Genomic DNA, 72,089 nt, shown 5'->3' with positions numbered 1-72,089 from the left:
CGGACTCGGGCCAACTTTGCCTCCATGGTTGAAAAAGTGCGCTAAAGTGCCTCTAGAGTGGTGAAAACTATAGGAAGTGCCTTATTGGCTGCCCTTTACACCTGCAAAAAATGATTGGGTGCCCTCTAGGGTGCCCCTTCATACAATAAATAAATATGATGATGTGCCATCTAGTGCAAGAAAATTCGATAACGTGCCTTAATGAGTGCCCTTCTACCTGTCTGGTGCCTCTGTGGTTGAAAAAGTGTTGCCAAAGTGCCTCTAGATGGTGAAAACCAGAGAAAGTGCCTTATTGGCTGCCCTTTACACTTGAAAAAAAGTATTGATTGCCCTCTAGGGCAGCTGTTCACAAACTTGGGGTCCCGAGATGATTTCTGGGGGTCGCCAAATAATTTTGGACATCGTTGGTCTTTTTGTGTCTTTTTTTAGTCATTTTGTTTATTTTTTGGGTCATTTTGTTTATTTTTTGGGTCATTTTGTGTCTTTTTTTGGTAATTTTGTTTATTTCTTAGTCATTTTGTGTCTTTTTTTTGTCATTTCGTGTCTTTTTTTAGTAATTTGTGTCTTTATTTGTAATTTTGTTTATTTTTTGGGTCATTTTGTGTATTTTGTTGGTCATTTTGTGTCTTTTCTGGTCATTTTGTGTCTTTTTTGGTCATTTTGTGTCTTTTTTGATCATTTTGTGGTCAATTTGTGTCTTATTTGGTCATTTTGTTTCCTTTTTTTTGGGTCATTTTGTTTCTTTTTTGGGTGATCTGAACTGTGCGTGTGAGATTCTGTTCAGTGAGTGTGGGTCGCGGACAAGATGCATATTAAATTGGGGGTCACGACTCAAAAAGGTTGAGAACTACTGCTCTTGGGTGACCCTTCATACAATAAATAAATATGATGATGTGCCATCTAGTGCAAGAAAATTCGATAACATGCCTTAATGAGTGCCCTTCTACCTGTCTGGTGCCTCCATGGTTGAAAAAGTGTTGCAAAAGTGCCTCTAGATGGTGAAAACCAGAGAAAGTGCCTTATTGGCTGCCCTTTACACATGAAAAAAAGTATTGATTGCCCTCTACGGTTCCCCTTTATACAATAAATTATCATGATGTGCCCTCTAGAGATTCTATAATACGGTATCACCCAACTGTGAATAATGTTATGTGAGATGTTTGCTCTCATTTAGCTCTCAAAGTGCACAAAATAGATGCATTTTACTTAAAAATTAAAAAAAATTATCCCGGGGGAGCATGTCCCTGGACCCCCCTAGATAGTTTGGTTCGATGCTTTTAATTGTCAGTACCATATCAATAATTACTTTGATCTCCTTTTAGCTTAATGCTAATATTTCATCATACATGATGCATCATAGCTTTTTGCATGCTGGTGGGGGCCCATGTTGTGCAGAATTTATTTTTTCGCCCCTCTAGCAGTCTGAGTCCGCCACTGATCACAACTGTCTTTAATGCACATGCCTTGTGAGCATTATTTTGTGATTTGGAGACAGAAATACACAACATACATTGTTCAGCATTCAGTTTATTAAAACACATTCTCATGAGTCAGCAGCAAGCGCTAGCGTTAGCTTATAACTTAGCATCCTCCTCAGGAGCTTCATAATTTGTTCAAAAATGGTCTCTTCCATGATAGCGACAGCCAAAATGCCAAACTTGGGGCTTCAAAACTGTCTTCGACAAACCAATGGGTGATGTCACTATGGCTCCGTGAGCTTCTTTCATATAGTCTACACCAGTGATTCTCAACAGGGGGGGCCCGACTAAAGATCCAAGGGGGGTCGCGAAGCCCTCTTGATTTTAAGGGATATAATAAATCTAATGTGTTAAATAGAGCATTTAATTCATTAGTGGGACAAAAACAACTAAATAAGGGTTACATTAAACGTTTATTCATTTATTTTAATAGAAAAATCACTATAGAAAAGTATAAGAATAAAGGCTATATCGCGAGAATAAGGACATGTGTAACATCCCTCCTGCAGTATACACAGGTAACCTCACCTAGTGGTAACCTCACCTAGCGGTAACCTCACCTAGAGGTAACCTCACCTAGAGGTAACCTCACCTAGTGGTAACCTCACCTAGAGGTAACCTCACCTAGCGGTAACCTCACCTAGAGGTAGCCTCACCTAGAGGTAACCTCACCTAGAGGTAACCTCACCTAGAGGTAACCTCACCTAGAGGTAACCTCACCTAGAGGTACCCTCACCTAGAGGTAACCTCACCTAGAGGTAACCTCACCTAGTGATAACCTCACCTAGAGGTAGCCTCACCTAGCGGTAACCTCATCTAGCGGTAACCTCACCTAGTGGTAACCTCACCTAGCGGTAACCTCACCTAGCATTAACCTCATCTAGCGCTAACCTCACCTAGCGGTAACCTCACCTAGTGGTAACCTCACCTAACAACAGAAACACAGAGCTAATGGAAAAATGGCGAAGCTTCAGGGAGACGAGATGCTGAATATCTCAAAAAGAAAAAGAGAGGGTACCATGAAAGTCACATTGAGTTCGGCTTCATAGAAGCAATGGACAATGGGGGGGTTGCCAAAGTTTACAATGGTAAAAATGTTGGTCCCTCAAGAAAAAGGTTGAGAACCACTGGTCGACACAGCCCTACAAAGTCTAACTGCAGTAATTATATTTTTGGTCAAAATTGAATTAAAACTAAAAATTAACTCCTTTATCTTGTGACAAAGTTTTAGATTTCACGGATTCCTGTGAGACCATGTTGCAACCCAAAAGGATGACACCAGTGTGAGGATCTTTTCAGAGAGTTTTGTTCAGACAAGATTTTCTGATTTCATGCCATACAAGCTTGTATGACTATAAAATGTCTCAGACTGTTTCTATAATCACTTTCACTGCACTCAAATATTGCTAAATCACCTTGTAAGCGTTTGATTGGTGATTTGCAAAGATATTCTAAAAGAACGCTACCTTTCATCCTAATGTAACCCTTTTTGGTCTGTTGGTGCCTATTCTGCCCTACAAAGTCTCAGTAACTACGCAAAGAGTAACAGTGACAAAAACTGCTTTAACGTTTTTTAAAATATTTTTTTAACGTTTTCTAACTGGCCAGCAAAATGGGTTATTGGTAGGTAAGTGATATGACACTTATTTCTACATGTATTGGTGATGTGATTTTTATGCCCAAAAAATCATGATGATTTAATTGACCTTTGACCCCAAAAAATTTAGTTATTGCACTCTGATTTTGCTGTAAAAGTTTCTAGTATTAATGCACAGACAGAGTGGAGTAACTACAATGTTGTCGTCTTCTTTCAGCTTTTATATTTTGTTTTCAATGAATAAACATTTTCAAATTGATTTTATTGTAAGTGTATTTAAGTGTTTAACAACTCTATTCAGAGATTTGTTTATTTCAGACTTAATATTATAAAGTAATGTTACATTTTAATCTTAATTTAATTTGATCTTTTTTTACCTTAACTTTAATCTTAACTTTAATCTTAACTTTTTTACTTAATCACTATCTAGATAATAACTTCCCTATCAAATAAACTTGTAATTTCTACTATTCTTGTCTTCACTATTCAACACAATGGAGAAATACAAGGCTACACTGTATCACAGTCTGCTTTGGTTTTGAGTCAGATTTTGTCAGTACTGCAATTTTTATATCATTATTTCTCTTAAATAAAGCAATCTGACTATTCCATGTATATTTTTTCCTATTGGTTTGTTCCAAGTCACGTGACTTTCAAGGTCCCGGCGGTCAGAACAAAAAACATGGCGGACAGTTCTCTCATTTTTAGTGAAAAAAATCAATATTTTGACTTAGTTTCTGCATAAAAATGGATTTTGAGTGGCTCAATGACACCATGTCTTTTCTAAAGCTGGAGAAGATCAGATATTCAGTGAAAGGTAACTCTGATCAATTCTATAACAAGTGGCTTCTCTTTTTAAATTTCTTTCACTCTCTTCACTCTATACCTACTGATTGATGGACCCTCACCTCCTCTCTTTGTTTCTCTTCTTATCCTTATCATTATTTATTTATTTTAATTTTTTTTCTTCTTTTGGCTTCCCTTGTATTTTGTCTACACCCTGTAGCTAAAACACTTATTTACTTATTACATACAAGAATCCTCAGTTACTTATTTATTTATTATTATTATTATTTATTAATTTTCACCTTATTTTTTAATTTTTAAAAAATTATTATTATTTTTTTATTTACACATTGTTTGTTAGTCACCCAATCATGTTCCTATTGGGCCATAAATATAAAATAAGAAAACATCCTAGGAGGCAGACCGTATGTCTTGCTCTTCATTCTTCATGATGCACAGTATTTTTATTGTATCAATATGTTTATATTTTCAATTGTGATGCGGATGTGATGTGACACTCCATGTAATTATAACATTGGTTCCTGTTCTAATGTGCCTTACCTCCTAATAAAAATATTAAGGAAAAAAAATGGATTTTGATCACATTTCTAGCGAGAAATATATGTTTTATTTTCTAAATCTTCACTCAGTGAATGTACATAATCATTTTGTATGTTGGAATAGCCACGGGATATGACTGTCATTAACTTGCATTGTAGCAAAATCCGTGTCAGTTTCACGGAAATTTGAGTGATTCCGTGGCTATTCCACGGATTTTGAGTTAAGCGAATCCGTGGCTATTTCACGGTTTTTAGAGTGAGTTTGCTAGTTTTAATTTGTTTTTTTTTTTCGGAAAATGCTTCGTTTTAGTTTAGTTTTTTATTAGTTTTCGTTTTTTTTGTAATGGGGTATTTGTTGGGTGCCAGATTCAATAAGGTCACAATAAATGTTTCCTTTATTTCCTTTGTCTGATCCATCTCAGCCCCAATAAGGTTATTAAGTCATAAAACCAGATAGATGAAATAGATTTCATATCAACTAAAAAGATTTATATATGAAAAAAGTTGACAAAGACGAAAACGAAGGACATTTTCACTATAATTTTAGTTAGTTTTGAAACCACACAATACAGTTTCAGTTAGTTATCGTTTTTTTTTTTTTTTAAACTCTTCGTTTTATTTTTATTTCAGTTAACGAAAATGTTTTTTCAATTCTAGTTTTCATTAGTTTTCGTAACTATAATAACCTTGGACGGATTCCTGTGAGACCAGGTTGTGGGTTTCTACATTCGGGCTGTTTGCTGTATATTTATTCTGTTTTAGCTTAAGTTCTCTTTTTATAAATCCATGTGTGGTCTCCCCCTTTGTCCAGCCTTGAGCTATGAAGGTCAGCATTTAACTGTTGTGTGTTTGGGAGTTCACAACTCTTTGAGAAATGCTTGAATTCACTGAATCCCACATTGGGTATAATCTGTATACAACATAGCGTATTCTGTATGTTGTGTTCAGGGATCAAGGAAAAACATGGACTTCCTCCAAGGATTGTGTTCCTAAGGGAATACACAGTGGAAAGGCCCTTCAAGCTGCTATTCCAAGAACCTTCCAAGATATACAGCAGTGTTCATACATTCAGCCAAGAGAGTCCACAATAACACAACCCACTGACTCACAAACACACACACATTGACCATGGGAGCAGAAACTGGCCTGCATTTTAATCTCAGAGACGAGGACATTAGCTTGTCCATTACAATCAATGATCACATTATATTCTATGCAACAATAAAGAGTCACAAATAAACATCTGCTTCTGACATTATATCACACAAACATAAGCTATGTAAGCTGGGAAATAGTACAAAAAAAATGATATACAGCGATATACATGTGTAATGTTTTGGTTTTATCAACATGTCTGTACAGTACAAAGGCCTTTGGTTGTTTGGCTTTTGGGAGAAACAGGTTACAGTGTTGTTTTGCTGTACATTGATGTCATCACATGATTTTATTATACGTTCCAAGGCACATAGATTAAAGTAACTGCACAGAAAAGTACATATCCATGGCTCTACACGGCCAGAAACAAGCAAGTTACAACCAGCTTGGCGAAGAATTGGCTTAGTTCAGGCCATGTCCACACATACACATTTTTTATTTTTTTATTTTTTACATGTTATGGCCTTTCGTCCACACAAAAATTGAGTTTTATGTCACTGAAAACTGAGCGTCTTTAAAACTCCTTCCAGGGTGATGATTTTCAGATTTTTTTTGGCACTGGCGTGTAGACGGGGAAAAATTAGGCAACATTTCATGCAATAGTGCTGGTCCTAACCGGCGAACATGACTTTTACATGTTTACACATAAACGTACAGTTACTTGTCTACTATATGGAGGAACCAACCTGGTCTCACAGGAATCCGTGAAATAGCCACGGATTTGATTAACTCAAAATCCGTGGAATAGCCACGGAATCACTCAAATTTCTGTGAAACTGACACGGATTTCGCTACAATGCAAGTTAATGACAGTCATATCCCGTGGCTATTCCAACATACAAAGTGATTATGTACATTCACTGAGTGAATATTTAGAAAATAAAACATATATTTCTCGCTAGAAATGTGATCAAAATCCATTTTTATGCAGAAACTACGTCAAATATTGATTTTTTCACTAAAAACGAGAGAACTGTCCGCCATGTTTTTTGTTCTGACTGCTGGGACCTTGAAAGTCACGTGACTTGGAACAAACCAATAGGAAGTTCCAAAAAAGTGCTGGATCCTTCATTTCCCATAATTCAACGCAGCAGCATATTTCCTTAAGTTTCCCCCCAAAAAGACACAAAATGACCCAAAAAAAAGACACAAATCACTAAAAAAAGACACAAAATGACCAAAAAAAGGAAACAAAATGACCAAAAAAGACACAAATTGACCACAAAATGATCAAAAAAAGACACGAAATTACCAAAAAAGACACAGAATGACCAGAAGACACAAAATTGACACGGACACGGATTTCGCTACAATGCAAGTTAATGCCAGTCATATCCCGTGGCTATTCCAACATACAAAGTGATTATGTACATTCACTGAGTGAATATTTAGAAAATAAAACATATATTTCTCGCTAGAAATGTGATCAAAATCCATTTTTATGCAGAAACTAAGTCAAAATATTGATTTTTTTCACTAAAAATGAGAGAACTGTCCGCCATGTTTTTTGTTCTGACCGCCGGGACCTTGAAAGTCACGTGACTTGGAACAAACCAATAGGAAAAAAAATCAATGTCATTAACTTAAATTGTAGCAAAATCCGTGTCAGTTTCACGGAAATTTGAGTGATTCCGTGGCTATTTCACAGATTCCTGTGAGAACATGTTCGGAGGAACAGGCCGTGTCAGGAGGAGGTACGGATCGATTGATGCACCATTGCCAGACTGTCCTCAAAAAACAACCCAATAGGCCGTTTATACAGCAGCTTAAAATGGCCCATATATACATAGTTGGCGGTGCACTCTCGCAGCTGTAATAATTAAGCGAAAATAATGTGACAGAGCATAAAAGCAACAGCGAAATACAGAGTAAAAGCAACGCACTGCAAAAAAAAGTGTGTCTAAAACAAGATAAAACAGGAAATCTGAGGGAAATGATCTTGCTGCAATTTACCTTGACAAGATTTCTTATGTTGAACACTTAAAATAAGAAATTAACTCTTATTATTATTATTTTTTAATATATATATATAATTGTTTGTTTGTTTTTCTCTTGTTTTGTTTATTTTTTTTAACTGCAATTATGTATATCCACTGTGAAGCACATTGAGTCTGCCTTGTGCATGAAATGCGCTCTATAAATAAAGTTGAATTGAATTGAATTGAATTAAAACAAGATAAATTAAAGCTGCAAGCAGTGATGAACTGGCCCGAGCAGAGTGACCTGACAATTATTTGTTTCTTACCAAGATAAAAAAAAACTTTAGATTTAGAAGTGTTACATAATTTATCTTGTTTTGAGAGTTAATTTCTTATTTTAAGCGTTCAACATGCTTATTTCTAGATTTAATAATCATAATTTTAGAAATCTTGTGTTTTTATCTTGTTTTTAGACACCCCTTTTTTGCAGTGTGACAAGGTCCACTGGAGGTGTTTGTGTCCTGTGTGAAAGCAAAAGTCAATGTTGTTAGGTGGAGAAAACAACCTGTTTCCAAGAACAGCCCTGTACATGTGGACTAGGCAAGTATATTATGAAATCTGTCGAAAACCCAGATAGAATTGTATTTCTTTACCCAAACAATAACTCATATTGTTTGCTGATATAACTTAAGAAGCTACAAAGTTCTCCCTTTTTGAACATTCTCACAAGACTGAATCAAGGTTATAATAGTTTTTGATTTTTCATTGGTTTTAGTTTTGATTTGTTGTTTCCAAATTCAGTTCGTTTTAAGGAGTTTTTAGAGTGAGTTTGCTAGTTTTAATTTGTTTCTATTTTTTGGAAAATGCTTCGTTTTAGTTTAGTTTGTATTAGTTTTAGTTGTTTTGTAATGTGCCAGATTTTTAAAAAATCACAATAAATGTTCCTTTATTTCCTTTGTCTGATTCATCTCAGCCCCAATAAGTTTATTAAGTCATAAAACCAGATAGATGAAATAGATTTCATATCAACCAAAAAGGTTTACGTATGAAAAAAGTTGACAAAGATGAAAACGAAGGACGTTTTCACTATAATTTTAGTTAGTTTTAGTTAGTTTTGTAACCACAAAATACAGTTTCAGTTAGTTATCTTTTTTTTTTTTTTTTTTTTAAACTCTCCGTTTTATTGTTATTTCAGTTAACGAAAATGTTTTTGCAATTCTAGTTTTCATTCGTTTTGGTAACTATAATAACCTTGGACTGAATGGTCAGGTAGGGGCCTGCTCCGCCTTCGAGAAGGAACCAGAAATGACATAGTCACACTGGTGATATAAAAGTCATGGAAGTTAAGTGATGTTCCTTAAAATAACTGACTTTTGTTTTCACACAGGACATAAAGCCCAGTCTCCTAGGTAACAGCCCAGGGTTGGTTTGACCCTTTCAACCACTCTAAAAGTGACTTTTTTGCTTTATATCACTTCATTTTCACACTCAATAACGTCACTTCAGCTTCGGCATCGCTCATGATTACTACGGCAACTAGAGGGCGCTGCTAACAAGCCAAGTTAATGTATCAGCCCATTGAGTGGGCTGATAACAACCTACAGGCTCCTACTCGCCCATATTTATTGGATAAAAACCACTGATAAATTACCATTAAATTGTGTAATAACATAAAAATTGGGTGCAAAGTTGCATGTATTGTTGCTGAAGCTGTGGGACTGCTCATTGTCCCATTGAATCATGGAAAAAATTATTAGACAACCCTTGTTTTCTTCAATTTCTTGTTCATTTTAATGCCTGGTACAACTAAAGGTACATTTGATTGGACAAATATAACGATAACAACAAAAATAGCTGATTAGAGTTTAATTTAAGAGCTGATATCTAGACATTTAACATGGTTTTCTTGATAATAACCAAAATCATTATCATGGTTTTCTTAATAATAACCCAGAGGTGGGCAACCTGAGGCTCTGGAGCCACATGTGGCCGTCTGCAGTGGCTCCATGTGTCTGTGACAAAATAATTATACAAAATGAATTACTGATTCCTTTACATTTTTGTTTTTATTTATAATTGGCATCGGCCAATTGGAATTTGTATTCTTCAATTGTAAAAGTGTGCAGCTAATACATGGCAATAAAAAGTCAACTAAAATGTGCATCATAGCTTACAAAACTTACGAAAGTCTACGGTCTGATGCCTTAATCTTGATATTTTGTCAACTTCAAGTCTAGTTTTGAGTTTTTCTAGCTAGGCAAGCTTTCCATTCCAAATCTAAGGTAAGATATTTCTTATAATGTCATATTATTAAATGCTCATTAAGGCCTATTAGTAATGTTGATAGGCTAATTTAGCTGAGCAGATGGTTTTATTTTCATTGTTTTGCTCAACATAAACTGAAAAAAGAAAATAGTTGAACCAACTTAATTGAATTGTTTCATTTGGTAACACCTAAATGAATTAAGTTCTTTCAAATTAATTTAGTAAGTTAGATTAACACAATTGATTTTAAATTAATTTGAAAGACCTTAATTCATTTAGGTGTTACCAAATGAAGCAATTCAATTAAGTTGGTTCTTTTTTCAGTGTAAGGTTGCCGACCCCTGTAATAACCAAAATCATTATCAAGAAAACCATGTTAAATGTCTGGATATCAGCTCTTAAATTAAACTCTTATCAGCTATTTTTGTTGTTATCATTACATGTGTCCAAAACAAACAACCTTTTTATTGTACCAGGCCTTAAAATGAATAAGAAAATTAAGAAAAACAAGGGTTTTCTAATCATTTTTTCCATGACTGTATATGGGTCCGACAGCTAAATAGTCTCAAAATACACACTGCAGACTTGCTTCTTAAATAATGGTGTGATAATGCTGCAGTTAAAGAATGGTGATCTTGAGGCACAAACACAACTTCTTCACTTCTTGGGACTATTGGGACTATGGACCAAAGGGACCAAAGGGATGGTGGACCAATGCTGTCCTACAAAGTCTAACTGCAGTAACTACACAAAAGGTCAAACTGAGAAAAACTGCTTTAAAGTTTTTAAACGTTTTTTAACTGATCAGCCAAATTGGTTATAGGTAGATAAGTGATATGACACTTATTTCTACATGTATTGATGATGTCATTTTTATGCTCAAACATCATGGTGATTTATTTGACCATTGACCCCAAAAACGTAGTTAAACATTGCTGTAAAAGGTTCTAATAGTAATAAAAAAACAGAGTGCAGTAACTACTATAATAAACATAAAAGAATAAACATTTTCAAATTGATTTTCTTATAAGTGAATTTAAGTGTTTAACTTGATTCAAATATTTGCATATTTTAGACTTAATATTATAAAGAAATGTTATATGTTTGTCTTAATATAATTTTTTCGGTAACACTTTACAATAACCATCATTTATAGATGGTAAATAGACCATTTATAAATGGTAAATAGATTTTTAATCATCATTAATAAACCGTATATAGGCCATTTAGAGTGGTGAATAGAAAATGTAATAATGTTGAACTATAATTTATAAATGCCAAATAGATTTCTTTACCATAAACAAACATAATTGTTACTTTATTAATAGCTTTACACTCATTATAACATTTTTAACACCATATTAAGTATGTAAATAATTTCAAAAATTATTCTTATACCTTTAAGAAATTGCTTGAAAACATTTAAAGATTAAATATGTATAGACTTTTATAAATGGTTAATAATAATTGGTTTATAAACCATCTATAAACATCACTTAGATGGTTATTGTAAAGTGTTACCATTTTTTCTCACTTTTTTCCTTGATCACTATCTAGATAATAATTTCCCTATCAAATAAACGTATAATTTCTATTATTTTCATGTTTAAATTAGTATATATATCCAAAGCAGACTGTGGTAAGTGCAATTACTGCTTGTTTTTTAGTTGGATTTTGTGGTTTTTATATAAATATTTCTCTGAAATAAAGCAAAATTGAAATCTAAAACGCTGTCACAAGATAAAACAGACATCAAGGAGTTCATTTTTAGTTATAACTCAATTTGGACCAAAAATATAGTTAATGCAGATAGGTTTTGTAGGACAGAATGGCATGGCACACTAAAGCTGAAGCCAAGTACATCTCTGTACCTTTTTATTCTGAAAGCGTACCCAGCGAAACATTTGGCCAGCCAGTAAGTGTGTAACACTGGTTTTGGTTAGTGAGGTGGACACATAAAGTGGGATACACAACCCTCCCCATGCAAGAACAAGCAGAGGATACCACAAATACACAGAGTTAATATTGAACGGTGCATCCTCAGGAGAGCACGTTCTAGCCCTTCGCAAATGAACTTGTGTTTCCAAAAAAGAAACAGAGCTGTAGAACCTGATAATGCAATAAATTCCTGATAATGTAATAACCCCGATAATGTAATAAAAATCTGCACTTGAGTCCATTGAAAATGTAATAAAACTTGATAATGTAATAACTTCCCGATAATGTAATAAAGCATTTCCCAATAATGTAATACACTTTTTTACCAATAATGTAATAAAGTATAACATTAATGGAAGGTTTTTGATTAAATCAAAGATGGCGGAAAATCCAATATGGCCGAAAAACCCCATTGAGGATGCATTGAGCTGGGATTGGCCCAAGGGTTCCAGTGATACATCCTTTGTGAAAAACAGATGAACGGGTCAAAAGTGAATAAACCTTCAACTTTGACCTGTTGGTGGCGCTAGAGCTCTTGAGCTAGAGTTGATACACAGTATCACCACTTGAACCCAAGTAATGGGTGGTCTGCTGATACATTATTACAATATTGGGGAATTATTACATTATCAGGACTTGTGAAATGAAGGCTAGCCTGATAATGTAATAACCTCCCATTAATGTTATACTTTATTACATTATTGGTTAAAAGTGCATTACATTATTGGGAAATGCACTTTATTACATTATCAGGAAGTTGTGACATTTTCAGGTTTTATTATATTTTCAATGGACTCAAGTGTAGATTTTTATTACATTATTGGGGTTACTACATTATCGGGAAGTTATTACATTATCAGGTTCTACAAGAGCGCAATAATTCGGAGGTTTCCCATTCCTCCACTTCTTCCATTCATCTGTACACTATACATTAACAGGGACATTAAACTGTGCCCTTTTCACATTTGCCGCTAAATTGTGCCCCTTGGACAAAGAGCCATGTCAACCCAGATGACTTCTTCAGAATAGGAGCTAATTTAGAAAGATAATTAAGTCTTGATTTCACAAAATTACAAAGGAAGCGGCGACTACGGGCACAGCCTCATTACCTCAGCTGTCCTTTTAGTGCTACATTTACACTGGTTTTGGCACAAACCATCTTATCAACATCTACTAAACATCAGAATGGTCCATTAAGTACATTAAGTCTAGTGAGTATATGTCCAAACGGCCAATGACAGGAGCTGTGTGTGTCCTTAATTGTAGTTCAGTTCATTTCAGAGGTTGGTTGGCTGTAAAATGTGTGTCAGCTCATATTATTCTTCACAGTTAATAACACAAAAGAAATTGAGAGAGAGGAACAGATAGGACGGAGCAAAAGTAATTAACTGTGGATGATGAGAGAATAGTTCCAGCACTTCAGGCTTGAAGGCGCTAAATACCTTAACAGTAATTGTGAAATGAGTTTCTCACACGTTTGCCAGAGTATTCACAGGAAAACAAAGATATGCCGATATAGCATGTTTCAGGGTCATTTAAAGGGAAGGGAAAAGTTTTAATTGGATTGATTCTTGCTTTGTTTTCCTGAATGAGTGAGGTAATTATCTCATTAATTGAGAAAAATAACATTTTTTCCCATGAAAACTTTTCTCAGAATTGTTTTTTTTCAGAAAAATAGATCATAAAAGATTATATATCTTGTTTTATCAGAGGTTTTTTTTTGTCATTTTTGAGATTTATATCATAAATCCAGAAAACAGGAGCAGATTTTTCAGTTTTTCTTTGTGTAATAACCAAAATGCAAGCCTAACATGTTTCTGGTTGCAGCCTTTTGTCTTTCGATGTGTCACATTACACACATTCACAGTCCACTGGGTCAGTATGACACCTTTATGCAGAATTGGTCATCCTCATCACCTTCTGCATTACTCAGAAAAGGCTGCAGGAGTTTACGTCTGTAAACAGCATGTGTTTCTGTCTTTACATTATATGGAACTGTACCTAAACGTATGGGTAACACTTTACAATAACCATCATTTATAAATGGTAAACAGATTAATGTTTAATCATCATTTATAAGCCGTTTATAGGCCATTTAGAATGGTAAATACATCATTTATTACTGTTTAACTAACTAAATCATTTATAATTGGCTAATAGATGGTATATTAATGTAAGTTTATAGTTACTTTACCATTAACAAACAATTAAATTATAATAAATAGTTTATTAATAGTTTTAGTTTCACTCATTATTACATTTTTAACACCATATGTAGTATGTTAATGATTTTGAAATTATTCATATACCTTTAAGAAATTGGTTGAAACCATTTAAAGCAGGGGTCTCAAACTCAAATTACCTGGGGGCCGCTGGAGGCAGTATCAAAATGACCAAAAAAAGACACAAAATTACTAAAAAAAAAAAGACACAAAATGACAGAAAAAAACTAAATTACTTAAAAAAGACACAAAATGACCAAAAAAAGACACAAAATTACAAAAAAGACACAAAATGACAAAAAAATACACAGAATTACCAAAAAAATACACAAAATTATTAAGAAAGACACAATATGACAAAAAAAACCTACTTAAAAAAGAAACAAAATGACCAAAAAAGACAGATAATTACCAAAAAAGACACAAAATTATTTAACAAAAACCAAAATTACAAAAAAAAAGTATAAAGGGACCTTCCACACACAACACGGTAAAGTGCCATTCATAAAAAACTCACATTAAACTTTCATATCAAGTTCGGGGCCACAAAATATTGTCACGAGGGCCGCAATTGGCCCGCGAGTTTGAGACCCCTGTTTTAAAGGTTAAATATGTATAGCACTTTGTAAATGGTTAATAATTGGCTTATAAACCATCTATAAGCATTACCTAGATGGTTATTGTAAAGTGTTACCAACGCATGCATACAAATGTGAGTCAGTTTGTGTTGCTATGTGTTCCACAACCAGCAGCAGTGACAGCAGAGACAGATTGCCATGAAAAATGATTTTCTGCAGTAACCTCCCGGGACAAGTGCTGTCTGACTTCTCATCTCTTTCGATTGGACTGATTGATGGCTTCTAACTTGACCGATATACTGGGACCAAATGAATCTGACACCACACCATATGGTGGATGACCTTATTCCTATAGAGGCTCCTCAGTTGTTTGACAAATCTCCTGGCAACCAGGTGTAGCTCCATCATGGAGGTCCGTTGAAAACGTCACTGTGCACAAAGAGCCTGATAACTAAAACGGAAGTAGATGTCTGCTGTGGGTGAAGGCTCACTGAGTCAGCATTAATGGAGTGATAAGGTTTCCACATGCATTATTGTGACAAGGCTTCTTTATGTAGCTCTTCTGTCTCTTGCTCTAGTAGGAAGCTGGAGCTTAGTCAAGTTAGCCCAATGAAGCAATCTGCTAGCTAATAACCAGCTAGCTAATTTAACCCTTTGATGCACAACATGGTCTAAAGTGACCCAAGTGAGTTTTTATATTCTATATCTTTGCAATAAATTAATTTCATCATTCAGTATTGCAGGTTTTTCTCAAATAACTTGTTTTTGATCAACATACATCCTCATTTTTTTTCATTTCTTACTTTTTGAATAACAACCCTTTTTATCACTATGTTCTAATGCACGAGGTCATTTTTGACCCATGTTGTCATCAATTCACCAATCACTAATTTAAAATCTGACAAAGAAGACACAAATATTAACTATCCTATTTTGTTAAATTGGTGTTTTTCCAATGGAAATTATTATTTGGTGGATCTAATAAGTCTAAAATGTTAAATATGTGATTTTCCAATGTAATCTGGTGGTTCTAACAACTCTTTTAAAATTAAACCTTAAAAATAAGACATAGTTACACATATACTCAAATTGTTAATTCAGTGTATCACTTTTTGTATGACTATGTTTCTAATGCACAAGGTCATTTTTGACCCATATTGTGAATTAGAAGTTGTTTATATGTTGTGCATCAAAGGGTTAAAAATATGTATAAATGTCAATTTGTGGTAGTTGAGGTTACAGGTTGATAACAATATCTTTATTGGAGCTGTTACAGTCTGTACAATAGACCCTTTTACAATTTCTAAAAATGATGACATAAATAAGGATGCTCATGCCAAATGCTTAGCTTGGTTGCCAGGCGAAAAATAACATGTAACTAGTTAAAAAAAAATATGATTATAAAAGTTAAGAAATGCTTAGAACTGCTTTATTTGTGGTCATGTACAGAATGTCAAATTCCATGAGATTTTGAGATTTGAAATTAGCATTACAAACACAAGCATTTTTGATTGGGTCCTCAGTCCAGTGGTAGGCAACATGTCAGTCAGCCATAGACATGAGTGACCATGTTCACTTGTGACTCAGCAGAACAAAACATGTAGGTGTCTAAAAAAACCCTTAATGTCCACTTTAATCGGTTTTAAATTTGCATTTGTGTTATGTTTATTATCTACACCAACCATTTAGGGAAGTTACTGTGAGCAACCTCGGACTAATTCAGGTGAAAGTCACCAGTTAACATGGTCGCTCAAACAAACCAAAACACCAGTTGTTCTGAAACATTGTGATTCTGTTTAAATTCTGTAGAACTTGAATCTTGTTGTAGTATCAATTCTTACAACTGGATTTACAATAACCATGCATTTGGGGAAGATTTCGACTGTAAAAGGGTCTATATACATTTAAATTCTGACCAGTGACTAATAGGGTGTCTGTAAATTCAACCTGATGCTCTAAACCAGAGATGGGCAACTGGAGGCCCGGGGGCCACATACGGCCCGCACCCTCACTTGAAGTGGCCCTTTAGTACAACTACATGCATTTGAGCATGAAATTGTAAAAGTGCAGTGTAAAAATGCACAAAATGACTTCTTGCAATTAATGTTGGTCTGCTGTTCTTTGCACTGAAAAAAAAGAAATCACAGTTATTATTTTTTATTTGCTTCAACCCCTTTGTATTCCTATTTATGCTGTTATACATGCATTTGAGCATTAAATATATTAAGTTACTGCACTGTAAACATATTTAAAATTGCAGTTTCATCATGTCTGGTTAAGCACTGACCTATATGTGGCCCTGTGGTAGTGTCCATGAAAAAATGTGGCCCCCTCCAACATTTAAGTTGCCCATCCCTGATCTACACTAAAATGAAACCACAGTTGTTTGAAGACTGTGAACACTGTTTTGTTTCTTTATGAATTAAGAAACTATTAAGTTTAAATGGATGAAAGCCCATCTAGTCCAAGCTGCTAACATTCCACTGACAGACTGATTATTCCATTAATCAATCCGGCATCCTGACACTCTTGTGTCTCTCAGCCACTTATTATTAAGAGCATATAGTGCAGTTGTAAGCCCATATATATATATATATATATATATATATATATATAGCTGCTGCTGCTGCTTAATGTTTTCAGTATTCATCTGGTTTAATGAGTGCCACTGAGAGATGCCTTCTGTCAAGGGCACTTAAGCGGTTTGTGGTAGTTTTTATACACATACGTGAGAATACACTTTCAACAGTTAGTCGCCTTGGTGGTAATGTACTTTGTGATGAGCATGTGTAGATACTGAAGGCTGAAGCACATTAAAGCACTGCAATCTTTATCTGTTGTAACCTCATTAAAAACTAAATATACACAGTTATTTCTTTCTACCCCCCGCTCTATGTATGTCCTTATCCACCGTCTCTCTCACCATCTTTGACACTTTCTGCCGTCTGTGAAATTGAAGCAATTTTGTAAGAACACGCTGTCTGAACAAAATGTGAATCTGAGGGCTGTGGCCACCTCTCAACATGAACTCAGGAGGAAATCTTACTTTGTCAAAACACAGCAATTTACACAGAGAAATGGGCTCTTTACAACAGCACCGCTGGCAGAGGGAGCAACTGTTGTTAAGACTGGGATACAGTGAAGAGTAAAGTACAAATGGTACAGAATTATACAGAAGGGAATGCCTTTGAAATGTATTTGGGTTCTGACTTTGGTCGTCCATGTCAGGAACATTTCCCCAGGTTGACTGAAAACCATTTTGTATATACAAGTTGAAGCTGTTTTAAAGGGAGCAAGGTCAGACCGGTCGGCAAGATGTTTTCCCATCTTTCTACCCAATCAATAATCCAGGAGGTTCAGTTTGAGATTTACGGATCAATGCAGCTCGGAAAAAGCAGAAAAAACGACCTCCTTCATTCGTAGTAAATAAGATGTCGTGTTGGGAGGGCTTTGAAATTTTGTTGACATGTTGACATGTAAAACCAGGCAATCATCTTCTATGTTTTTAAACATGACCATTTTCTCCTTTGGCTTATGGTTTTTATCTTTCATAGTCTCTATAGAATTACAGTGCTGGCTGTTTTCCACTGAAATGTTCGGCTGACTTCTTCAGCAGTATTTCCATATTTAGAGAAATCAATGCCGACCCCTTTATAGCACTGAAAACACTCCATCAAAGAGAGCATGGCTGGTGCCCAATCCCATCAAATCTCTCTCCACTATGGGTGAACAAGCCCCAGTATTTCTCCAGTGGATCCGCAGCAGTCCATTCTCCTGCATTCTGCGTCTTGTTTCGATTTTGGTTCAGTCTGCATGACTTCTGACAACTCAATAGGAACCTTAAAATGGAAAGCATGAGCAGCCATCTTACTTGTGAATGATTTCAACATCACTTGTCTCTTCCGTACGGAAAATCACTCCAGTCAAGATACATTTTGCTCTGCCTCAGGGTAAACCAGCTCAAGTTGCCTCATTAACTCAAATATCAAGAGTTTTGAGCAGAAGTCAATGTACTTTCCCTGACCTCTGAAAACCCCTTACAAAATTGTTTATTTTTCACTTAGACTTTGTTCATGTGTCAATGTCTATGAGCAGCAGCTATAACATCCTCCTCCTGCCCCTGCATCTTTGAACAGGGGTCAATGGCAGCGTACTGGCAGCTCATCAGCCTGGAATCTCCCAGTCCCACTGCTCTCCAGCCTCCCTGGAGGTTACTGGCTCCTCCTCAGATGCTGGTCTGCAGCTCCCCATTGAGCAGGGCAGCATTGTGGGTCTCCAAATTGGCGTTGATGATGGCGGCATCATTAACCATCCTGCTCCTGTCCGCCCTGCTGTCACTCCGCTCTATCTCGTCCAGTCCTGCCACCTTTTTCAGACACAGGACGTTCTGAAAGCTCTTCTTGAAGTTGTCCGACAGGAAGGCGTACAGGATGGGGTTGGCGCAGCTGTTGGCGTATCCCAGCACCACTACAAAGTCGAAGGCGCTCTTCACGGCGGAGGTGGGCTTGATGGAGCCGGTGACGGAGGCGACATTGAAAATGAAGAAAGGCAGCCAACAGAGGACGAACACTGCCACCACGATGGACACCATCCTTGTCACCTTACGCTCAGAACGCTTGCGCTTGGTGGAACCCACCCGCATGCCAGATGACTTGACCTAGCAAAGGAATAAACTGTCAGTGGCTTAAATTTTCCCAAACATAAAAGCACAATGTTTACTCAAAGTTAGGGCTTTCGCAGGTCAACAACAGAATATGCTGTATAAGGGCGTTTCTATTTAGACCTACCTGATCTCACGAAATTACGTAAAATGGCCACGACTTCTAGGCTTAGGGCAAAAAACTTTCTGGTAAGACATTATAAAAGACAGTTTAAAAAGAAAATAAATGTACGTAAATGGTGGAAGTGAAGTTAGTGAAGTAAGCCACAAAAGGTACAAAAAACCTAAGTTATGTTTTTTTTAAAAACGCAAAAAAGGTAAGTTGCGTAAAAAGGCGTTTACTTTTATTTTCACCCGGGACAAAAACCCTGTTGGGTGAAAGTCAGCCATTTGTAACCCCTTTCGTGAGATCAGGCTGATTTAGATAGATATACATAATATTAAAGCAAGTTGCCAAGCGCAAATTTCACAAAAATCTCTGTTGTTAGCTGTTAGTAACAAGTTAGCACAACAAGCTGGTTAGCTTGGGAGTCAGTTACACAGTGGAAATAGCTAATGATTTACCATGGCAGCCTACATGTCGAAGTATCCTTGAGCAAGATACTGAACCCCAAATTGCTTCCGATGCTGCATTCATCAGTGTGAGAATGAATTCCCAATGGTGGCAGGTGGCACCGTTTAGGGTAGCCTCTGCCACCAGAATGAATGTGTGTGTGAAAGGGTGAATGAGTCAGTCTGTAGTGTAAATCGCTTTGAGTGGATCGCAAAGCGACTAGAAAAGCGTTATATAAGTGCAGGTCCATTTACCATTACCAAGATGTGGTTTTATGTGAGGTCCTGTGCTGGATCATTTCTTGTTCAGGAACAGTGACTTTAATAAAAAAGACATAATTGCCTCATATCAACTGCAACCCCCTGATCAAAATTGCATTGTGGAAGACTTTGTGATATCAGCAAATATAGTATCGTTGTCCAAAGAATTGATATCACATTGTGATTTATACTCGATCTTTATGCAAAGCTGAGCTAACCGCCTACTGGCTTTAGCTTCAAATTTAACAGATAGGTAAAGGAGTCGTAACCATATCTAATCTATCTAACTCTTGGCAATAATTTGATTAAGTCTGTTACCCAAATATCGTACAAATACTACTCCCAGGAAAAATTATAAAAATTGTAACATTGTGATTTAAGAGCTTGAATGTTAGCTAGCTAGCTTACAGGGAGAGCTTGTCTATGTTCCCCGGGTCCTATGTTCCCCTCTTTGTATGAGACTTGGGAACATAGGACCCTTTTTGGGAAAAGCGGGGAAAAAGGGTTCTATGTTCCCCGGTCTGTTACTTTTTTCCACCATTACTGCCAAATTCCATGGAAAATAGGCCTATGTAGGCCTACAGGCTGTTTGACGCACATATGCAAATAACCTAACCTAAAAAGCTAAGCCTAGATGCAAGACAATATGATTAGGGGTGGGAATATACAAACATGAGTAATCTTAGATTTAATAAGCAAAAAAAATGAACTTTTTCCTTTTAGGGTTAGGGTTAGGCCTATTTGCCATGGAATTTGGCAGTAATGGTGGAATATGTACACTGCAAAACAAGCCAACTTGTATTTTTTGGCCTAAAACAGTGATTTAAGTTGGTAAAACTTGGAAATATAAATTATTGACATTTATGGCAATAATGTAAGTTAGCACAACAAAGGAAGCCAGTTGTCTGCTCAAAAACAAGTTGGTGAGTTGTTGTTACTTATATCTTTAAGTTGGGGTTCACAACAAGGGACAATAGTTCTGATAACTCTTATTTCTTTGTTGTGAAATTCGGTCATTAGCGAAAGCTAGCGGCTAACTGATGCTAGCGGCTAACTGATGCTAGCGGCTAACTGATGCTAGCGGCACTGCCATAGCTACAAGAGTCTATGTACAAGAGTAGCTATTAGCGTATCAATGCTAACTCAAAATTGTGGTCGCAACATTAGCTGACTTTTCATAGCGGCGTTACAATTGTGCCAATTCAGCACATTGCAGAAGTATGGATTAAAAGTTATTATAACTTAAAATGTAAAATTATAAGTTAGTACAACTTAAAGTTGAGTTGACAAAAATCTGAATTCAGAGTTGAGCAAACTCAAAAACAAAACTTAAAATATTTAGCTTAATTGTCCAACTTAAAATTTTATCAAAGTTTGTTGCCTTGAAATTTTGAATTCACCCAACTTTTCTTTTTTTGCAGTGCAACAGACCGGGGAACATAGGACCCTTTTTTGGGAAAAGCGGGGAAAAAGGGTCCTATGTTCCCCAGTCTCATACAAAGAGGGAAACATAGGACCCGGGGAACATAGACATGCTCCCCTTACATGTCGAGAACCAAGCAAAAATGATTATTAGAGGGAAACCAAACATTGTCAACTTTGGATGCTTGATCAACATTTTCGTCCTTGAGCCGGTAATAAAAGTATCTTGCTATACAACTCAGAGGAAAATGGAGATGGAAAAGCTAAAAATAATCTTAACAATCTCTCACCTTGACTATTATGAGCAGGTAGCACATACATATGACTGACAGTGGCAGAAAGAATCCGATTAAGAAGGTGTAGACTATGAAGGCTGTGGAATAGACGTCCTGGGGCTCCGGCCACATGATCCCACACACTGGCACCTTATCAAGGCCGCTGAAGATCATAGCAGGTAGGATGACTAACAGGGACACACCCCATACCGTCAGGTTAATGAGCTTGGCCACACGCGGTTTCCGCCATTTTGTGGACTTAATAGGGTGGACCACAGCCAAGTACCGATCGATGCTCATCACCATCAGACAGAAGATGCTGGTGAACTGATTGAGAGAGTCTGGGGAGGGGGAGAGGAGAAAGAAAGGTAAAATGAGGATGTGTATCAACCGACTGTATCACTATATGGCAATGCTTGTTCCTTTCATCTAAACAGGAGGTGTAGAAATTGTTATAAAGGTTGTTGTTACACAGCTAGATTGTACTAACATAGTTTGAAATGCAACTTCTAATCACTGATAGCCTTGTTTAGTTTGGGGAAAAAAACAAAAATTGCTTTTCACTTTTTCTGAAAGCCTTTTTGTGGTTTTCTTTTTTTTTGTAGTTGTTTTTTCTCTTTGTTGTCATTTTGAGTCTTTTTGTAGTTTTTTTTTTGTCTCTTGGTGGTCATTTTGATTGTAGTTGCTCTGTAGTCATTTTGTATCTGTATCTGTTGTATTTTTGGTACTTTTGGTAATTTGTGTGTCTCTTTGTAGTGGTTTTTTGTCTCTTTATTATCATTTTGAGCCTTTTTTTTAAACTTGTTTTGTCTCTTTGTTGTCATTTTGGGTCTCTTTGTAGTTGTTTTGTGTCTTTGTAGTCATTTTGGGTCTCTTTGTAGTTGTTTTGTCTCTTTGTTGTCATTTTGAATCTGTATTTGTTTGTTTTTTTGCTACTTTTTATATTTTTGAGTCTGTGTAGTTGTTTTTGTCTCTTTGTAGGTGTTTTGTATCTCTGTATTTTGAGGCTCTTTGTAGTTGCTTTGTGTCTCTTTGTAGTGATTGTGTATCTGTATTTGTTTGTTGTTTTGGACTTTTTATATTTTTTGTCTCTTTGTAGTTGTTTTTTGTCTCTTTGTTGTCATTTTGGGTCTCTTTGTAGTTCTTTTGTCTCTTTGTAGTCATTTTGAGGCTCTTTGTAGTCATTTTGAATCTGTATTGGTTTTTGTTTTTTTTTGCTGCTTTTTATATGTTTGTGTCTCTTTGTAATTTTTTAAAGTTTTAGTGTTGTTCAACTCAATCTCTTTGAGTGACATTTTGCAGGTCCTCCATAATATGCGTTAAGACACATAAACGTTTTTGAACAAAACCTTTAATTTGCAACTGAAGTCGTAACATTTAACAAAGTATAAATGTTTATCTGGGTTTTTTTTTCCATCTCAACCACAGCAGGCAATGTTTCTCAGACAATGTGCCTCTTGAGGAGGCCAACAGGGTTTATTTGCCTATTGAAACTGCTTCTGCTTTCTCAAGAGCACCATTATCCTTCTGCTCTAAACTTACCAACAGTCATGATCACCCTGCACAGCACCTCTCCAAAGGGCCAGTGGACCAGAGCCAGCTGCAGGGCGATGAACGGCAGGCTCATCATGAACAGAACATCCGCCACGGCCAGGTTCAGGATGTAGATGTTGGTCACCGTCTTCATTTTGGCGTAGCGCAGGATGACGTATATGACCAGCGCGTTGCCGCACAGCCCCACGGAGCAGACTATGAAGTAGATGAAGGTGATTACCACTGAGCTGGTCTTGTCCTGGTGTCGCTCCCTGGTCTCAGTGAAGTTCAGATCCAGGTCGGACTCGTTCCCCTGGAGGTAGCTGTCGTACAGGAGGGGCTCGGGGATGGAGATGTTGGGGGACGTCGGGAGAAAGGGCCACTGATCCAAGGCCATGATGGCTGGGAGAGGTTCAGGCTATCAAAGGGCTAAAGGTTTCTACAAATGGCAAAAGGTAAAGGTGCTAGCATAAAGGATTTGTGAAAAAAGTAGATATTATTGGGTTGGATGTTAGACAGTAAAGGGACAAACTAGAAGATTAGTCTAGGGTAATAGGAATTTGAGACTTTAGGGTGTAGGGATTTGGGGCTCTGGGGATCGGGACGACTGGGGATTCTCCTTACCGACGAACCACAAGTGTCACATCCCAGCTGTAGAGAAACCGAAAAAGAGCAAGATCCATCTATGGAGAGAGAGACAACAGACAGAAAGAACAGTAAGTCTGGCTGAGAAACAGAGAATACTCTTTTCACAAATGATAATAGTGCTTCAAGATCCATGGCAACAGTTGCAAGGTTACTTTACATAACTGCTTTCACGCCTTCAATCAAAGTAACACGTAAAAACTGTCTCCAGAGACAACAGAATAATGTCCTTTGAATGTTTAGTACCTATTATCATATTGTATTCTCAACACGGCAAGCACTTGGCAGAAAGAGACATGGAGGAAATGCCAAGATGCCAATCCAGCCAAGTTGACATGATGTGAAGCACACTGAAAATAACTTTTTCTCACACAGCAGAGGAAGACAGAAAAACTGCAAGGGTCATAGGTGAGACGCCAAAAATGACACCTTTCACAGTAATAATCACAACTTATTTGGCATTTTGTGTCACTGTCAAAGTTTTGCTTCACTTTTCTTGTCTTATTGTCGCAGTTATTCCAAAAATCCAGGCTTAGTCGAAAAATAAGGTTCTGAGTTTTTATTCTCCTCCTCACCAGGTGCAAACAGTGCCAATATGTCAACCTGGTCTCACAGAAATCCGTGAAATAGCCACGGATTTCGCTTAACTCAAAATCCGTGGAATAGCCACGGATTCGCTCAAATTTCCGTGAAACTGACACGGATTTCGCTACAATGCAAGTTAATGCCAGTCATATCCTGTGGCTATTCCAACATACAAAGTGATTATGTACATTCACTGAGTGAATATTTAGAAAATAAAACATATATTTCTCGCTACAAATGTGATCAAAATCCATTTTTATGCAGAAACTAAGTCAAAATATTGATTTTTCACTAAAAATGAGAGAACTGTCCGCCATGTTTTTTGTTCTGACCACCGGGACCTTGAAAGTCACGTGACTTGGAACAAACCAATAGCCACGGGATATGACTGTCATTAACTTGCATTGTAGCGAAATACGTGTCAGTTTCACGGAAATTTGAGCAATTCCGTGGCTATTCCATGGATTTTGAGTTAAGCGAAATCCGTGGCTATTTCACGGATTTCTGTGAGACCAGGTTGCAATATGTACAAACCAAACAAATGATAAACAAATAAAATAAAGTAAATGAAGCAAAAATGCTCTATATACAATTACAAAACAAAAAGAAAGAAAACAGAAACGACTTCTTCAATAACTCGACTTTTCACAATATTCCACAAGCTTCTTAATTCACTGTTACCTCCTGTGTAACCAACCACACTCGCTCTTTTAACACACTCCTAATGCTACACAGACACAAGTCAGGCCAGGTGTGTGCACATGTGTGTGCATGATTCTCTCATGTATGCATACATGCAGAAAGGTACGCCTGAGCCAGAGCACGACGTGGGCGCTGTGCTGCCGGAGACAAATGTTTATTCAATTGATCTCGGGGACAAACAGCTCTGGCTCTGTGGCAGGATCGCTCAATCTTACTCTGCAGTGACAGCAACAGGGACAATGGTCCAATGCTTGTTTTCATTATTTACCAGAATTACATGTGATTCATGTTGGGCCATTTTGGATAGTCCACTTTCTGCTAATGAGAGGTTTTATGGGTAAAATGAGTTGTCATCACAGAATAGGACTGGGCCTATATATATATATATATATATATATATATATACACACACACACACACACACACACACATATATATATATATATATATAAAAGGCTATTGTATGTATTTTAATATTGATGTCAAAAAACCAGCTGGTTTTATGGGTAAACTGAGTTGTCATCACAGAATAGGGCTGGGCACACACATACACACACACACACACACACACACACACACACACACAAACACACACATATATATATACATATATAAAGGCTTTTGTATGTATTTTTATGCAAACTTTTAATATTGATGTCGAAAAACCAGCTGGTTTTATGGGTAAACTGAGTTGTCATCACAGAATAGGGCTGGGCACACACACACACACACACACACACACACATACACACACACACACACACACACACACACACATATATATATATATAAAGGCTTTTGTATGTATTTTTATGCATACTTTTAATATTGATGTCGAAAAACCAGCTACTTATCATCCATTTTGCTAACATGGAGTAAACAAAATGAGCTTTACCATGTGGTTGTTTGATATATTATTTACCAAACTACCACAAAACATCCTATACCATGATATATATTGTTATCAATATATGAAATTACCTGTATTGGAATGGAAGATTTTGGCCCTATTGCCCAGCCCTACATTTGAAGACTCTACTTGTGTCTATATGTGCTGCAAAGGTTCCACTACTCAGGAATATTGTCATTTAAAATAATCTGTGAGGTGTTTTTCCTTAATCACTATTGATTTTATAAAATGTAAAAAAAAAGATGGATATTTAACAACCAAGCCTGGCCAATACTATTCCCTTAATGGCCATTCGCCTCTGAAACAGTGATCCATTTCCACATGAGTGCACAAAATAACCATCAGTATATTGAGGGGGTGTTGACTCAGACAGCTGCAAGGCTGGCATTTATCTGCTAACCAACCTTAAACTAATAAACAAGATTCATAGCAGAATTTGGAGGTCAAAAAATAAAAAATATTATTGGATGGAAATTAAGTCCCAATGTCTGCTGGGATTGGTGTCACCCACATGACACTACTTAGGATAAACAGTAACAGATAATGAATGAAGAAATTAATACCAATAAGGTCAAAGTTTAAGTTAAGATTTCATCGCTGTTTAATTTGAGTGCAGAAATGGTTGATCCCACCACTTACAATTCAAACCACTTGGACTGTCAAAACAATGCACTGTAAAAAAAATAAAAAAAATCTGTTTAATTTACGGTAAAATAACGGCAGTTGTGGTTACCAGAACATCACTACAGTGAGTGTAAATAAATGTAAATATCATCAAAAACTGTAATTTATACTGAATAATCCCATTACTTTTAGGATAATTGTGTCATCATGGTGTTTCTCCATTCATTTTACATACATTTTTTATGTTTTTACAGCGAAACTGTGTGTTTTCTACAGTAAAATTCAAATGTTTTGTGTTTTGTGCTATTCTTTGATTTACAGTAATTAAAAGTGTCTACTACGGTGATGTACAATGTTTAATTTACGACCTATTTTGGATGCAATTTGACAATTTTTACAGTGTGTTAGTTAAGGTTATAGTAAAAAATAATGCCCCCTTATTTATTTTGGGTCCCAGATGATGAAATGTTGAAAAGCACACAGATGAGCTGTTTGTTTATTGGGCCACAGTTCTGTGTGATTTTTGCAGTAATTCATTTTCATACCATCAGAGTACTTCAAGCCAGCTATTCTCAACCTTGGGGTCGGGACCCCAACTGGGGTCGGGAGATGATTTCTGGGGGTCACCAAATCATTTGTTTTTAGTCTTTTTGGTCACTTAATGTCTTTTTTTTGTTCATTTTGTGTCTTTTAATGTCATTTTGTGTCTTTTTTTATCATTTTGTGGTCAATTTGTGTCTTTTTTGGTAATTTGGTTTCCTTTTTTTGGTCTTTTCGTGTCTTTTTTTTGTCATTTTGTGTGTCTTTTTGGTAATTTTGTGTCTTTTTTTGTCATTTTGTGGTCAACTTGTGTCTTTTTTGGTCATTTTGTGTCTTTTTTGGGTGATTTTGTGTCTTTTTTTGGTTAATTTGTGTCTTTTTGTGGTCATTTTGTGGTCAATTTGTGTCTTTTTTGGTCATTTTGTGTCTTTTTTGGGTGATTTTGTGTCTTTTTTTGGTTAATTTGTGTCTTTTTGTGGTCATTTTTTGTCATTTGGTGGTCAATTAAAGTCCTTCTTTGCTTAATTTTATGTAATTTTTAGGTCATTTTGTGTCATTTTTTGATCATTTTGTGTCGTTTTATGGTCAATTTGATTATTTCTTGGGTAATTTTGTGTCTTTTCTGACAAATCCCAAAGTATCAAGTTATTACTTTCCAAGGAGTCTCTGGCTTGAAGCTGACTGTTACACACTCAGGAGGTCAGAATGGACCTTTAAACTGATAGCAAAGGACTTAGATTAAAAGTACCAATAAAATATAAAAAATATATATAAATGCACAGACAGAGAGATGTTTTAGTTGTTGTCTGCTTCATTATTTGTCCAAAATTCATCGTATCAACTGAGTTTGTATGATCTGAACTGTGAGATTGTGTTCAGTGAGACAACATGATGTTAAATTGGGGGTCGCGACTCAAAAAGGTTGAGAACTACTGCTTCAAGCAACAAATATCACCTCAAAGCAAAGCACTAAAGCAGCCAGCACAGCCCCCCCGATGCTGTGAGGAGCGACCAAATGCACCACGCCACAATGGAACAGGCGTTCAGACGCAGCCTGGGTAAGAACCTGTGACACACTAACCAACTCAGTCACTACATGGTTTCAATGGACTGCAGGGCAGATTCACAGGATGAGGACACAGGGTTTGATAGTGTTGGCCGTTATTGCATAACAGCAGTGAAAAATACAGTCATGGAAAAAAATCATTAGACCACCGTGTTTTCTTCAATTTCTTCTTCATTTTAATGCCTGGTACAACTAAAGGTACATTTGTTTGGACAAATATAATTATAGCGACAAATAAAGCTGATAAGAGTTTAATTTAAGAGCTGATATCGAGACATTTTCTATGGTTTTCTTGATCATGATTTTGGTTATTATTATGAATGTTTCCATGACTGTAGATGTAAAAATGACCAAAAAAGACTCAAAATGACAAAAAATAGATGTTAAAATGACTAAAAAATGACACAAAATAATCGAAATAGATACAAATTGACCAAAAATACAACTAAAGGTACATTTGCTTGGCCAAATATAATGATAGACATTTTCCATGGTTCTCCTAATTATGATTTTGGTTATTATCAGAAAACCATGTTAAATGTCCAGGTATCATCTCTTAAATTAAACTCTTATCAGCTATTTTTGTTGTTTTTATTATATTTATCCAAACAAATGAACCTTTAGTTGTACCAGGCATTAAAAAGAACAAGAAATTAGAGAAAACAAGGGTGGTCTAATATTTTTTTCCATGACTGTATGTAGGGGACGGAAAAGTTCAAAATGTATCCAAAAAATATTTAATTATCTTGAATTGCATTTCATTTAGATTACATAATCAAAAAGCATGTAATTAATTAAAAGAGTATCTGTTTTAATTGCTTGACCACCCTTACAAACCACAATATAGTCTGAATGAAAATGGTGTCTGATAAAATCTTATTACTTTAAGTGTGGATTTCTAACTCTGTTGGCCCTTAAAAACACATCAGTGGAGCTCATTAGGAAAGCTGCAGGGAAAAGCAATCTGCACTAGTAAAACATCCACTGATGAAAAGCTTCATAGTGTTATTTGCTCATAGAAGGAAAGCTAATTACTGCGTGTATTATTTGGTAACATCTTTGAGTTTAATTATCAAGCTGTATTATTAGGAGTAAAGGGACATTTGGTGCTATATTAAAACCTTTTCAATTGAAAACGGGCTCACAGAGATCCATAGAGGAACCCAGATTTAACCCTACAGAGCCAAGTTATATTATTTGATACACAAGTTTTTGAGACCTACATCATCAGTGTGTTTTTATTTTTTCCCTGAAAAACCTGATGTATACGTGTGTTGAAGATAAACAAACTGAGCAATAAATGGCACCAAAATACCAGATGTAGCAAAAATATATGCAGGTTCCACTGGTGGATCGGTCGTTGCTGCGTGAAAACTTCATATCTGCAGATGTTTTTGCTTGTTATATGGAAAAACATTTTTTTGTATGTTTGAGGAAAATGTTAAAAGGAAAGTCAAAGTCTTAATAGGTTAAAAAAAATATTAGGTTTTATATGTTTTTGTTAGTTCAAGAAAAACAAAATGTGAGTAACAAATTGCACAAAAAGACCCGATGTATCAAATATGATACAAATCAGAATGCATATATGCAAATCGATAGGGTTTTTTTTTTGTCACCATGTTCAATTATCACTCCAGTTTTTAAAAAAATATAATTTTCTGGCAGTTATTTCATGGTTCAGGCTTTATAGGGTTAAGGATGTCTGTCAGCAGCTGTATGACTGTGTGAGTGGATGAAATGCTGCCAGAAAAGCAGCTCGGCTTCATGCTGCTTCACCAACCTGCAGGCTGTGCGTGATGAATGTCCAGCTCCACGGGAGACTTTGTGTCATTCACAGTTAAGTGGAAACCCCCCCCTCAAATAATAACCCCCCCCCCCCCCCCAAATAATCAATTCTTCTCAATTGCATTTTCCATAAAATGGCTGCTGCAGGCTTTAAACCTTTGACCTCTTAATTAAAAGACAAACTCCATTACCACAGCTCCCATTATTCTGCATGTTTCTCCACTGTGCCTGCACCTGTTCCAATTATTGCTCCATACACCTCTTCTGATAGGCACAACTACATATTGGAAGGCGCATAAAGCACATGTTGGGAGTCATTTAAATCCGTTATCGATATTTGGATACAAAATAACCTCTTCGCTATGACTAAAGAGTACTTCTTGGTCATAAAAATGTAACTTTTATCAGGCAGGATTGCCTTAAAGTGCGCAAAAGCACCCCAAAGCCCACACAGATACGCGCAAATGTCACCAGAACCGTAAAAAAATGCGTACAACATCACTTACTTTTAGATTAAAATGTGAAAACTTCTTCTTCATATCAAGTCCATCGTGGTAAGGTGTCCCTCGGCTGAGAATTGAAGTGTCCAACCGCTCCGGAGCGGCGCTGATCTGCTGGAACGCTGCATCCCGCCAGCCTCTCCATCCACCTGCTCCCCGGAGTATTACGCACACTGCGCCGGCGTTCAGCCGCCCCCGCGCCCCCTTAACAACCAGAGCTGGTGTTTATACTATGTCTCTCAGGTCATTTTCATCATTCGTTCAAGTCCGAGAAAAAATGTGCAAACAGAAACTTTTGGCAAAGAGCTTCTTTCAAAAAAAAGAAAAAGGAGAAGCTGTAGTGCGCTCTCAGTGCGCTGCGTCCAACGGGAAAGTGCTGGCACCGACCGACGAGTCAGGGAGCCGCGGGACGCACGACTGCACCGGAGAGAGAGAGAGGGAGAGAGAGAGAGAGAGAGAGAGAGAGAGAGAGAGAGAGAGAAAGAGAGAGAGAGAGAGAGAGAGAGAGAGAGAGCGTCACCCTGTGCGCGTCAGCGTCCAGCTGCCAAATTGGACTCTTTTCCTGACGCCTCGTGTCACCCTCCGACTCTAATAGTCTCTTCAATCAGCTCCAATGGAAATGATTTCAAGTGTCACCCTGGCCTTCCACGCGCACATCGCGGTCGGTGGTGCACTCGGATCTGGAAGGATGGCTCCCAGCAGACCAGCTCTCCCGTCTTATAAAGGAGGAGTAATGAAGCAAGTGCAGATGGCGGGGGGCATCCTCCGCGACCTCTCCATGAGAAAATGACCCGCGACATAAAAGTGCTGCTATTATTGCAGCCAGCTGTTCTCCTATCAAAGATTAATAGTTCTATTTATGTCCAAAATGATAGGAAGAGACCGAAGTACGAGCAGAACGGAAGAGTTTGTGGTGTTGTGTGCAGAAATCTCCATTCATGTAAAGCAGTGTAGAGTCAGGTGTGTTTGCTGCAGCAGTCTGAGGTCAACAGGTTCTCTGGTTGACTTGTGTGTCACTGAGGACCAAGTCTGACCTCATTTTTACATGATCAGCAAAGCCAAAGTGGTTAAAGAAGCAACATTCTGGCTTTTCAACATCATTAAAGGAACACTCCACCGTTTTTTCATATTAAAACATGTTATTCGGTCAAGTAAGACGAGTTGATACAGACCTCTTGCGTCTCAATGCGTGCACTCAATCGCCCTGGCGCGCGGCGCCACTTGGCTAGCACTTAGCTTAGCCCAGTTCATTCATTAGGATCCAAACAGATGGACAGTTAGAAGCGACCAAACTCCTCCACGTTTTCCCTATTTAAATACAGCTACACGAGTAGTTAAACGACCAAGTATGGCGACACAAAATAAAACGTGGCGCTTTTCTAAGAGGATAAAAAGGATAACTATAATGTATGGCGGAATAACACTTGGGAGCACTTCGACTCGGCGCAGTAATATCATCACTCCTGAGGGGAGAAGATTTTTCAGGAGTGATGATATTACTGCGCCGAGTCGAAGTGCTTTAACTACTTGTGTAGCTGTATTTAAATAGGGAAAACGTGGAGGAGTTTGGTCGCTTCTAACTGTCCATCTGTTTGGATACTAATGAATGAACTGGGCTAAGCTAAGTGCTAGCCAAGTGGCGCCGCGCGCCAGGGCGATTGAGTGCACGCATTGAGACGCAAGAGGTCTGTATCAACTCGTCTTACTTGACCGAATAACATGTTTTAATATGAAAAAATGGTGGAGTGTTCCTTTAAAGAAGCAACATTCTGGCTTTTCAACATCATTAACCCTTTGATGCACAACATGGGTCAAAATTACCTGCATTCATTCATTCCCCATGTTTTTAATGCTGGCTGTGTGTTTCTGTGCTCTCTCTTTTTAAATCAGTTTATTTTAGTACAAAGAATTATTTGAATATCTTTTTTTGAACCTGGTCTCACAGGAATCCGTGAAATAGCCACGGATTCGCTTAACTCAAAATCCGTGGAATAGCCACGGAATCACTCAAATTTCTGTGAAACTGACACAGGTTTCGCTACAATGCAAGTTAATATTTTTTCCTATTGGTTTGTTCCAAGTCACGTGACTTTCAAGGTCCCAGCGGTCAGAACAAAAAACATGGCGGACAGTTCTCTCATTTTTAGTGAAAAAATCAATATTTTGACTTAGTTTCTGCATAAAAATGGATTTTGATCACATTTCTAGCAAGAAATATATGTTTTATTTTCTAAATATTCACTCAGTGAATGTACATAATCACTTTGTATGTTGAAATAGCCACGGGATATGACTGGCATTAACTTGCATTGTAGCCAAATCCGTGTCAGTTTCACGGAAATTTGAGTGATTCCGTGGCTATTTCACGGATTCCTGTGAGACCAGGTTGCTTTTTTTTATTACAACCGATCATTATATCCATTTTTCCTTTCATACTTTCTGAAGAAAAATTGTTTCATTATTGCATTTTATTATTGGTTGTCTCCTGTTAATGCGGGGGACAGACACCACAGTTTAATATATTGAGCATGGATTAATTGTACCTGTCTTGGACTTCTTATGCATTTATTTTTATTTTATTGTTTTTACTTTTATGTTTTATCATCATAAGAGTGTGTATCTTAATTTTGCCCCTTTTTTCTTTTTTTTTCTTCTTTTTTTTCTTCCTTTTTCTTAACTGGTTGTTAGTGTAGTCCCGTAAAAAAAATTTAAAAACTCAATAAAAGTTGAATCATAAAAAAAAATGGCTCATTCATCCAAATTTGATTTAAAATTAAATGACCTAATACTATAATAATAGTAATTTGTTGCAAATAGTTACTTCAGCAGTAAGAGTGGCCAAACACTCATATATTTAATATATTTAACATATTTATGTATCATTTTGTCACACATACAGTGTATCTGGAAGGTATTCACAGCACTTCACTTTTCCCACATTTTGTTATGTTACAGCCTTATTCCAAAATTGATTCAATTCATTTTTCCCTAAAATTATACACACAATACCTCATAATGAAACTTTTGACCCATGTTGTGCATTAGAAGCGTAGTGATATAGAAAGGGTTTTTATTCAAAAAGTAAGAAATTAAAACAAAAAACAAGCTATTTGAGGAAAACCTGGAATACTGAATGATGAAATTGATCTATTGCAAAGATATAGAAAATAAAAACTCAGTCGGGTCACTTTAGACCCATGTTGTGCATCAAAGGGTTAAAGGGGAACTATGCATATTTTCAAATTCATAGGTGTTATTTCTACGCTCTGAGATGGTCCAAAAATATTAGTAAATACAAACAGGTGAGCAGCAATGTCAGCGTCAATAATGTGGGGCAAAGAAAATGTACCTGCTGGCAGTGGCCCACTTGTTGTTGGGCAACCCAACTGATTAGGGGTAATGGTTACACAGTCCAAAATGATCAATAGGTTGCCTATACTGTAAGGCAGACAGTGGTTCTGACAAGAGGCAACATCAGGGGCTGAAATGTGAAGCCAATGTGTAAGTGCTTTAAACCTGCATTCTTTCTAATGGCCAGCAGGGGGAGACTCTACTGGTTGTGAAAAGAATTCCATTTGTATGTACAGTCATGAAAAAATTATTAGACCACCTTTTCTTCAATTTCTTGTTCATTTTAATGCCTGGTACAACTAAAGGTACATTTGTTTGGACAAATATAATGATAACAACAAAAATAGCTCATACGTATTTGATTTAAGAGCTGATATCTGGACATTTAACATGGTTTTCTTGATAATGATTTTGGTTACCATTTTCTTTTTCTGTCATTTTTACCTCTATTTTTGGTCAATTTCTATCTATTTTGATAATTTTGTATAATTTTTGGTAATTTTTGCATCTATTTTTATCATTTTGTGTCTTTTGGTCATTTTGTGTATTTTTTGGTCATTTTTACATCTATTTTTACATCTATTTTTTGTCATTTTGTGTCTTTTTTTGTGTGTCATTTTTACATCTACAGTCATGGAAACATTCTTAATAATAACCAAAATCATCATCAAGAAAACCATGGAAAATGTCTAGATATCAGCTCTTAAATTAAACTCTTATGAACTATTTTTGTTGTTATCATTATATTTGTCCAAACAAATGTACCTTTAGTTGTACCAGGCATTACAATGAACAAAAAACTGAAGAAAACAATGGTGGTCTAATCATTTTTTACCATGACTGTAGGTCAATAGGAAAATTATCCTACTTCTTACTTGATTTATTACCTCACTAAAAACATTTCTGAAGAGTTTAAGGTCTAAATCACTAGTTTAAACTCTAATAAAGCATGATGTTTATTTTGTAAATTATAAAATAGACGATAAAAAGAACCAATCATAAATGTGAAGGACTAAAGGCTTCCTACAACATCCCAAAGACAAAAGCGTGTTAATTAGCCAGTTTGCTGTATACATTCAAATTCTTCAATCAAATTAAATTGGTTTTTCAGCCCAGTACCACCTCATACATCTGCTGAAAAAAAATGATGTCAGTGAAGCTTACAACGTAGCTTTAAATACACAGTGTGATGAATCTCAGTCTTGCTCAACACACACACACACACACACACACACACACACACACACACACACACACACACACAGCCTTGAATGTCACTGGTCAACAACTCTCCACTTGGCCTTCAACTTTTACGCTCCTCTAAGTCAATATGAAAACTAGTTTGTGGGTTAAAAGTCCATTTTAGATAAGGCTTAAAGATCAAATCAGAAAAAGGCAAAAAATAAAGATAATTATTTCCTTTAATGCCTATGAAGAAAAAGCACAACAAAATGCTGTCTTTTTACCCAGGGAACGTGACAAGCAACATGAATTGGACTTTTTTTTTTCTAATTTAGGTGCTTACGTCGTTCATTTTAATGCCTGGTACAACTAAAGGTACATTTGTTTGGACAAATATAATTCTAGCGACAAATAAAGCTGATAAGACTTTAATTTAAGAGCTGATATCTAGACATTTTCTATGGTTTTCTTGATCATGATTTTGGTTATTATTATGAATGTTTCCATGACTGTAGATGTAAAAATTACAAAAAAAGACACAAAATTCCAGTGATGGAAAAAATTATTAGAACACCCTTGTTTTCTTCAATTTCTTGTTCATTTTAATGGCCGATACAACTACGTTGAACGTGACAAGCAACATGAATTGGACTTTTTTTTCTAATTTAGGTGCTTCCGTCCATTTCTGTGTACTTTGGGGTGTGAGGTCTGTCAAATCCATTAGAACAGATCCAGGACAGACAGTGACAGAGGACTGCAGCTGCTGATGTTGTTGTTGTATAGACAAGGTGTTACTGGAAAGAGTGAAGCAGCTAGAGAAAAGTGTCAAACCATGTATGCCTCTTTCCCTCTGCAGCCCAACGCCTCTTATCCTGTCATGTGCTATTCTCTTGCCTCCTTCTCAGCCGGCTTCACATGCTTCTCATGGCCCGTGGCACACTCGGCACACAAAGAGCTCCAAACTGGGACTGATTCGCTGCAAAACACAGAGCCTTGATGCTCTGCTCGTCGTGAAACTCTTCCAGGGATAAAGTAAGCATTCATTGTGACGTGATTTATCTGCTGTTTATCACCTTGACTACTGTTGACAGCGCATTACTGCAGCACGTTCATACAAACTATGTGATGCTGAGAGCATGAGCAAAGGTGACAGCAAAGACAAATGACTGGCCCTCAAAGTCAAATTCATTCATTCATTACCATTAACCGCAATCGGGTCGAGGGGGCTGGAGCCGATCCCAGCTGTCATTGGGCAAGAGGCGGGGTACACCCTGGACAGGACGCCAGACTATCGCAGGGCTGACACATAGAGACAGACAATCACACTCTCATTCACACCTACGGGCAATTTAGAGTCCCCAATTAAACCTAAGTGCATGTTTTTGGACTGTGGGAGGAAGCCGGAGTACCCGTAGGGAACCCACGCTGACACAGGGAGAACATGCAAACTCCACACAGAAGAGAGGCGGGAGGCGAACCGGCAACCCTCTAGCTCTGAGGCGAGAGCGCTAACCACTACACCACCGGTGTTTCCACTACCGCCCAATACCCAGAATGAGGCGGGTCTCACTCGCCAAAACGCCCCTAATTTTAATACGAGCAGTCCGGAGCCGGCTTTTGTCAGGACTTTTTTAGTCCCTGTAGAACAGTAGTTCTCAACCTTTTTGAGTCGCGACCCCCAATTGTTGTCCCCGACCCCCGCTCACTGAACACAATCTCACGCGCACAGTTCAGATCATACAAACTCAGTTGATACGACGAATTTTGGACAAATAATTAAGCAGACAGCAACTAAAACATCTCTCTGTCTTTGCATTTATAGTTTTTTAAATTTATTTTCTTGTTACTTTTAATCTTAGTCCTTTGCTATAAGAAAAGACACAAAATTGCCCAAAAAATAATCAAATTGACCACAAAATGACACAAAATGACCAAAAAAAGACACAAAATGACTTTAAAAAAATACACAAAATGACCAAAAAATATACAAATTGACCACAAAATGATCAAAAAAGACACAAAATGACCAAAAAAATACACAAAATGACCAAAATGAACTGACTTCCAAAATGATTTGGCGACCCCCAGAAATCATCTTGCGAACCCAATTGGGGTCCCGACCCCAAGGTTGAGAATGGCTGCTGTAGAAGAGCAGGGTTTTTTTTCTCCACTGAAAACAGCCTGGTTACTGATTGGATAGATCGCTAAGCAGGATGTGACGTAGTACTCTACACGACAACAACACACGCCAAAAAGAAGCACTGTTGACAACTTAGCGACTTTGTTGCTGAATTTAGCAACTTTTCAACCCCCCTTAGTGACGATTTTTCAAGAAAGCGACTGGAGACAAATACAGCGACTTTTTCTAGTGTTATTAGCGACTTTTGGAGACTCTTCTTACTTACTCTTCTTATTGAGCCGCCGCCCCCCGCGGCTCAGAAGCGGCACAGTCCTCCTGCAGCAGTCTCTCCCAGCTGCAGAGCCGGATGGGTTATTAACCCCTTAGCGTCCAGTCTGCAAATTGCTAATAGGCTAACAGTTAGCTCTGTAGCAGTACAGTGTGTATGTGCTGCTGCTGCAGGAGGTGTTCACTTAGCGATCTCTGTTTGTTTACAACAAGCACCAGACACTCTGTGCACAGTTAGCAATGCCGTTAATTAGCCATGCTGCTTTGTTTATGATCAGCTGCTGACGTTGTGCACAGTTAGCCACGGCGGCCACAGTTGCGTCTCCCGTGTTTAATCCATTACGTATGTGATCACGGACAGAACTGTCACTAAGCAAATACCCGACGATCGAAAACCATACGTCACTTCAAGAGTCTCAAGGGCTTTTAACCAAAAATTAGTCAAATTGTAAAGAAGTCTATGAGAAAATTACCCTACTTCTCAATTGGCTGACTTCCTCAGTAAACATTCTCATAATGAGTTTATGATCTCAATCGCGATAGAAGTCTTCTTCAGTACAGCATGATGTTCATTTTGTAAATCAGGGTCCAATTTAGAGTAAAATAGACGATAAAGGAGATGATGCTTTAGGGCGGAGCTACCTTATGATTGACAGGTCGCTACCACAGTGCACTGTGCATTTTCGTGTTAAACTCTAACCCTCTTACAGTAGTTTTGTGACTCTTTGTTGTTAATTTAATCTCCTTGTAGTCTTTTTGTATTCTGGGAAGGATTTTACATGCCTTTGTAGTTGCATTGCATCAATTTATATTAATTTTACATCCATTTTTTGTTGTTCTGCATCACTTTATAGTCATTTTGCAGCTCTTAGTAGTTGTTTTGAACATTTTGGTAGTTGTTTTGAACCTTTTGGTAGTTTTTCCGTGTCTCTTTGTAGTAATTTTTTGTCTCTTTGTAGTTTTTTTATGTCGTATTGTAGCCCTATAATATTTACTTGTAGTTCTTTTGTATCTTTTTGTAGTTCAGATGCTGCTGTTGGTTCAAGAGATTCACCTGAACTTCTGCATTTAGTTCACATTGGAGGTGAAGCAAGACTGTTTGACTTCTGTCTGTATTACTACATACGCCACAACACTGAAAAAAACACTTTGCCTTGGGCCTGTTCTCAGGAGGCCTTTTCAGTAATCCATCCATGGCCAGGTCCACTGTGCTTTTCTCCCTGTCCTGGTGTGCCAAGGTGTTTCTAAAGCCGATTTGTTAGTTGCAACATGTCATCGTGTGATTACTCTGAGGGGCCAAAGCTGAAGTACACCTGGACTTACAGATACCTCATATTAGTGTTTACCGCACAAGTCATAAGTCTGCAGATAACGTTTGGGCCAATAGGGAATAGCTCTGAAGAGGCTTGACTCTACCACCACAATGTTTATCTATTTTATGTTTTCCCTTTTTGCAAAAGGTCTGTTTTGAGACTAATATTATTCTCATTTAATATGCTTCTGTTTGGCCACATCATTCACATGCACCGTTCCATTCCACTTCTTTGCAGATGATATGCAGATATATACTCCAGTTAAACCTGCCAGCCCCACTAAACTCTTTTCAAGAGTCCTCATATTTTTAATATGTAAAAACTTAAAATGTTCTTCAGTTGAAATCAGACAAAATCAAAATTGTCATTATTGACCTGAATAACGTGCACCTTCCAGTCCTCACTTTTCACTGTTTAAACCTGTTGAGTCTGGGGCAGAAACAATGGCATGATATTTAAATACATTCTTTATTTAGAATTGATAGCCAATATCCAATATTTTCTCTGTAAACTCAGGAAAATTGCTAAACTTGTTGTTTTTTTTTTAATTGAAAGATATTGTATCGAGCAAATGTCCCACTATATTTCAAGAAATTTCAATCAGGTTTTAAAGCTCTCCATAGCACTGAAACGGCCCTCCTTAAAATTACAAATTATGTCCTTTTAACATTTGACAGGGGCGAGAGTGCAATTTTAATTCTTTTGGATCTCAGTGCAGATTTTGATACTATACACCACTCTATTTTAATTAACCGCCTCAAAACCTGGGTGGGCATCAAGGACTGCACTTGGTTGGTTTTACTCTTATCTTTTAGAAAGAACCTTCTCGGTTACCACAGGTAATTATTCCTCTTCGTCAGCTCGCATTACCTGTGGTGTACCACAAGGTTGCTTTTCCAAAGTCGAGGCTCAAAACTAAAGGTAATAGGGCATTTGCCATCAGGGCCCCTCGATGAAAGGTATTATTATTATTATTATTATTATTATAAACTGATGTAGTTTCAGTTGTGTAGCACAACAGCAGAAACCAGAATATTTTATCTTTCAAATGAAGCCTCATACATGCATTTTCGACTGCTTTAGTTATTTTACTTTTACTCAGTTTTTTTAACCTATTCTTACCCGGTAACCTACCCAGGCAGGTGGGTTTTAAGAGATTATGTTCAATCCTCCTTCCATCCATCCATTTTCCTCCACTTATCTGGGGCCGGGTCGCGGGGGCAGCAGGTTAAGCAGGGCCTTCCCAGCCACAATGTCCAGTTCCTCCTGGGGGACCCCGAGGCGTTCCCAGGCCAGGCTCTAATCCCTCCACCGTATTTGGGGTCTTCCCCGGTGATAGGGCATCAAGGCCCCTCGACTTTGGAACGCCCTGCCCTAGGACCTAAGGCTTGTTGAATAAGTGAATTCTTTTAAATCACTTCTCAAAACACATTTTTACAGACTTGCATTCATGTGATGTTGGTCCTTCTAACTTGTGTGGTATGTGTATATGTATATGTATACGTATACGTATATGAACACTGTTTTTAAAGGTGCTATTGGGTGCTATATAAATAAAGGTATTATTATTAGGGCCTCGGGGTAAACATTCTTTAAATTCTGAGATTAGAATGGGTGTGTATTGCACGGAATGTTCGTGTCAGAGTGTGTGATGTCATCGCTCAGAGTGTAGAGGGAGAGGTAAAACTGTCAAAAAATTAATTTGAAAACTGCGCTACAGGCCGCAAATTCCACTCTACAGAAATAATGATAATGTGATTTTAATTACTAACACACACACACACACTTTGAGGTTAAAGGGCATAGTTTGAAATCTCATCATAGTGTACACACACCGGCAGTAGCCCCCGTGGCCCTTTCAAAATTTCCCCAGAGGAAATTTTCTAGTTATTATTATTATATTGCCAGAAAGATCTGTGCCGGCTTTTTGCTGATTTGTTTACGATCAGCAGTGGACACAGTTAGTGACTGCGATCGCAGTTGTTGTGCATACTGCTGACTCGATGACTGTCGGACCAAGTGGGAGGTGTGTGTTAGACGTCAACGTCTAACACACAACGTCAAATATTCTGCTTTGCCATGAAGCCTTGCCGTTCATAGTGGTCCCGCTTCCAACAGTCCCACCAATTTTCCGCCTCTGTGACTCCCTCTGGAGGCGGAATATTGGTGGGATCATTTGATTCCGGCATCCCGCTTCTAGCGCGTTCATAGTGCAGGCGAGACGTTATAGGGCCGTGAATGTCCCGGCATGAAACGGCACTATGAAAGGGTCTTATGTGTCAGCCCTGTGATAGTCCGGCAACCTGACCAATGTCCGGCCCCCCGCGACCCAAGTTCAGATAATGGATGGATGGATGAATCCAATCATACATCCTTTCAATTCCTCACAATTCCTCAGCTGTTTAGTTGAAGTTTAAGTTTAAGAAAACAATTCACACTAACTCTAAATATTTGTCCAATCTTTGTGATTCTTGAGGAAACGTAACAAAAAAGAACATGTCAGTCCCCTTCCAGGTACTTGGGATTAATTTTAAGTCGTCCTCATTACATTTAAAGCACTTAATGGCTTAGTCCTAAATCTCTCCTTATCAACCTGCACACAGTCTGAGATCCTCAGGCAAAAACCTGTCAGCTGTTCCTATTGCTATATTTAATACTTAGGAGGACGGAGAGTTTTCTCCTAGGGGCACCGCAACTGTGGAGTGACCTGCCAGAAAAACAGTATGTTCATTTAATTTCCCAAAATAATATGTTTATAACAAAATGTACTAGGAGTTAATGTGATCACGAGTGGTTGTCTGTTTCTATGTGTCAGCCTTGTGATAGTATCATGACCTGTGAGTCTCTGGCTCAGTGTTAGTTATGATTGGCCGGCCCACGACCCTAAATAGGATAAACTGTTACAGATTAATAAATCAATAAATAATTTAATGGTGTGTTCATGCCAAATGTGAACACTGCAAAAAAGGTGTATCTAAAACAAGATAAAACACTAAATCTGAGGGAAATGATCTTGCTGCATGGACAGATAATTTCACTTGACAAGATTTCTTAAATTAAGATTATTAAATCTAGAAATAAGCATGTTGAACGCTTAAAATAAGAAATTAACTCTTAAAACAAGATAAATTAAAGCTGCAAGCAGCGATGAACTGGTCCGAGCAGAGTGCACTGCAAATGATTTGTTTCTGACCAAGATAAAAAAAAAACTTTAGATTTATCTTGTACTAGCGAAAATGCAAAAATGCAAAATGCAAAAAAAAGGATTTCGTTATTTAATTAAACTAGTGGAAATGACTAGCCTGGGTATACCCATACTGCCTTGCGCGCTCGAATTTCATTTCGAACCTCCATCCAGTCTGGAAACCAGAGAGGTTTCTTAGCCCTGTTTTAGGGATCCAATCACAGAGCGGGGAGGGACGGCAAGACGATGACGCGTACTACTCGGCACTTGGAAGCTTGTAGTTTTCCTACGGATCCAACATGGCTGCTGCAGACGCAACACTCTCTTTAGCTGTAGATGGTGTTTCAAATAGTTTAGAGCGAAAGTTGAAAGGCGAAAGGTCTCTTGGTGGGACAGCGGAGCCCCCAGAGACCCGCAGCAGCTTGTTTATTGCCCATAAAATCAGTGGATGTGTGGCTGAATGACATGAGGGGGAATAAAGCGTGAAAATAAATAATCTTGCAGAAAGCGAGAACTGGAGAAGCAAAGCAGCAGCAACACTCTCTCACAGACACACACACAACAAACATCCATTTCTGTTGCTCTACTACGTCATCTGGTATAACTGATCTGATTGGCTAAGAGCTACCTACAGACGCTTTGATAGACATTCTAAGCGCCCAATAAACGGCTCTGGAGGATCGTAAACCACGCCTCCTCTACGGAGAAATGAATGGCTGGTTTCCAGACTAAACCTCATTTGAGATTAGTCTGGTGTTAGCCAGGCTAGGAAATGACATGAGTCCCACTTGTGTGTCTGGAGACAGAAATTTGAAGGTGGATTTAATGACCATGTCACAGTTTCTGCTGGTTAAAATATAAATATAATATATACAGACATTCAGCCACATCACATTCTGACAGCAGACATATACCTTAATGTTAGTTTGTGTGCATTGTGTTTTGTTGGACTTGGTATTGTGTGTATTGATGCTGGTCTAACTTCTGGTTTTATCCCTTTTATAATGTAACTTTCTATTCCCAAGCCTGCAGCTGAAACAGTGTGGTATAAAACATGTGTTTTCAGCCTGTGGCAGTCTGATGGGAAGTGACTGTTGCAGTGTTTTCAGTTGGGGGTTCATTCACCCAGAACAGAGTAAAGCCTTGATCGAGATCAGTGACCACAGGGACCTCGGAGCGGCGGGGCGGTCAAAGACCTGAGGCAGACGGATGTAATGGTCACCCCAGAGTATAGAGTCTGGCCATGGAGGCAGGAGCAGCTTTCCTCACTGCTCTGCAATACAACCTTGATTCCCAAAAAAATGTTGAAAACCTAAATAAAACTGAATGCAATATTCCCCATCATTTTGTTGTACACTGTGCAAGAACAATAATGACTATTCTATTCTTATTCTTTGCAAATAACTAGAAAAAACTTTATAAAATGATGTAGTTTCAGTTGTGTTTCATCCACATGCTAAAGTAGCACAACAGCAGAAACCAGAAGATGTTATCTTTCAAATGAAGCCTCATAAGCCGCGTTTCCACTAGGGGAAGTCTCAGGCCACGGCCTCTCTAAAGTCCGCTCACTCTGCGTGTTTCCACTACAAGTTAGCCCCCAGAGGGATTTAGAGACTCTGGAGGTGACGCATGGTTTTCACCGTCGCGGCAGATTAAACACAGGAGACGCAACTGTGGCCGCCATCGCTGACTAGTGTTGTTGTAGAAAATCTTTAAAGAAAAACAACTGACGACCAGGTCGATTCGAATAGCAGCCTTGTGAGGGATTTATTTAGGAAGTATCAAAAAACAGATTCAGATGCCAAAGGTGTCAGAAGAATCCAAAAGTCAGAACAACACTGAGAGACAACACCCAGTTTCTCTCTTTTTACTTTGCAGGTTGGTGTGTCATTGTTTCTGTGTAACTAAGGTTCAACGTCCTGTAATTTCCTGTTATGAAAAACACTTGATATAAAAGCACACTTGGGATTTCCCAAATCCGAGCTGTTCATATCTCAATCAAGCAGACGTTTCTTGTAAAGAGACTGACTGTTGGTCAGATTTCTGTGTGTTTATCAAAACATGTTTGATGCATATTTAAACTCCTATATGTCAGATATTTAATACATCCTCAAATTAATTCTACGACAGTGTCTGTTGTAAACAAACAGAGATCGCTAAGTGAACACCTCCTGCAGCAGCAGCACATACTGTACTGCTACAGAGCTAACTGTTAGCCTGTTAGCACATACACACTGTACTGCTACAGAGCTAACTGTTAGCCGGCTCTGTGACTGCAGCTGGGAGAGACTGCTGCAGGAGGGATGTTCTGCTTCCACTCATTCCACTCAGCCGAAAAGTTGCTAATTATAGCAACAAAGTCGCTAAGTTGCAACACACTTTTACAAATGGTGCGTGTTGTTGTGGCATCGAGTACTACGTCACATCCCGCTTAGCGATCTATCCAATCAGTAACCAGGCTGTTTTCAGGGTAGAAAAAAGACCCTGCTCTTAGACAGGGACTAAAAAAGTCCCAACAAAAGCCGGCTCCGGACTGCTCTTATTAAAATTCGGGGCGTTTCGATGAGTGAGACCCGCCTCATTCTGGGTATTGTCCGGTAGTGGAAACAGCCCTATACATGCATTTTAGACTGCTTTAGTTATAAGCTTTGGCTCAATTTTTTTTACCTATTCTTACCGGTAACCTACCCAGGCAGGTGGGTTTTAAGAGGTTATGTTCAAACTTTTGTTTTGTAGATATAGACAGGCCACCTCTCAAAATCATCAATATAAGGTGTTTGTACAGGCAGCAACATAGAACTCATATTTATGTTTTAGACTGTCCTCCACCGCCATCTTGCTGACGTAGTAGTAATGATTGACATTTAAATGGCGGATGCCACAGTCGAGGCGAGAGGGTAGTAGTTTGGTCGAACAAACGGGAGAACAGGGTTCATATCCTGTGTGAAAACAAAAGTAAGCGATTAAACATAACTTCCGTTATTAACGTAACTTCGGTGAATCACATTATTTTTTTTACATAACTTCTGTTTTTTAAGTATCTTCCGGGGCTTGCATTTTGTGACTCACATTTATTTTTTTGTAACGTTTTGTAGCATAAATTCACAAAACTGCAGCCTTTTAACAACTGAATTTCTATCTTTTGTAGTTTGTCATTGATTCCTCAAAAATGTTGATTTTTTGTTGCTCCAGACTTTTTATTTTTGGGAACTTGCAATTGATAACTGGGACTTGCCTGTAAAGGACATTTCCTTCTTCCATATGTAGCGGCTTTGTACTCTCTCTCTTGTGCGTTGTTTAATTTAAGGTTGAGACGAGGACATTCAATCGGCATCCAGCCATTTATTCTGGTACAGGAACAGTGAAATTAGTTGCAACCCTCTCACACACACATACCATCTGAAAAATATAAAATTAAAAGACAGAGCAGGTTAGCTAACTTGTAAATAAAAATAAAAGAAAAACACTGTCAACTTTCTACGAAAATAAAAGAAGGGCTCAACCGTAAGGGAGCTATATAACAAACAAACACAACTTAAACCACCCATCTGCAGTGAAATTTAAATAATTAATATAAAAAAAGATGGAGCTCATAGCCCGTAAACCTACCATGGAGCCACAAGGGGTGGCTAAACCACAGGGGTGCTGCGTTCAATCACCATGGTTATTTAGAGATGCGTTTTTTCATACATGGCAAGTGGAATCAAATTTCTCATGAACTGATTAACTACGTTACACATACATTTTGCCTTACTGTCTAATATTGAACTAAATTGCTCTGATATACGTAACCATGTGGGGTATTGACTTTTAAAAATATCTCAAACGTTAAATTCTTTGCAACCAAGAACACATATGCCACCAATCAATGAATTTCCCTTCATTTCCTGACTCAACTAACGTTAACGTTATTCATCCCCAGGAAATTGACACTCCTTCCCAGTGGGGAAATAAGGCTTTGACGGTCTGACAGCATTCATCTCAGTCTTCTGCTGTCTTCTGAGCCTCGCCCTGTTTCATTTCTCCCAGCTTGCCTTCAACTGTTCTGTGCCAGGCGTTCTTTGACCTTCCCAGCTTTCATTTTCCATGTTTAATGCTACCTTTGCTGTCCTGTCCTGCTCCATTCTGAGTGTGTAAGCCACAGACATTTTATTTCATGGATCACACTGTTGCAGCCAGTCTGGCAGTCCAGCTCCTCTCTTTGACACATTGTTGGGCCAGATTTTCCTCAGGCGCCCATTGTGCAAGCATTGATCTTGTCAATCTTATTCTGAGCCCTCCATTAGGACAGATTTGATATTATGAAGTCTAATTATAGAGTCAAAACATTGTATTGCGACTTCCAGATCGTCTGAATGACCCCACAAGCTTTTCTGAGCCTTGCTTGGATGTTCTTATTTGCTCCATTGTCTTTGCTGATCAGACTTCCCAGCTATGTAAAATTCTCCATATCGTAAACTGACACTTCCACAGATTCACTTTGTGTGAACAAGGCGGCAACCTCCGTGTCTGAACTGTGAGAAGTGCTTTAAGCTGCATTCTACCAAAAATTCAAACATGGGGCGCTGACGAAGGTAATGCAAAAAAAGCATTTTGTTCCATTCATTTCAATACTCATTCAATATTCATTTCAAAAAATGAGAAACTCACTTGATTTATTACCTCAAAAAAATTCATTAGGACAACACTATGGTCCCAATCGCTAGTAAAGAAATTCTTCAAGACAATTTGATGTGAATAGTTCTAATAATGGCCCCATTTAGAAGAAAATAGAAGATAAAGAATCGTTGACAATTGACGGGTCACTAACCTGGTATCCAGCCGTGAACTTGTTTGTCATTGTCCATGTTTCCATCCAGTTTGTTTTTTGTTTTGTATGTTATAATAGTTTGGGATTTTTCATTAGATTTAGTTTTAATTTCATTGGGATTTTTTGTTTTCAAATTCAGTTAGTTTTTATTTGTTTTAGAGTGAGTTTGCTAGATGTAATTGGTTTTTATTTTTTGGAAAATGCTTAGTTTCAGTTGAGTTTTTATTAGTTTTAGTTTTTTGTAATGGGGTATTTGTTGGGTGCGAGATTCAAAAAAGTCACAATAAATGTTCCTTTATTTCCTTTGTCTGATCCATCGCAGCCCCAATAAGTTTATTAAGTCATAAAACCAGATAGATGAAATAGATTTCATATCAACCAAAAAGGTTTACGTGTGAAAAAAGTTGACAAAGACGAAAACGAAGGACATTTTCACTATAATTTTAGTTAATTTTGTAACCACAAAATACAGTTTGAGTTAGTTATCGTTTATTTTAAAAACTCTCGTTTTTATTTTTGTTTCAGTTAATGTTTTTTCAATTCTAGTTTTTGTTATTTCGTACAGTCCAAATATGGTCTGCTCCCCGTATCGGAAACAAGATGGCGATGCAAGATGGCGACGAGTGTCTCGTCACTGAACTCGTTGCTTCCAATGGGCAGTCCATAAACCAATGGGTGACATCACGGTGACTATGTCCATTATTGATACAGTCTATGGCAGTAGTTCTCAACCTTTTTGAGTCGCGACCCCCAATTTAAACATGCATGTTGTCCGCGACCCCCGCTCACTGAACACAATCTCACACGCACAGTTCAGATCATACAAACTCAGTTGATACAATGAATTTTGGACAAATAATGAAGCAGACAACAACTAAAACACCTCTCTGACCAAAATGACCAAAAAGTTACATAAAATTAAGCAAAAAAGGACTCAAATTGACCACAAAATGACAACAAATAACCACAAAAAGACACAATATGACCGGAAAAAAGAAACGAAATGGCTCTAAAAGGAAACAAAATGACCAAAAAAAGACACAAAATGACACAAAAAAGAAATAAAATGACCAAAAAAGGAAACAAAATGACCAAAAAATGATTAAAAAAAAAACCCAAAAAGACACAAAATGACCAAAAAAGACACACAATGACCAGAAAAGACACAAAATGATCAACAAAAAAAAGACACGAAATGACCAAAAAAAGACACAAAATGACAAAAAAACCCACAAAATGACCAAAAAAAGACACAAAATGACAAAAAAGTTACATAAAATTAAGCAAAAAAGGACTCAAATTGACCACAAAATGACAACAAATTACCAAAAAAGACACAAATTGACCAAAAAAGACACAATATGACCGAAAAAAAGAAACAAAATGGCTCTCAAAGGAAACAAAATGACCAAAAAAAGACACAAAATGACACAAAAAGATATAAAATGACCAAAAAAGGAAACAAAATGACCAAAAAAGACACAAATTGACCACAAAATTATAAAAAAAAAAAAATAATGACCAAAAAGACACAAAATGACCAAAAAAAGACACAAAATGACCAAAAAACCCACAAAATGACAAAAAAAAGACATAAAATTACCACAAAATGACACAAATTTACCAAAAAAGACACAATATGACCGAAAAAAAGAAACAAAATGGCTCTAAAAGGAAACAAAATGATCAAAAAAAGACACAAAATGACACAAAAAAGAAATAAAATGACCAAAAAAAGACACAAAATGACCAAAAAAACCCACAAAATGACCAAAAAAAGACACAAAATTACCAAAACAGACACTAAAAATCATTAACACATGAACACTTTAACACAGTGGAGACAGAGCTGACTTCCGAAATGATTTGGCGACCCCCAGAAATCATCCCGCGACCCCAATTGGGGTCAATGTAAATTGAGAATAGCTGGTCTATGGTGTGAACCAATCCAACCATCCAATCAGTATTGTAATATCAGTGCTTCATTGTTCTCTCCTGCAACTTGAGTGCCAGTTGGTGCCGGTTACTCCTGCAAAAACAATGAGTCAGTCCCACCTCTGAATAGTGATAGCATGTGGTGAGAGAACATTAAGATACAGACGATAAGCTACTGTAGAATTATTCATAATAAAAGCCCTGCTCTGTTTAAATATGAGCTGGCAGCAACGTTAAACACTCTCGTCTCCAGATATCTCGTGAGCTTACATAAGAAACCTCCACTCAGCCAGAAAACATATGATATCATGACCACTGAAATATGTTTCAGGCACAAACCTCCGAGGCTGTGCACAAACATTTTCTCAGAATGTGAATCACCCCGAGATGACATGCTGCTGTGCTGCTGCTGTGGTCTCAATGTGTCAGCTGATGCATGTTTAGATCCTGCCTGGTCTCATGCTCTGTGCATTGATGTGGAGTATAACTAAGCTGAAGACTCTATTGCTCTAATGCAGCTATTCTCAACCTTGGGGTCCCGACCCCAATTGGGGTCACGATATGATTTCTGGGGGTCGCCAAATCATTTTGGAAGTCAGCTCTGTCTCCACTGTGTTAATGTGTTTAAGTCTTTTTAGTCATTTTGTATCTTTTTTTTGGTCATTTTGTATCTTTTTTTGGTAATTTTGTTTCTATTTTTGGACATTTTGTGTCTTTTTTTGGTAATTTTGTGACTTTTTTTGGTAATTTTGTTCCTTTTTTGGTCATTTTGTATCTTTTTTTGGTCATTTTGTATCTTTTTTTGGTCATTTTGTGTCTTCTTTTGGTCATTTTGTGTCTTTTTTTGGTCATGTTGTGTCTTTTTTGGTCATTTTGTGTCTTTTTTGGTCATTTTGTATCTTTTTTTGGTCATTTTGTATCTTTTTTTGGTCATTTTGTGTCTTCTTTTGGTCATTTTGTGTCTTTTTTTGGTCATGTTGTGTCTTTTTTGGTCATGTTGTGTCTTTTTTGGTCATTTTGTGTCTTTTTTTGTCATTTTGTTCCTTTTTTGGGCCGTTTTATGTCTTTTTTGGTCATTTTGTGTCGTTTTTGTCAATTTGTGTCTTTTTGTGGTCAATTTGAGTCGTTTTTGGTCAATTTGTGTCTTTTGGTCATTTTGTATCTTTTTTTGGTCATTTTGTGTCTTTTTTTGGTCATGTTGTGTCTTTTTTGGTCATTTTGTGTCTTTTTTTGGTCATTTTGTATCTTTTTTTTGGTCATTTTGTTTCTGTTTTTGGTCATGTTGTGTCTTTTTTGGTCATTTTGTGTCTTTTTTTGGTCATTTTGTGTCTTTTTTGTCATTTTGTTTCTTTTTTGGGCCGTTTTGTGTCTTTTTTTGTCATTTTGTGTCGTTTTTGTCAATTTGTGTCTTTTTGTGGTCAATTTCAGTCGTTTTTTTGCTTAATTTATGAAATTTCTTGGTAATTTTTGTCTTTTTTTGATCATTTTGTGGTCAATTTGATTCTTTTTTGGTCAATTTGTGTCTTTTTTTGGTCATTTTGTATCTTTTTTGGGCTGTTTTGTGTCCTTTTTTGGTCATTTTGTGTCGTTTTGGTCAATTTGTGTCTTTTTGTGGTAAATTTTTGTTATTTTGTGGTCAATTTGAGTCGTTTTTTGCTTATGCTTTTTTTATGTAATTTCTTGGTCATTTTTGTCTTTTTTAGATCATTTTGTGGTCAATTTGATTCTTTTTTGGTCATTTTGTATCTTTTTTGGGCCGTTTTGTGTCTTTTTTGTCATTTTGTTTCTTTTTTGGGACGTTTTGTGTCTTTTTTTGGTCATTTTGTTTCTTTTTTGGGACGTTTTGTGTCTATTTTTGGTCATTTTGTGTCTATTTTTTCAGCTTGTGTCTTTTTGTGGTAATTTTTTGTCATTTTGTGGTCAATTTGAGTCTGTTTGTGGTTAATTTTGTGTCTTTTCTGTAACAATAAAATATAAAAAAAATTATATAAATGCACAGACAGAGAGATGTTTTAGTTGTTGTCTGCTTCATTGTTTGTCCAAAGTAAAGTTCAGTGAGCGGGGGTCGCGGACAACATGCATGCATATAAGCTGCTCTAATGGACCACTTTTAGGATCCATAGCTGGAAGCTTGTCAATATTCTGCATTGTTGACAGTGAATAGGAAATAAACAAAGTCATTGCTGGAGCTTTAAAAGCTTGTAAAGATTCATTTTAATCACAGTGGCAATCCATGTGAAAATTATAGTCATATTCTGCTTTTGGGTGTCATTGTAATAGGCTTTTATTTTGGTTTTATATTTCCTTTCATTCTCAGCAGAGCAGTACATCAATGTGGTATTATAGACTGAGGGCACAGCAGCAAGACAAACAATTTCCTCCTCTGCTGTAGGAAACACTCATTAATATAAACCGAATTGTTTCTTACTCTTTTTAAAATCTTATTTCTCTATTTTTATGTTGCTGATGTGAAACAGACAAATTGATAATCTGACATTACAGAAAATATATTTTGGTCCTAATGACCTCAAATTATGTTCACTTTCATCATTTCATGTTTTTAATTACACTGGGATTTGAAGCAAATGTTATTAAATGTATTTACTCAAGTACTGTACTTAATTACTGACTGACTTACTGACTAACTGACTGACTTACTTACTTACTTACTGACTTTCTGACTTACTGACTGACAGACTGACTGACTGACTTACTTACTTCCTGACTTTCTGACTGACTGACAGACTTACTTACTGACTGACTTACTTACTTCCTGACTTTCTGACTGACTGACTGACTTTCTGACTTACTGACGGACTTACTTACTTCCTGACTTTCTGACTGACTGACTGACTGACTGACTTACTTCCTGACTTTCTGACTGACTGACTGACTGACTTTCTGACTGACTTCCTGACTGACTGACTTTCTGACTGACTTACTGACTGACTTACTTACTTACTTACTTCCTGACTTTCTGACTGACTGACTGACTGACTGACTTACTGACTGACTGACTGACTGACTTACTTACTTACTTACTTACTTACGTACTTCCTGACTGACTGACTGACTTACTTCCTGACTTTCTGACTGACTGACTGACTTTCTGACTGACTTTCTGACTGACTGACTGACTGACTGACTTTCTGACTGACTGACTGACTTACTTCCTGACTTTCTGACTGACTGACTGACTGACTGACTTTCTGACTGACTTTCTGACTGACTGACTGACTTACTTACTTACTTCCTGACTTTCTGACTGACTTTCTGACTGACTGACTGACTTACTTACTTACTTACTTATTTACTTACTGACTGACTGACTTACTTCCTGACTTTCTGACTGACTGACTGACTGACTGACTGACTGACTGACTGACTGACTGACTTTCTGACTGACTGACTGACTTACTTACTTACTTCCTGACTTTCTGACTGACTTTCTGACTGACTGACTGACTTACTTGAGTATTTCCAATTATGTAACTTTAAACCTCTATTCCATTACATTTTAAAGGCAAATATTGACTATATATATATATACTCCACTACATTGAGCTGCCAGCTTTAGCTATTGTTACGTTTAAGGTAAATATTGAACATTAAAAACACATGATCAATTTAAAACAGCCTGATCTCACAAAATAACGTGAAATGACCACGACCATATAACGCCAGATGTTTTGCTGGTGGCAGGTGATGTGAGAAAATTAAATGCCGAAGTAGACTTTCACCCAGAACAACTGGGTTTGTGTCCCATGTGAAAGCCCGTTCAAAACAAAAAGTAAACGGCTTTTTATGTAACTTACGTTTTTTTTTTTTTTTATGTAACTTCCATGGCTCACAGACTGTCACCCAGGAGAACGGGGTTTGTGTTCTGTGTGAAAACTAAAGTCATTTTCGTAACACTTTAGATTAGGGAACACATATTCAACATTATTAGTAGTAAGTAAGGGAATTGTTACGATCTTAATATGCTTTCCTTTCTATTTTTGTTCATTTTGTGACTTTTTTGTTCATTTTGTGTTTTTTTGTCATTCTGTTTCTTTTTTGGGCTGTTTTGTGTCTTTTTTTTTTTTTTTTTTTGTCATTTTTTGTTATTTTGTGTTCAATTTGAGTTGTTTTTGCTTAATTTATGTAATTTCTTGGTCATTTTTGTCTTTTTTTTAATCATTTTGTGGTCAATTTGATTCTTTTATGGTCATTTTGTGTCTTTTTTGGTCATTTTGTATCTTTTTTTTGGTCATTTTGTCTTTTTTTGGGGTCATTTTGTATCTTTTTTTGTCATTTTGAATCTTTTTTTTGGTCATTTTATTTCTTTTTTTTGTCATTTTGTGTCTTTTTTTGGTCATTTTGTTTGCTTTTTTTGGTCATTTTGTATCTTTTTTGGTCATTTTGTGTCTTTTTTGTCATTTTGTTTCTTTTTTGGGCCGTTTTGTGTCTTTTTTTGGTCATTTTGAGTTGTTTTTGTCAATTTGTGTCTTTTTGTGGTAATTTTTTGTTATTTTGTGGTCAATTTGAGTCGTTTTTTTTGCTTAATTTATGTAATTACTTGGTTATTTTTGTCTTTTTTTTAAATCATTTTGTGGTCAATTTGATTCTTTTTTGGTCATTTTGTGTCTTTTTTTGGTCATTTTGTATCTTTTTTGGTCATTTTGTTTCCTTTTTTTGGTCATTTTGTTTCCTTTTTTTAGTAGTAAGGGAATTGTTGTATGAGTTACGACCTTAATATGCTTTGCTTTGTATGGACTCAATCACACTTTGCGCCAAAGTAAGTCTACCAATGAGCCACTTTGTAGAGTAATGATTGACATTAGAATCTACCAATCCTCATCCAATCATCCAAAAAGAGCCACCAGTCACGTCAAAGGTCTGGAGAAGGTGGCTATTTGCCGTTTCCATGGTTTCGTTCACCGCTATGTAGAGAATTATAAAGTCCATAAAAACTAAAGCATATTAAGATCATAACTCATATACAACAACTTCCTGCTTGTATAATAAGGCCATGCAGAATAAGGCATTAATAACTACTGAAAAATTACTAATTAAGAGCCAATATGTTACTTATTTGCATGCTAATAAGCAACTAATTAATGTTGAATATGTGTTCCCCCATATAAAGTGTTACAGTAAATTACTTTTTACGTAACTTACTTTTTTTTTTTAACATGACTTACGTATTTTACATAACGTCAGTGGCTCTACTTAAACACCGCCTTACCAGGAAGGTTTTTTTGCCCCAAACCTAGGTCGGGTGATTTTTTGGCCTAAATTCACAGAAATTGCAGCCTTTTTTTTTACAACCATGAACTGTACATGTATGTATAATGACGTGTGTGCTATTTCTAGCACTAACAGCAAACAGCACTAACACTGCTGTTTCATGTTATTTTCACACATTACGTGCCACCAGCACAGAATTCGGTGTTAAGAAGTCGCCTGAGAGACCTGTCGATTTTAAATGATCATGCTTTTTATAAACCTAATATTATGTCTAGTAAAATGCTACTTACATAAATGCATCAATACAAATAATCTGATAACATATTTAGAATATATGTAAAAAGTACTTTTACTTTTGAAACTTTAGGTACATTTTCTTTTTTTTTTCTTTTTTACTGCTTTATTAGACAGATAAAAAGCAAAGGGACCTCAGTCCGGATTCGAACCCAGGTCCGCCGCAGCAAGGACTCAGCCTTAATGGTACACACTCTACCAGTGTGAGCCACTGGGACGCCCCACTTTAGGTAAATTTTGATGCTGATACATTTGTACTTTAAATTAAGTACTTTTTGAATGCAGGACTTTTACTTGTAATGAAGTAATTTTACAGTGTGGTATCAGGAGGAGCTGGACGTTTTGGCTGGGGAGAGCGACGCCTGGAATGCCCTGCTTAACCTGCTGCCCCCGCGACCCGGCCCCGGATAAGCGGATGAAAATGGATGGATGGATGGATGGATGGATGGATGGATGGATGGTATCAGTACTTTTACTTAAGTAAAGGATCTGAATACTATTTCCACTGGTAACCGTATACGATTTAATTTGAAATGGTATTACTTTGATTGGCTGGCTAGAATGAGAACTACAATTGATAAATCATTGACATAGTAAAAAACAATATATAATTAATAAATGATACCTCTATAGAGACCTACTGCTTTATTATTTTCATCTTAAGTATCACCCACAAGTAGGTCCTTGGCTATGATTGTCAGCTCTCAGCTTGAGTCTCAAACCTGACTCTTCACTCACTGCTTTCATTTTTCTCATTCTAAGCACTGGATTATGCACAGCCACAAAGGAGGTGAAAAGCAAGACGGAGCAACATAAATAATTCCGGCTGCTTCATTATACTTTATCCTTTTTTTATGCACCTGCAGTACAAAAAGAACAATGTTTCCATACTTGAATCTATAAAATATTCAAATCTCGCACAATGAAGTTTGGAAAACATTTTCTATGTCGGCCCAAACACATTGTCCATGCATTGTTTGGCAGCACTTCAACTTCACTATGAGCTTAGTTATTTGCACCTCTGGTTTTTTAAACAGGAAGTCAGACACACAGAATATATTCCCACGAGGACGTTTACTGTTGAGTATAACAGTTGATTTGTGACTTTTAAAACAACAGTTACACAACAATTCTTAACTCATAGCCAACACTAGCATTTTCCTTAGCTTCCAGTCTCATCTTGCAGTCTTTATTGTCACACAATATTTTGTGTTCTGTTTTATTTTGAAATAGTAACTCTCCTCTCGTTTCAGGTCACTTGCCCTTCCCCGTGTGCCATCATTTTATCATTTCTCATCATCGTCAACATTTCTCAACACAAACACAAAATCAAAGTCTCACTGATAATTCAACAATAAAATAGCTTCATGTTGTGGCTCTCAGTATCATTTTTTTCTCCTTCGATTCTGAGAAATAAACTTTTTTTCGTTTGTTTTGGATAGCGGAAAAGCCTACATTACCCACAATCCTCAACAACAGTTGCTACGGTACTCCGCTGGCGGACATTTCTCTCATTTATAGTGAAAAAAAAATCAATAGTTTGACTTTGTTTCTGCATAAAAATGGATTTTGATCACATTTCTAGCGAGAAATATATGTTTTATTTTCTTAATATTCACTCAGTGAATGTACATAATCACTTTGTGGCGAAGATCTCGCCAGAAAAAGATGATCCGCTGTGTTTTATTTTGAAATCTGTTTTATTTTGTAATCTACTGTATGTGCTAAGCGATCCTATCGGATGGTACGATCTCATTGAATCACCTGGTGCTCCCTTCCCTCCATGTGTTCCTATAGTCTGTGTTCACCTGGTGCTCCCTTCCCTCCATGTGTTCCAATAGTCTGTGTTTTTCCTTGTTTTGGTCTTGTAAATAAAAACAACTGTTGTCTTACTGTAAAGAACCGGCAGCTGTGGTTGCCAGAACTTTACCGTAATAAATAATGTAGAAGATATTGACACTGTTGATTTCACGCTTAAGATTGCCATTTAATTCCATTTTTTACCGTATAAATAAAAAGTTTTTCCATCAAAAGAAACGCTGTTCTGCCATATAATTGACAAGAAAATACTTTATAAATGCTGCATAAATTAAAGATTTCCCCATTAAATATTACAGTATATTTTGTTAGAGATATGTTGTTTAGTACATTTAACAGTGAGAAAAAGTATTTTTTTACAAAAGATAAATGCAAAAATTACAGTGATGGCTTGTATATATATTACAGTATATTTTTGTTACAAACATGGTGCCAGTGTATTTTTACAGTAGAGTAATGTATTTTTTTTTAAACTGTAAAAAATACTGTTTTATGTATATACATTTATGGTGTTTCATTGTAACTGAAACTGAATTAACCCATTTATCATTTTACGGTCTTTTACTGTCATGGTTTAGCAGTTTTTCACCGTAAAATCTACAGACATTTTTTACAGTGTAGTTTTCTGTAATTCTGCTGACGAGTTAATACATTCACACTAGGAAGGAGAGTATAAAAATATACAAATTTAGGACTGACTATCACTAGAGGACATTCTGTAAAGGCTGCGTAGGAAAGGCGAATAAGCTAGAGTGGTGTAATAACAGAAAAAAAAATCAGAATATGATCAGAAATCTTCTATGCATGACCTTATCTTCAATGATAATGAGCAAAATAAGCATTTAACCAGAGCGATTATTTTAAGTACTTAACATAATCTGCTGCAAGGACAGCATACAGATTTTGAACGCTGCAAAATTATGCTCAGAGGCCAACAAAGCAGGCAGTAATTTATTCAATTTCCACTTATCAAAGCTCAAGGGTGAGTCATCAACTTCACTATGAACCTCTACAATTCACTCGAGTCTCTTCACTACAAAGACCTAAAGACACGTACATGATGTACTGGCTGGTTCTAAAAAGCCAGCTAAAGGCTTGCACAGAAAGGTACAGTTATAGATAACTATATAGGACAGAACAATTGGTGGAAATCAAGGGCAAATGGGTCCAAGTACATGCCTTGGATGGCAGCTGGATTCCTGCAAAAGATGCTGAAATCCTGCGATTATTTATATTTATTATTATTTCTGAAACAATGCAAGAAATGTTGTGTGGATGGAGATTTTTTTCATTTTAAAATGCAATTTTAAGGTGACAGTGTAAGAGTGGATGTCGCCAAAAGAAGATGGAATATGTTTAACCGACAATTCGACACCAGATTTTTTTGGTAGCTTAATTCGATTTGAAAAAGAAAACTCTCACCTTCCAATATGCGACGAGACATGTTTCCAGTTTATTTTGGCAAAACTGTTACTTACTATAAGATCAAAAATCTTCAACAAAAATACATCACAGTGCCAAGGTTATTATAGTTAACTAAAACTAACGAAATAACGAAAACTAGAATTGAAAAAACATTTTTCGTTAGCTGAAATAAAAATAAAAACGAGACGATAACTAACTGAAAACTGAAACTGTATTGTGTGGTTACAAAACTAACTAAAATTATAGTGAAAATGTCCTTTGTTTTCGTCTTTGTCAACTTTTTTCATCCGTAAACCTTTTTGGTTGATATGAAATCTATTTCATCTATCTGGTTTTATGACTTAATAAACATATTGGGGCTGAGATGGATCAGACAAAGGAAATAAAGGAAACATTTATCATGATTTTTAAAAAATCTGGCACCCAACAAATACCCCATTACAAAAAAACTAAAACTAATTAAACAAATTAAAACTAGCAAACTCACTCTAAAAACTCATTAAAACTAACTGAATTTGAAAACAAAAAAATCACAACGAAATTGAAACTAAAACTAATGAAAAATCCAAAACTATTATAACCTTGCACAGTGCTGAGTAAGTGATGTCTGTGAAGTGTCGTGCATAAAGAGCATAGAATGAGAAAAAACACTATTTATCACATTCTCTGAACCTTCAGATAGCTGAAACAGGAGCAAACTTGGAGTGGAGCAGTCTATCATCTGTAGCAAAATAAATATGTTTTCTGCAGCAGTTTCTGTATTTAGAATGGACTGAAGAGCCTATGGAGTCTTATGGGACCAAGCCAGAAGAAAGTCTTATCACTGTGAGAGTCGGCCTGTCGTTGGATCCCCAACCTACCTAAAAACAGCTCATTGATAAAGCTCACTTGGTCCTATTTACTGCCCTTTGCAGAAACCTGGGAGGAATTCATGAGATCGCAAATCCATTGGATAATGCATTTGTGTGAATAAGCGGCGTGTAAAGAGCTACTGGCAGCTATGTTGTGTGTGACGACACAGAGAACTGAATACTTGTTTAACCCGTAAGAACCCACGGTGACACCCATGTAACAAACACTTTAAATATTCTAGAACAGGGGTCTCAAACTCAAATTACCTGGGGGCCGCTGGAGGCAGTGTCAAAATGACCAAAAAATCTAGATTACTTAAAAAGAAGATACAAAAAAGACAGACAAAATGACCAAAAAAGACACAAAATTACTAAAAAAAAAAATGACAGAAAATGACAGAAAAAAATAAATTACTTAAAAAAGACACAAAATTACTAAAAAAGAGACACAAAATGACCAAAAAAGACACAAAATGACCAAAAAAAGACACAAAATGACAGAAAAAAACTAAATTACTTTAAAAAAGACACAAAATGACAGAAAAAATCTAAATTACTTAGAAAAAGACACAAAATGACTTAAAAAGACACAACATGACCAAAAAAAGACACAAAATTACTAAAAAAGGACACAAAATGACAGAAAAAAACTAAATTACTTAGAAAAAGACACAAAATGACTAAAAAAAAGACACAAAATGACCAAAAAGACACAAAATTACAAAAAAGGACACAAAATGACCAAAAAAGACACAAAATTACAAAAAAAGACACAAAATGACAGAAAAAAACTAAATTACTTAAAAAAAGACACAAAATGACAGAAAAAATCTAAATTACTTAGAAAGACACAAAATGACTTAAAAAGACACAAAATTACTAAAAAAAAAAAGACACAAAATTACAGAAAAAAAATAAATTACTAAAAAAAGAGACACAAAATGACCAAAAAAGACACGAAATGACTGAAAAAACACTAAATTACTTAAAAAAGACACAAAATTACCAAAAAAAGACACACAATTACTAAAAAAGAGACACAAAATGACCAAAAAAGACACAAAATTACTGAAAAACACTAAATTACTTAAAAAAGACTCAAAATGACCAAAAACCCCCACAAAATTACTAAAAAAAGACACAGAATGACCAAAAAAACCCCACATCATAAATATGTTCTGCGTGGTTCACTTGGTCTGTAATGTATCCCCCATAACTTTCCTTTATGGATAACTGGGTCTGGGTTCTTATGGGTTAAAAAAACAAAAAGTGGCAAAAGGAGCTTGGCTTTGAGCTGGAGGATGAGTGGAGGGAGCCACTGATCAGGGTCAACTCTACATCTTCTTGTGCTCGTGTTATTGTAATTTAAGGTTCTCCACAAAATCCATTTCACTTAGTCGGCTATTTCCAGGCACAAATGATATTTGTGACAGATGTGATCTATCTCCAGCGGACCATGTGCATGTTTTTTTTCTTGTCCCAAACTAGCTAATTTCTGGTCATGTTTTCATAAATTGACAGCCAGGATTAATAATGCTAGACCTGAAACCATAATCAGTTGATCTAAAGCTATTGCTGTGGTCCAAGGGTTACTTTGAACTTAATTAACGTTTCATATGATTCTCTTTTTATCTTGGAATCTGTGTATATTACCAGTCTCTCTATATTTCTATTTTATGTTTTTTTTTTTGGTCGTTTGTTTGTCTGTCTGTTTTCGTCATGTGGCTTTGTACTGGTGTATCGTTGTTTTCATTTTTGTTGTTGCGGTTATCCTTTATATTATTCTTTGTATGTTATTTGTGTGTACATTGTCTAACAAGTCTTTGTTGTCTAGAATTGTGTTTTAGTGTTTTTTTTTCATATTGTGGCTCCTAGTAAGTAATCCACTGTTCTTTTCTTTGTTTATTCGTTAATAAAAATAATTATATAAAAAAAATGTTTTCATAAATTGTTTAACCAAGTCTTTAATACAAGATTAGAACCTGCCCACTGATCTCCATCTTTGGGGTATCTCCTGTTCCGACTCGTCTCACTAAGGAAAATTCTGATATTATTGCTTTAGCCTCGCTCACAGACGTATTCTATTACATTGGAAAAGCCCAAACGCTCCCCCTGCCTCTTCATGGATGTCTTTTCTGTCTTTGAAAAAAATGTAATATTCCTTGAGAGGCTCAGCAGCCAATTTGTATAAAAGATTAGGCTGGCTAACACCAGACTATTCTCAAATGAGGGCTAGTCTGGCAACGAGCAATGTATTTCTCCGTAGAGGAGGTGTGGTTTACGATCCTCCGGAGCCGTTTATTGGGCGCTTAGAATGTCTATCAAAGTGTCTGTAGGTAGCTCTTAGCCAATCAGATCAGTTATACCAGATGACGTAGTAGAGCAACAGAAATGGATGTTTGTTGTGTGTGTGTCTGTGAGAGAGTGTTGTTTGCTGCTTTGCTTCTCCAGTTCTCGCTTTCTGCAAGATTATTTATTTTCACGCTTTATTCCCCCTCATGTCATTCAGCCACACACATCCACTGATTTTATGGGCAATAAACAAGCTGCTGCGGGCCTCTCGGCGGCTCCGCTGTCCGCGGTAGCGGGGCTATTAGCCGCTAGCGACGATAATAGCCCCGCTACCATAACGCCGGTGATCTCAGCGGAGCCACCGAGAGACCTTTCGCCTTTCAACTTTCGCTCTAAACTATTTAAAACACCATCTACAGCTAAAGAGAGTTTCACGTCTGCAGCAGCCATGTTGGATCCGTAAGAAAACTACAAAACTACAAGCTTACAAGTGCCGAGTAGTACGCGTCCCTAAAACAGGGCTAAGAATCCTTCATGGTTTCCAGACTCCGCCGCAGTTTGAAATTAAATTCGAGCGCGCAAGGCAGTCTGGGTATACCCGGGCTAGTAAAAGATGGTGACCTCTCATCACACATGTGAGAACCTTCACCTCTCTGGACCCCAACTGAGTCCATTCGATGCATCCAGTTTTCATTTATTTTATTAAGGCTTTTTTTTTTAATGAGCACACTCGGCATCCTGTGTTTATTTATGTATTGCTATTGTAAGCATAATTGCTAATATTGCTGTTTCTCTGCTCTTTTGCCTCCCTTTATATAATTATAACACTATGTATTTTATCTTATTGTATTGTATTTATTTCTCTTTTTGTTTTGGGGGTTGTCTCTTTTTTGTGGTTCTTCGTACTAATGTACCGTTTAAAAAACAAAAATGTGGAAAACAGCTGTGGAATAACTTATGTCTTGTATTGATTCTTATGAATGCTGATTTCCAGTAAAAAATGTTGTAGAAAAACAAACCAAAAAGCCCCTAAAGAGTTCAGCATCAGATCAGAACTGGAGAGTGTTTCTGCATTGAAAGTAGAGCAAAGAACAATTTAGACTTTTGCTCTTGCTCTGGTTCTTCTGAAGGTCCTTTTCCAAAATTACACAAAATTATTAAAAAAAAGACACAAAATTACAGAAAAAAACTAAATTACTTAAAAAAGACACAAAATTACTAAAAAAGAGACACAAAATGACCAAAAAATACACAAAATGACTTAAAAAACACTAAAGTACTTAAAAAAGACACAAAATGACCAAAAAAGATACAAAATGACAGAAAAAAAACTAAATTACTTAAAAAAGACACAAAATGACCAAAAAAAGACACAAAATGACCAAAAAAAGACACAAAATGACAGAAAAAAACCAAATTACTTAAAAAAGACACAAAATGACAGAAAAATTACACAAAATGACTAAAAAAAGGCACAAAATGACAGAAAAAATGTAAATTACTTTAAAAAAGACACAAAAAAGACACAAAATTACAAAAAAAAGACACAAAATGACAGAAAAAAACTAAATTACTTAAAAAAGACACAAAATTACTAAAAAAGAGACACAAAATGACCAAAAAAGACACAAAATGACTGAAAAAACACTAAATTACTTAAAAAAAGACACAAAATTACTAAAAAAAAGACAAAAAATGACCAAAAAAGATACAAAATGACAGAAAAAAAACTAAATTACTTAAAAAAAGACACAAAATGACCAAAAAAAAGACACAAAATGACTGAAAAAACACTAAATTACTTAAAAAAGACACAAAATGACCAAAAAAGACACAAAATGACAGAAAAAAATCTAAATTACTTAAAAAAGACACAAAAAGACACAAAAAAGACACAAAATTACAAAAAAAGACACAAAATGACAGAAAAAACACTAAATTACTTAAAAAAGACACAAAATGACCAAAAAAAGACACAAAATGACTAAAAAAAGACACAAAATGACTAAAAAAAGACACAAAATGACAGAAAAAAAACTAAATTACTTAAAAAAGACACAAAATTACTAAAAAAGAGACACAAAATGACCAAAAAAGACACAAAACGACTGAAAAAACACTAAATTACTTAAACTGGAGAGTGTTTCTGCATTGAAAGTAGAGCAAAGAACAATTTAGACTTTAGCTCTTGCTCTGGTTCTTCTTTTCCAAACAGTTTCTAACGACGGCTTCTCAGCGTCAGGTACACCAAATACAACAAATTGACAACCAAAACAGAAAAAACCGCCATGGTTCAATGAACACTAGACTTCTAGTTGAGTCTACCAGACAGTACTGACTTCAAAAACGTGGAAATAATTGACAGCGTATTGATCCAGTAGAGGACCTGGTTGACACAGACAGAACAGTGAGGTCAGGATGTGTTTATTTTAGAAAGCACCAGCTTCGACTGCACATAGTCATAGTCACTGTCATAGTTACATAGAAATGCCAAAAAGAATACAAACAAAGCACATTTTCCCCATCTTCAAAAAAAAAAAAAATCCCTGGAGAGCCCAACTCAGCTGCCATGTTTGAGCTCCGCCACATAGCAAATGACAAATATCGTATCTGTAACTGTGAGGTTCGTCGAGTTGGACTGAGATGAAAGAGAGAGGGACAGGTGGGGGTTTTGGTTGACGTCAAAATTCAACCCGACTGGTTTAATCAATGGTTGTGATCTTTCCCATGCCCTCTAAAAGCTCACTGCAAATATTTAGATGTTGAAATGATGACGGGAACCAAAGTGCAATACACATGAAAATGCAACAGCACAATCAAAGCTTTTTATCCTGCCAACCTCACGGCTCTCTCTCTCTCACTTTGTATGCTTCTCCTTCAAAGTATCTACTTTGAAAGAGCTTGTTTGGTGTGTTACCATGGCCTTTCTGCAACTATAATGCTCACACTGCACGGTTCAATGACGTAGAGCACATGGAATTGAACCTTTCACTCAGTTTTTGAATTGAACTGAATCGGTATATACTATGTGTTATTATTTCTGAGACAGTGCAAGACATGTTGTAAATGGTAAATGGACCTGCACTTATATAGCGCTTTGAGTGGTCACAAAGCGACTAGAAAAGCGCTTTACACCAGTGTTTAATCAGAGGGGCACATTAACACATTAAAAAATGGCAAAGATGATATTTAAGCATTCAAAATCTTTATTTTAGCTTATTTAAAAATTTCATTTAAGTATATTTGGAAGATACAAATACATTGATTTAATTAATGAGACTCACCAGCAATAACAGTTTTTTTGTATGACAATGACATTTCTCATTTTTATGCACAATCACTTTTTTTATTTTGAAAGTGCAGTACAGTCAGAATGATCTCTCTCTCTCTCTCTCTCTCTCTATATATATATATATATATATATAGAGAGAGAGAGAGAGAGCGATAGATATAGATATAGATATATCTACATCTATATCTATATATATATATCTCTCTATATAAATAGAGAGAGATATAATTAATACATATAATTAGATATTGTTTGAATAAAAAAAGGTTAGAATTGCTCCATTGTTCATTGTTATAAATTGATCATTTTATTATTAATTTGACACAGGGGCCACAGCAGGGGCCAAAGGCTTCTTCACAGGGGCAGTGGCCCCTGTAGGCCCCTGTGTAGAACCACCACTGCACACACATTCATACTGGTGGCAGAGGCTACCCTAAACGGTCCCACCTGCCACCATTGGGAATTCATTCTCACACCGATGAACGCAGCATCGGAAGCAATTTGGGGTTCAAGGATACTTCAACATGTAGGCTGCCATGGTCAGGGATCGAACCCCCAACCCTCCGATCGGGGGTAACCCGCTCTACCAACGGAGCCACAGCCGATCTGTGCGGATGTAGCCAAAAGAAGATGAGCATATAGCTAACCGACAATTCGACACCCAATTTTTTTTATGCTGATCATATGCGTTTTCAGGAATGATAATATGGACAGAGATTATTTCTGAAACAGTGCAAGAAATATTGTGTGGATGGAGATTGTTTTCATTTTAAAATGCAGTTTTAAGTTGACAGTGTATAAGAGTGGATGTAGCCGAAACAAGATGGAATATGCCTAACTGACAATTCAACACCAGATTTTTTTGGTAGCTTAATTAGATTTGAAAAAGAAGACTCTAACCTTCCAATAAGTAATGAGACATGTTTCCAGTTAATTTTGGCTAAACTGTTACTTACTATAAGATCGATATCATCAACAGAAATACATCACAGTGCTGCCTAAGTGATGTCTGTTAAGTGTAAATCAAATCAAATCAAATAGTCTTTATTGTCATTATATAGTTCACTATACAACGAAATTGAAAGTGCCACTGCATAAGGTGCATAGTTATAACAATCATAACACAAAACAACATGAGTAAAAACATTTTTAAAAATACCAAGCTATGCATAAAGAGCATAGAATGACAACAACAGAGAGAAAAACACTATATTTACCACATTATCTGGACATTCTCTGTACCTTCTGACAGCTTTAACAACAAACTTGGAGTGGAGCAGCACGTCACATGCAGCAAAATAAATATGTTTTCTGCAGCAGTTTCTGTATTTAGAATGGACTGAAGAGCCTATGGAGTCTTATGGGACCAAGCCAGAAGAAAGTCTTATCACTGTGAGAGTCGGCCTGTCGTTGGATCCCCAAACTACCTAAAAACAGCTCATTGATAAAGCCCACTTGGTCCTATTTACTGCCCTTTGCATCATCCTGGGACGATTTCCAATGGGAATCTAGATCATGGTGTTTCCTTCCTTAATTGAGATGGATGGTTTAGGACGTGAAATGAAGTGGAAAGATATGTTTTTAGATTATGTAAACAGAAAACAGAATCATCCTCATGTATAGAGTACATGCTCTACAGTATATCAGCTATTCTCAACCTTGGGGTCCTGACCCCAATTGGGGTTGCGAGATGATTTCTGGGGGTCGCCAAATAATTTTGGAAGTCAGCTCTGTCTCCACTGTGTTAAAGTGTTCATGTGTTAATGTGTTTAAGTCTTTTTTTGGTTATTGTGGGGTTTTTTTTTTGTCATTTTGTGTCTTTTTATGTCATTTTGTGTCTTTTTTTCATCATTTTGTGGTCAATTTGTGTCTTTTTTGGTAATTTTGTTTCCTTTTTTTGGACATTTTGTGTATTTTTTTAGTCATTTTGTGTCTTTTTTTGGTAATTTTGTTTCTTTTTTTGGGTCATTTTGTGTCTTTTTTGGTCAATTTTTGTCTTTTATTTGGTCATTTTGTGTCTTTTTTTGGTCATTTTCTGTCTTTTCTGTTCAATTTGTGTATTTTTTGCTAAATGTGTGTCTTTTTTGATCATTTTGTGGTCCATTCGTTTCTTTTATGGTCATTTTGTTTCCTTTTTTTGGTCATTTTGTTTCTTTTTTGGGTGATCTGAACTGTGCCTGTGAGATTGTGTTCAGTGAGTGGGACAACATGCGTGTTAAATTGGGGGTCGCGACTCAAAAAGGTTGAGACCTGCTGCTCTAAATGACACAGACGCAACAGAACCATAATGTAAAAAATGTCTGTAGATTTCAGGGTGAAAAACTGCTAAACCATGACAGTAAAAGACCGTAAAATGATAAATGGGTTAATTCAGTTTCAGTAACAATGAAACACAATAAATGTATATATCAGCCAAAACAGTATTTTTTACATTTAAAAAAAATAAATACATTATTCCACTGTAAAATACACTGGCACTGTGTTTATAGCAGAAAAAATATACTGTAATATATATACAAGCCATAATTTTTGCATTTATTATTATATTATATTATATTATATTATACTTTTTCTCACTGTTAAATGTACTAAACACCATATCTCTAACATAAATATACTGTAATATTTAATGGTAAAATCTTTAATTTATGCAGCATTTATAAAGTATTTTTTTGTCAATTATATGGCAGAACAGCGTTTCTTTTGATGGAAAAACTTCTTATTTTTTACGGTAAAATATGGAATAAAATGGCAAACTTAAACAGGAAATCAAAAGTGCTAATATAATTTTACCGTAATAATGGATAAAAGTTGCACCGTATTTATTACGGTAAAGTTCTGGCAACCACAGCTGACAGGTTTTTTTTACCATTAAAACAACAGTTGTTTTTCAGAATCAGAATCAGGATCAGAATCAGAATCAGAAAGCCTTTATTGTAGTCAGGCGGCTTAGGACCAGATTTGGGAATAAAGGGGACACGTTGGACAAAAGCACCAAATTTTTTCCACATGCTCTCTATCACTAAAGGTTTCAATTTTTGGTAGGAGCCACTTCATCAAGATTGCAGATTGGAGATGGCAGCCATATAAAATCTATGAGAACCAGTATATCTTCTAAGCCACTAAGAAGGTCAATCTTTGTGTCAAAATATACATTTTCTGGGTCAAAGAATAATTTAAAGCTACTGAGAATATCACTAGATGATCAAATAGATATGTTCATTTTGGCCATGTATTTACATAATTATTAGATTCCAAACATTTTCAGCTCAGGATTCTCTGCTGCAGCACTTGAAGCAAGTTGCCTACCAGTCTGGGTGAAAATGAACATTTCTATTTGATCAAATAATCATCTAGTGATATTCTCAACAGCTTTAAATGATTCCTGGACCCAGAAAATGTAGATTTTGACACCAAAATTTACCTTCTGTGTGGCTTGGAAGATGTATTGGTTCTCATAGACTTTATATGGGTGCCATCTCGGATCGGCCATCTTGATGAAGTGGCTCCTACCAAAAATTGAAACCTATGGTGATAGAGAGCATGTGGAAAAAATTTGGTGCTTTTGTCCAGCGTGTCCCCTTTATTTAGCTAAGCCGCCTGACTATTGTCATTGCACAGAGTAACAAGTACAAGTACAACAAAATTAAGCCATCAACCCGTCCAAATGTATAAAACACCCACAAACAATATGACAGAGGTATTTTGGCAGCATGGTAGCTTTGTCTGGGTGCATTTTTGAATGTGTTAAAAAGAAGAGCAGTTATTTCTGCAGCTCAAAGGAGTGAAGACTCACTTTACCACCCAGTCTGAAGATGAGCTCTTCAAAGGAAAACACTCCAGATTCATTAAGTCTTTGAAACCCTGACACAACTATCACTATTACTATCTAAAAGCTATCCAAGATTTTGAATTTCAATAGCGTTGTTTACGTTAACGACGGTTCTCATGTATATGAATAAACCTCTGATGTAGGCTTTTCTTATAGCAACAAACAGATTCTTTTGTGAAGATTATCTTTTTGATCTTCCTTTTGCTTGTTTTGAAATGATGTAATTAACCCATAAGAACCCAGACCCAGATATGGAAAATTATAGGGGATCTACCACAGACCAAGTGAACCACATAGAACACAATTATTAAATAAAAAAATACTACCACGAAATGTCAAAGACCTGTGATGTGACATTACAATATATGTTTATGTATTTATGTTTATAATATTTCTTATTTTAAAATAAAACACCTTTTCTGCTTACAGAAACACAAATTTGCCTTTTTCTTTGCATCTCCACAACATTTATCAAAATTGTGACATTAATAGCGGTGTTTAACAACAAATTATTTGTCAGATTTGTTTTTAAGTAACAAAATAATAATAAATCAATAATAAATAAAAACAAATAACCATTTGCTTTTTTGTTTTCATCTCCATAACATATATTATAATTGTGACTTTAATAGTGCTGTTAGACCACAAATTCCATTTCAGATTTGTTTTTAAGTAACAAAATAATAATAAATACATAATAAATACATATAAATAACACTGCCTCCTTGGATATGTAGCTAGAACACTGAAAAACTCACTGATGGTTTCTCTCTGTGTGATCTACAACCACCTTTGATGGTTTTATTATGTCCATATTAATATTGTTTTGTCCGTTTTGGACTACTTTTCATTCTGCCACTTAGAAAATGTTTACCATACCATGTTGGTATTTTTCTTTCAGCACACCCTCACCTATGTGACTTGAGAATTTTTTTTCCACTTTGTCTTACTGATCAACATTTTTTTTTTTTTAAATACTGATTTATTTTTAAAATAATGTTGTTTATTTTACTTTTAAAAACATAGTCATGCTAAATAAAGAATTGAAATGTTGCAATATCAACACATATATAACATATAATAGGTAAAATGAGGATAACATCTAGTTCAACATTTTTATACTAAACTTTCTTTTTTCGTTTTACTTGGATTATTATCATCAAACAGTAACTGGCATGGAGATTTTTTCAACGCTGCTCTGTTTTATGTTGTGATGTTATGAAAAAGTCATGTGATCTGAAAAACACTAGCATGATCTGCGACTCCAGAGGGTTAAAATGGACTAAATCTATGCACGACACTTTGCTATGTTATTAATATTATTACTATTATTATTATTATTATTATTAGTAGTATATATACTGTTGCTGCCATTACTATTATTACTATATACTGTAATATACTACTACTATTATTATACCGGCCTTACCGGCCTTATTTATTATTATTATTATTATTATTACTATATATTATATATCATATTATTCTACTAATAATTACTTTATTTATATTTTTCATTTTATTTTTATATTGTTTATTATATATATTTTACATACTGTACTATTATTATTATTATATACCGTCTAGTCACTATAGCATTGTTGCCATCATGTCACCAGTTTAATTACCTTCATCTTACCAACCATCCTACCAACTGATCTTATTTTTTTAACTTCTTAAGTGTCCTTGTTCTATTCTGTGTTTTTTTCTATTGTTGTTTTTATTTATGCTACCTCAGTATTTTATTCTATTGTATTTTATTGTACTTGTACTTGTACTTGCTGTGACAACCGAATTTCCCTTCGAGTATGAATAAAGTAATCTATCTATCTATCTATCTATCTATCTATCTATCTATCTATCTATCTATCTATCTATCTGATAGATAGATCTTAAACACAGGGTTAGAAATGAGGTAGCAACCGTGACTTTGTCCATAAGTTCCTGATGTTCATGATACTTACTTGACCACTCTGGCCATGTTTAAACAAGATACAGTGAAGGGGTCATGAATCCTGAAGGGATTCTTATCACAATGACCTTCTACCTAGATATGCTTATCACACATACATACTGTCAGATATACGAAAGAAAATGGTAATTTGACACAAAATATTGATTTGAAATTGCTTTTGTTGACTTAATTTTATTGCTTCAACGTGAAATTTTGCGTTAGAGTTTGTTTGATTCTAAACGTTGAGGCCAAATACCTTACACCTGAATTATTTCTAATGGCCAGCAGGGGGAGACACTGCTAGATGCAAAAAGAAGTCTGTCGTTGTGTCGCAGTTGAATTTGAATGATACTACGTCATCAACATCCGCCAAAGGACTGACCCAATATCCAGGATCCTCCAGAGGACAGAGTCCTTCTTCTGCCCAAAACCCAAGGATGCATGTGTTTATCCTCTGTGCGCTCCAACTACCCATAATGCCTTGCGGTCACCGGTGTACCGGGAGATTTAAAAAGGGCGAGTGTAGAAACAGCGATGCCGGCGGCGCAATATACATTTAACCTCCTGTGACCCTGCGTCCTCATATGTGGACATTTCATTTTAGGTTTTGTGGACCTTATACTTAATTCTGCTCAACTATAACATGTTGTCCTCAGTAGTACACACTCTAGAAAAAGCACAATACATCAATCAGTATAAAAATCAGTGGCAGCATCTTGGTCAAGTCAATAAACAGCTTATCCCTAGACAGAAGTGGACCAGGTACAAAAGCTGATCAGATTTTATGATTAAAACTTGTTTATTTGTGCTTTATAATGTTTGTAGTTTGATGTTCCGTGCAAGTTTGACTATTTTTTAGCAATAGCAACAAGCTACGACACTGCTAATCAGTAAGTACTCACTTGAGAACGAATAGACTTTTACTATTGTCTTTCCAAAGAGAGGGTGTAAATGTAAGGAAATAAAAAGTATTACATACTGGTGAATTAATTGTGTTATACAGTAAAATTAAAGAGATAATTCAAAGATAATGCTTAGATTTTGTACTTATCAGGACCTACAAATCCAAAATATCTAGGAGAAACAATACATACCAAACAAAAGCTTGGGTCTCAGGAGGTTAAATATACAAGTATTTCCAGTTTACACTGAATGTTATCACATAACTTACAAAAATTGTGTTCAAAGTCAAGCAAAAACATAAACAAATGCCAGAATATTTAACTAAAATATAGGCTAATGAATGTCATCTTGATACATTACCAGTTAAGGTAATTAATGCCGTCTCAGTCGCTAAAGTTATTGTTCATTAATTTATATGCGTCAGATGATCATGTATTATGTGTAAAGTATATGTAGCTATGCCATTCAGAAAATTATAAATTGTTTATTGTGTTTACAGGGATCGACAGTCCGCTATTATCTGTTATTGTTATTTATAAATAACTGTTATTGCACTGTACTGTAAAATAAAATGTACAAAAATCATAGAATACATCTCCATGGTGAGTTATGCATCGCTGCTTTTACGAAACTAAAAGTAGCGGCCAAATTCCGCCTCTGAAATATTCAGGTTTATTCCACTTTGTGGCTTTCACTTTCTAAATCGTGGAGATTCAACCATTTACATTTAGTCATTTAGCAGACGCTTTTATCCAAAGCGACTTACAGGAAGAGTAAAAGCAAACAATCAAGGTATCGTGCAATAAGAGCTATTAGTGCTAGTGACAATTCTTTGAGGAGTAGAATTATCGTGTGGTCTAGGAGAGAAGATGCTCTCTGAAGGTCTTCAGGAGGTTTTTAAAGGTAGAGAGGGACGCCCCTGCTCTGGTAGGAACTGGTATTGGTTCCACCAGCGGGGAACAAGAAATGCAAAGAGTCTGGATTGCCTTGGACCAACGGGGGGCAGAGCCAGGACCGTTCATTGGAAGAGCCCAACGGTCGTGAGGTAGCATATGTCTGAATCAGGGCGTTCAGGTAGGTAGGAGCAGTACCGGAGACAACTTTGTAGGCCAGCATTAGAGATTTGAATTTGATGCTGCAACAGGTAGCCAGTGGAGCTGGATGAGCAGCGGTGTGACATGTGACCTTTTAGGCTGGTTGTAGACCAGGAGCACCGCCGCATTCTGGATCATCTGAAGTGGTTTTATTGTGCAGTCTGCAGCCCCTCAGGAGGGCATTACAGTAGTCAAGTTTTGAGATGACAACAGCTTGTGTCAGGAGTTGAGTGGCATGTTGAGTTAGGTAAGGTCTGATTTTTCTGATGTTGTAAAGTGCAAAGCGGCATGACCGGGTAACTGAGGCGACATGACTGGAAAAGGTGAGTTGGTCATCAATCATCAGCCCTAAGTTTCGCACCACC

At 36.4% G+C, this 72,089-nt stretch overlaps 1 protein-coding gene across 1 annotated transcript; it reads right to left on the bottom strand.

Moving 5' to 3' along the window:
• Positions 1 to 14,306: 14,306 nt before the first annotated feature.
• On the bottom strand, positions 14,307 to 31,007 carry sstr2a (somatostatin receptor 2a). The gene is made up of 4 exons (XM_059324632.1): positions 30,565 to 31,007; positions 23,211 to 23,884; positions 21,684 to 22,009; positions 14,307 to 19,155 (listed from the first exon to the last, which is right to left on the bottom strand). The coding sequence occupies exons 2-4, from the start codon at positions 23,596 to 23,598 to the stop codon at positions 18,724 to 18,726; spliced, it is 1,146 nt and encodes a 381-aa protein (XP_059180615.1). The 5' UTR covers positions 23,599 to 23,884; positions 30,565 to 31,007; the 3' UTR covers positions 14,307 to 18,723.
• Positions 31,008 to 72,089: the final 41,082 nt, after the last annotated feature.

Source organism: Centropristis striata, chromosome 21 (assembly GCF_030273125.1).
Source record: "Centropristis striata isolate RG_2023a ecotype Rhode Island chromosome 21, C.striata_1.0, whole genome shotgun sequence".
In the NCBI taxonomy this organism is placed as follows: domain Eukaryota; kingdom Metazoa; phylum Chordata; class Actinopteri; order Perciformes; family Serranidae; genus Centropristis; species Centropristis striata.
The sequence above is the reverse complement of the archived record's forward strand: the minus strand, read 5'-3'. Positions and strand labels throughout refer to the sequence as shown.

Bases quoted from the DNA above. Each gene is read 5' to 3' on its own strand.
- sstr2a (XM_059324632.1), bottom strand. From the start codon at position 23,598: ATGGCCTTGGATCAGTGGCCCTTTCTCCCGACGTCCCCCAACATCTCC. The intron at 22,010-23,210 runs GTAAGTTTAGAG...CCCCCTCCCCAG, and splicing joins CAGGGTGATCATGACTGTTG to ACTCTCTCAATCAGTTCACC. The intron at 19,156-21,683 runs GTGAGAGATTGT...TTCCTTTGCTAG, and splicing joins ACCTGCTCATAATAGTCAAG to GTCAAGTCATCTGGCATGCG.